The sequence below is a fragment of the Chenopodium quinoa genome, unplaced genomic scaffold (genome assembly GCF_001683475.1).
Source record: "Chenopodium quinoa cultivar QQ74 unplaced genomic scaffold, ASM168347v1, whole genome shotgun sequence".
NCBI classification, from domain to species: domain Eukaryota; kingdom Viridiplantae; phylum Streptophyta; class Magnoliopsida; order Caryophyllales; family Amaranthaceae; genus Chenopodium; species Chenopodium quinoa.
In genome coordinates, this window is record NW_018743529.1 from 342054 (window position 1) to 408861 (window position 66808).

At 38.7% G+C, this 66808-nt stretch overlaps 2 protein-coding genes and 1 long non-coding RNA gene across 3 annotated transcripts; all 3 read left to right on the top strand.

The window, feature by feature from the left end:
* Window positions 1-5264: 5264 nt before the first annotated feature.
* LOC110740192 (2,3-dimethylmalate lyase-like) lies at window positions 5265-27305 on the top strand. The gene is made up of 8 exons (XM_021920669.1): window positions 5265-5984; window positions 7325-7536; window positions 8005-8286; window positions 10930-11052; window positions 22106-22256; window positions 23194-23408; window positions 25692-25728; window positions 27011-27305. The coding sequence occupies exons 1-8, from the start codon at window positions 5552-5554 to the stop codon at window positions 27124-27126; spliced, it is 1569 nt and encodes a 522-aa protein (XP_021776361.1). The 5' UTR covers window positions 5265-5551; the 3' UTR covers window positions 27127-27305.
* Window positions 27306-28667: 1362 nt separating this feature from the next.
* On the top strand, window positions 28668-29145 carry LOC110740188. Its single transcript, XM_021920665.1, has 2 exons — window positions 28668-28810; window positions 28878-29145. Exons 1-2 carry the CDS (start codon window positions 28668-28670, stop codon window positions 29143-29145), a joined length of 411 nt encoding a protein of 136 aa, XP_021776357.1.
* Window positions 29146-39593: 10448 nt separating this feature from the next.
* On the top strand, window positions 39594-40395 carry LOC110740178. Its single transcript, XR_002514986.1, has 2 exons — window positions 39594-39768; window positions 40130-40395. It is a non-coding gene; the product is annotated as an uncharacterized LOC110740178 (long non-coding RNA).
* The last annotated feature ends 26413 nt before the right edge of the window (window positions 40396-66808 follow it).

Sequence of the window (66808 nt, forward strand, 5' to 3'; positions counted from 1 at the left end):
CGGGAGTTCAAGCAGTTGGAGGAGGACGTTCAGTGTCAGCAGCCGCTTCCTTTGGCTCCTCAACCGGAGGTTGTTCTTTTTTCGGCATCCGGCTCCTCCTGCAGCTGTTCTTCTTCGGCATCCACCTCCTCCTTCTCTTCCTTGTCATCCTCTTCTTGGTCCGACTCCCCAGAAGTGGAGTCATACTCCTCGTCCTCCGCATCTCCCTTGCCATCGGCCTGCTCCATGATCTTCTTGTTGTATCGACCAGTACAGACGGTGAATTGGCTCTCCCATTTTTCATAGCCAGACTCTAGGAAGAGGGACGCCCATGTCATCTTCATGATGGCGCTGCAGTCGTCCATCATGTCCTGAACAATGGCCATCTTCTCCTCGCCAGCTTTCTCATTAAGCTTCTAGGTGAGCTGAGCCTCTTGATTCTGCAGGCAACCCTTGAGTTTATTCACCCGGTTGCGGAGTCCCTTGGCCTCCTTGTCCGCCTCCTTAAGAGGCGCCAGCTCAGCTTTGAGGTCCTTTACAGACTTCTCTAGCTCCAAGATCTTCTTCCTGGCCGCCTTTAAGTCCTTCTTGACCTGCAAAGTGGCGGACGCCTGGTAATACAATATGTCAGTGGTCAGAATCTCGTTTTGAGCTATCTGGAACATAGCTTTATCAGAATCAGAGGCGGCCATGGCCTTCGCAGCTTTTACCTCTTTGTTCTTCTCGTTTATGGGTTTGCGGAGACCATACACTTGCAGCATAGACTGCACTTGGCCAAAAAACAGACGTCAGTTTTAGGCGGCTAGGAATTTAAATATGCAAAAAGTCAAGAAATTCCACCAAGTATACCTCAGCAAGAAGAGCCAGGATGGTTTCTAAGTCAAGGGTGCCGACTCCCTTGACAGCTTCCCTCTCCTCGAGGGGGATGGCCCTTAGCATGGACTTGGCAAGTTGAACCAGGTCCGGCTCTTGAGGGGCATCTGCAAAGTAGACCCTGATTAATACACGGCATCAAAACAGACAGCAGGTCGGCTAATTTCGGAGGAGCCGACTGTTTGGTGAAACTTGGGATATTTGAACATTTATACCTTTCGCCGCCTCCTTCTCTCTCGGAGGCCGGCTGCTCCCGGGGGCAGCCGCATATCTTCCCCCACTTTGGTGAGTCCTTCCTTGGCCGTTCGGCCGCATGTCTCCTGGCGTTGCCAGGAGTCGACACAACTCTAGTCGTCTGTTTCTTGGCCTTGGGATCTGGCTGGTTAGAGGAGGAAGGTCTGGCTAAGTCGCTCTACACCAAAATAATATTGTGTAAGAGAAAGGCGTCTAGGACGTAAAAAAAAAAATATTTGTTCCAAGTAAAGAAGCTCACCCTGGGCGCCTGTGCGGCAGGCGACTCCTAAGTAGACCGCTTGCCTAGAATGGCTGCACGATATTGAGCGACTGCTCTCTTGGAGGCCGAGACTCTTTCCATAGCTTTATCTACAAAAGACGAATCAAAGGGTTAGACACTGAGTCAGCCAAGTTTTTCAAGATACTCTAACACGCGGTCAACTAGCTCTCGGCATCTCCCCGCTAAGGCCACAAGCGGCCAGATACGTCCCATCGTATAACCAGTTATACTTGGGAATGTAATTTTAAGGGATGAACTCCCTCACCTCAGTCTCGGGGTTCGCCTGTATATCAACTTTGAAGAGCCCTCGGTCTAGGATCTCTTCTCTTGCTTTTTGAGGAACAGGCGGTAGATCAGATCCGCCTGTTAGGTAAGGTGCATCCCTGTTCCACCTATTGAACTTCTTGTTCTAGACCTTGTCAGAATGGGAGATGATAAGTCTATTTTATATATATTTTGATTCCCCGTCCCACGGTCATATTTGTGCTTATTTGAGCTCTACGGAGCTATTTTTATTATTGATGTACGTTTTCTAATGTTTTTGTAGAGTTGGTATTATTTTTGTAGAGTTGGTATTATTTTGTAGGAATTTGCAGATTTATGTTAATTCCCGAGCTTATTGAGCCTCTACGAAGATATTGGAGTCGGATCATATTTTATGACCGTATATTTGAAGCCCAAGATTGAGCTAATTAAATTTGGTTAGGTGATTAAGGGCTCGGTTCATTTGGAATACTAATATGTTGGTAGTCCAATTTGAATATGGAGAAGAAGGAATTACGGCCCAAAGGAGAAGAGCCCAACAATTAAATCAGCATTGAAGCCCAGCTCGTAGCTTCAGCTGACCGGGCCCGATCGGGCGAGGCGCGGCCCGGTCCGGGCGGATATCAGCGCCTATTCCAGCTATTTGGGCTTTGTTGTTTTGTGCTATCCAAATTCTTGGATAATGGCGGCAGCAATTTTTATTTTAGCTTTTAGGATAGTTTTTCCGTGAACTTTGGATTATATTTAGTTTTATAGTACTTTGATTGTGAGGGGGAATTTGGGCTCTTTACCTCTTCCTATATAAGAAGAGTAGCAGAACGTAGGTTAGGGGGGTTTTTCTTAGTTTAGTTTTTGATTAGTAGTTTTAGATTAGTTATAGTTTTAGCTTTTGTTTTCTTTTCTTTTTCTTATCAAGTTTTATTATTATTACGTAGTTTTAATATTATTTCTTGGTTTTCTCTTTGGTTTAATTATTTTCATATTAGTTATAATTATTGTTTTAATCATGCTTTCTTTATATGTCTTGCTTAGTTTAGATTTAAATATGTGTGAGTAGTTTTATTTCTAGGTTATTGGAGATCCATAAATAATATGAAGGGGTAACTTATTATTGTTGATTGTTAATGTTTTAGATTAATTTCCTATTGATTGATTTATTGCTATGCAATTAGATAAGCGCTGGTTTAATTATATGAGTTACACAATATTGATTCGAGATTCGAGAGATGAGAATTAAATGTTTAGGCTTAGTTTCAATAGGCAGGTTAATTTATAAATGGTTAAGTCAAGATTCGAGAGATGCAATTTAATACCGATAGATTAATTATGTGATTATAATACGTAGCGAAAGCCCTTTATAATCTGGTTGATTTATGCATTGATAATTGATTGTTATGTTTTATCCCGGAGTATTAATTATTGGTGAACCTATGACCCTAGGCTTTTTATTATTTATTATTCTCTTAGTTTATTTATAGCCTTTAGTATTATTCTCACAATTCTTACTTGTTTCGTGATAATTTAGATTATATTAATTAATTAGGAATAGAAAGACTTGTTTCCCTGAGGATTTGACCCTACTTCCCTACTTCCCTATCTATTTTAGTTAGTGGTTTTAGGAATTACTTTTGATTAGGTCATACGACTTTAGCCTATCTGGAGATTATGTAGAAGGTGTTCCTCCAATCCTTCTACTTGTTCTCCTTCCGCATGGTCATCATGTAGCCCTTGTGGCTAGTTAGTTGGAACCAGCCGGTCCCGCTTGTTTTGGGGGTCCGACTGAGATAGTTCATTTGAGCAAATGCTTCAAAGCTTGGCTCTACCTCATGCATCTCACAACCGACAACATAGCCCAAGATGTTGAACCATGAGTTTGGGGCCAGTTGCCAGAGACCCAACTGGTACCCATCTAAAATCCTCTCTACAGCCGGATGTAGAGGAAATCTCAAACCAACCTTACTAGCCGCCTCATAGCAGCCAAAACACTCGTCCCTGTAGCTGGACCTCTCAGGCCAGAGTACAGTATCCCCGGCATCCGGCACTGTAAGAATATAACCATGACCCATAATATGGTCAACCCTAAAACTACCAATTTTTTCAGACATTGCCTTCCGTCTGCCTTTGGGAACGTGGCAGTAAAATGGGGCATACATGTCTCTTTGACTTGCAGACGGCTCCGCCCAGTTCTCTCCTTTTTCCACTGAATGACTTTCTCTCGCTGCTTGTAGCCAAGAGTGCTTCTCCTCAGAGTCGTTAGAGTACCGACTGGAGGTGCTGGGCTCAGAGCCATCGCTCGAGCTCTCGGGAAAAGCAGCCGCCTGCCCGGATAGATCAATGATAGGAGGGTCATTCTGTACCTCCTCCCCTGTTTCTGCCAAAATAGAATCACTCGGGGTGCTTGGGACGCCTGGCGGCACGTCCGAGATCTCGCTAATAGGCGCATAAAATGAGGGGCCGTCTGAATTTGTTTTCCTGGCCGTTCTCTTTGTTTTGGCCATGGTGTCCTGCACAGACACATAGACAGTCGGACTTGGGGCAGTTTGCAAAGGCTGGTCCAACATGGGGCAGTCGCTTTCCTAGTTCTAGATTCAGTCGTCCCAGTGATCGGCTGATCACTAACCTAGGTCGTGCCATGTGCTTTTGGGCTACCATTTTTGAAAAAAAGAAACAAACAGAGAAAATGCAAATGCAAATGCAAAAGAACAGGCGGTTACCTTTTACTAAAGTGAAAACTCTTGAAAAATTGGGCCGCTGAAAAAGCAGGCGGACTGAGATCAGGCGGTCTGGCAGCAAGCGGCAGTCGTCCAAAATGTCAGAGCTAAATTCCAAAAGTTCTGCCTGAAAAGATTCTGGAATGTCCAAATGATTTGGACATCCCCTATTTATAGGGGGGGAATTTCAAGGGTAAAAAAAAAAACGGTAAAAATCGTTAGCTAATCAGAGCGTGACACCTGTCACAGGCGCCACGTGGCAAGCCACGTCACCCCTGCGAGGGGCAAATGATTAGGGGATTTCTCCCGCCACGTGGACCAATGAAACCCTGCCACGTGTCATCCATATGGACCAACTAGAGCCCGCCACGTGTCACTTCGTGAGAGGTCCAAGGTGGACCAATCAGGCCACTACACGTGGCAGGTAGTTTGCCAACTGGGAATATGGCCTTTAAGGGCCCAAATACCTAGGCAAGCCCAGTTAGTCCTAGGTATTTGGAAACCTAGTACTAGGCACATATTTCGAGACCCTGTAAAAGGGAGATGTTCCCTCAATGGAACATCATTCAGAAAATTATTAAACACACGCGTACATTACTCCCAGCTAAGGCTTGGATATTGAGACTGTCTCAGGCAGTCGGATGATCAGTCCCCTTCCGAGAGGAGCCTGATCCCCTTTACATTCCGCATACTCTACTCCTCATACACGTTCTAACTTGATCGTCGGAGGTGGAACTCCCACCCACAGGAATCTCCGTTGTTTTGCAGGTACATGCGACCCGAGTTCAGTCTTGGTGTTGTAACTCTCCCGCAGGACATCCAAAAAACCCCGAAACACCAATCACACCTCAATTCACCAGCCGTGACATCATAACTTCATCTTCTTCCTCCTCTTCTTTTGCACCTCCAAGCTGCGAACCCTAACAAAAAAAAAATGAAAATTAGGGAATTAGTTGAAGAACAGAAGAAAAGAGGAGAGAGAGAATCTGGAAATTGGGGTATTAATTATAGAACATAAGAAGATGGAACTCAAAAACTAAAAAAGGGATAATCAGGGAAATTAATCGAAGAACGGAAGAAAAGAAGGGAGGGAGGAGAGAGAACGTGATGTTGAATTAAAAAAAATAAAATAAATTATGGTGTGACCAACTACATATGAAAATTTGTTATAACCAATTCTATCCCCTTGCGAAAATAAAACAGTTTTGAAATGGGGGCTTCCTCCCCAAAAACAAAGGAAGAAAAAAAAAAAAGTTTAGAAACAACGATGCAGCAGCTCTCAGTGACTAGAGACTGCAATGTCCGACCTCTATTTTCACCATCCACCGTAACTCCACCACTTTCTGCTGCAACTTCTTCCCATCTATATAATTCAATCAACCCCACCTTCTTCTACACTACAAAAACATCAGTTGCAGCAGCAGCAAAAAGGTGTTGTTCAAAAGGGTTTGTTCCGGTTGTTTCCGCCGTCAATGCCGCATCATCCGAAGGAGGAGGAAGGGAAAGATTGAGCTCTAAATCGCCTGCGAAGGCGCTTCGACGATTGCTCAATTCTGCTGGCCTTCATCAAGGCCCCGCCTGCTTCGATGCTCTGAGTGCTAAGCTAGTACAGGATGCCGGGTTTGATTTTTGTTTTACTAGTGGTGAGTTTACTTTGTTTGATTGTATTACTTTTTATTGTTTTAGGATATTTGAATGAAATTGAGAAACTGCATTGTTTTGTTAAGGGGGTAATTTTATTTTTTTATTCAGATTATTGGTTTGATTAATCTATTTGGTTTTGTTATTGGTGATTGGGGTTTTGTTATTTCGTTGATTTCTGTGAGGATGATTAATTATGGAGTATAATGATTAATTATAATTTAGGGAAAAAAGGGTTGAAGTATTGTTCATTTTGTGATTTTATTGAAGGATAAACTATGAATCGTTGCTAGGAATGTAGAAATTTGCAACTTGGAAGCAAGCGAAAATAAGGGAAAGGACATTGAACGGTTTTTAAGGAATTGGAATGAATATTGGGATGTTTGGGATTGAGGATGTACAAAATTTAGGGGTGCTCAGTTACAAGCTCAGTTGATTTTTGTATGTATGCTTTACGATGATGTAAGGCATTTTAATAGATTATCTTTGAGCTTAAGTGTCGTTTGACATCGTTGGGATTAGCTGGTGCTGTGCGTCTTTGGTGGTGAGCTGGTGACTTGCCCTATCTTATGATTCAGGGCTCGTTCTTTAATTCTGGGAGTAGAGCAGGAATCTTGGATTCTGTCAGTTCTGGGAAGACTGAACTCTCTTGCTTATGTGATGTACACCCTTGTTTATATATGCATGTCATATGGTAACAACTCTAAGTCAAATCAAGTCTCTGAACCCATTTATTGGATAATTCGGCATGTGGGTGCTAATAAACCATCATTTTATTCATTGCTTGCAAACTCTTGCCCTTAATGACATGCCTGGAATTCAAGATAAAAATAAGATGTAAAAATTAGCGGAAAAATAGTTTCAAGGGGACTTAATTAAGAGGAGAAAGATTACTTTCTATATGTTTGGGAATCTTACTAGAGCAATCCGTTTTTACTGATGTGTTCATACAAGAACTAAAAATAAATATGTATTTTACAGCTACTATATCTCCTCGGTCCTCCCTTTGTTCTCACTTTCTCACGCCAAGCCCGATGACGGTAGGCATTAAGCAACAAAATGAGTTGAAGCATGATTGATTTTCCAGGGAGAAAAGTTACCCGGGGTGGGTGGGTGTGTAATTGTTATCCTCAATTTGTTGGGGTGGGGGGGGGGGTGGGGTGGGGAATATGTTACACCATGTAATTATCTCCCCCATTCCACCCAGTTAAAAACTTTAGAATTTTTAGCCCTTGAAACTTTTCCCCTCCTATACATCTCAATCCAGGCATGGACTAAGAATTTTCAGATTTGGTTTGATTTCACTACGCTAATATCTTTTTGTTTTCCCTACTTTTTCTAGGATTTTCAATGTCAGCTGCTAGATTGGGATTGCCTGATGTTGGCCTTATATCCTATGGAGAAATGGTGGATCAAGGGCAAAAAATAACAGAAGCTGTGTCAATACCTGTGATTGGTGATGGTGATAATGGATATGGGAATGCAATGAATGTGAAGAGAACTGTGAAAGGATACATCAAGGCTGGCTTTGCAGGAATCATCCTGGAAGACCAAGTTTGTTCTGCTGCTTTGGTTTCTGAATATATGTTTGTATCATTGTGTTCAAGTATCTTTTTATTATCCTTTTATTTGGTTGTTACTTTGTATTCAACTTTTTTTTTTCTTCACAAACGGGTTTTCTCTTTTATCAGTTTACATTTTCCCTTGACTATTATTTGTCCGGAATACATAGGATTTAGTCGTGAAATGCAAATTTATAGAACGAACTATATGTTTGGCACTTTTTATTTTTAAGTGAATTATGTGAAAGAAGACTTAGACCCTGTTCTATTCATATAGTTTTTTTTTTTTTTTTTCTTGAACTTAAATTACTTTTTGCTGAAGAGAACATGGCCTTATATTTGCATTTTCTTTTAATTTTAATAAAAGGAACTATGCATTTACTTGAGACTTGCTCTTCAATTTTCTTCTAGGCATCAATCTTAAAAATTGCTATAGCTTATATGTTTCAGTAATTACCAGGTGTCTCCTAAAGCTTGTGGTCATACACAAGGCAGGAAAGTCACCTCCATAGATGAAGCAGTAATGCAGATAAAAGCAGCTATAGATGCTCGAAGAGAAAGTGGTTCAGATATTGTCATTGTGGCAAGGACTGATTCTCGTCAAGCTGTGTCCTTTGAAGAATCATTGCGGAGATCGCAGGCCTTTGCTGATGCTGGAGCTGATGTTCTGTTTATAGATGCACTAGCTTCAAGAGATGAGATGAAGGCCTTCTGTGAAATATCTCCTTCAGTTCCTAAAATGGTGAGATATTGTTGTTTGTATCTAATTGAATAGTCTTGGTTACTTACTGTTTCTGCACGTGTATTTCTATTTTCATGCTATGGATGCCTAATCGCTTCTTAAAATAACATTGTCATCTTCAACGTGGGACATTAGGACTCTACAAAAACTTACCACTTATTGATGGTTCAATGGGATCAAAATTTACATTTTACTGAGTCACCAACTGTGCTAGTTTAACGTAAACAGGACAGCTCCAACTCTTTTTCTTTTCTTTTTTTTTTGGGTGGTCTTTTCATGAAGAAAAATATGTGGTTTATGAATAGTCATGTTAGAAGAAATAACTAGCTTCTTATGCAAAAATTTTAAGCTTGTCTTGACAGCTCTTGCAATGGTAGTTATAGGCACTGCAATCTGTTTGAGTATTCATCTACTAACAAATATTGTTTCTGTGTATATGAACCAATAGTAACTTAAGAAAGTATTATCAATAGTCCTTTTTAACAGGCAAGATTCTTCAACGTTTAGCAGATGTGAGGCACATTAGAATTTTATTGGTCAAACCGCTAGATTACCCCTTACATTAATAAGCTAACTCAAATTGCTACCGACCTTAACATCATATGATATAGAGGATTAGAGATCCTTTTTTGAGTTTTTGCAAAAAAGACACCCATGACCAATGCAAAAAGTTACAAGGAACTAATGTACACTTAATGGCATACTGTTATTTACCATCTCAATATGATTATCTCCACCAACTTGTGTGATTAATGACTTGCAAAGAAGAAGTAAATACGGGAAAGGGAGCTTATGATTAATCAGAAATGATTGGGTGTCAGCATTATTTATGCATATTGAAACAGTAATAAGAATGAAATGGTTCTTTTTTTTTTTTTTTAATCTCACCACAGAAGTTATGTTCTATTGTTCTGAAATGATTAAAAACTCAACTTGCAAGATGTGCTGAAAATATGGCACCATAAAGACAATTTTTGGAGGTTCCTTTGATGATAATAAAGATAGTTGAAATTTTAATATGAGAGCTTATGGTTCTCATGTGTCCGAGCGAAGAGTAAGGGTGGTTGAGTTATTGTATAAGATGAATGGATACACTATAAGCCAAAGGAAGGTTAAAAAGGGAGTATGAGACATAAAATAATTTGTAGTATTTCTTTTAGGTGTACTTTATGATGGAAGGATTTAGTACTTGTGAAAATTAAGTTGGTTTACATCTGTCTCTAAAAAAAAATGTCTAATCATGGATGAACCTTGTTGCTAGCAACAAATATGTAAGCTAAGTTTAACCAAATTTGTCAGAAAGAAAAATGTAATCTAAACAACAGTGAAGTTACTTTTATTTTCTTTTCTTTTTTTCTTGTGAAAATTCTGAACATATTCCATTGTCAATTATGTGGATAATTTTATGGTTAATAGGTTAATTGGAATTTTTATAAGTCCATTAATAATGTATGTAATTTTTGATGGCTCTAAAGCTAATTAAAAGTCAATAATATATGATTGCGATTTAAAATAGGATATTCCTTTAGCCTATTTTACATAACAATTATATGTTATCGACTTTTACTTAGCGTTAATAAGTAACAAATTATGTTCTTGTTGCAACTACCATGAGCTAACCACAACTATTTAACAAAGCACTTTCTATCAAACCATTAGTGCCATTTGCCTAAAGGGACAACATTCGGCTGGGTTACCCATAACTAGATTGAAAGTGTAAAATAGAAGACGATGGAAATGAAAATAGAAGAGCCAAAATATGGTAACGTGGAAAACCCCAATGAAGGTGGGTAAAAACCGCGAATGGCTATGAGTCCACCAGACCACTATAATGCGAGCGTTATACCCATTATTGATACAAGTACATTGATTATTTGGACCTCAAAGGCCTTAGATAGTAAAAAAAGCATAAGAATGAGCGATTAAATACACATTATAGCTGTTGAGAAGATATTTAAATGTTGAATTGGTCATCGTGGCTTGTGGGACAATCAAACGAGAAACGTCGTCCTTTGGGCCATGATACGAAGCGCTGTGTTATACCTTTTGATGATGGATTTTGAAACGTATTATTTTTGGATATTGTATGTATGGAATATGCTCTGCCTTTGTTGCCTCTTCTTGTTCACCTTTTATAGGCCTTCAAGTATAGTAGTCGGTTAGAGAAGATAGAAGATATGCCTGAGTTCCTTTGGTCAAATTAGCTTACAAAATAAATAAGTCAAACACTAATTGTTACTGTAATATTATTACAAGTTGATAGCTAACTTGTAAGAGGGTCTTGTTTATAGATATTGAAGTCAAATATGGACTGTTCTTCTAAAAGCCTTATCAATACTTTAGTAGTTCAGTCACGTTAGCTTGTAATTGCTTATATTAGTATCTGCAGGGCATTGTGGGACTTTGTCAGATATATTTGGAGAAGTGGGCTATATGCCAGTTCTCTTCAGTTTCCTGATACCGTCTTTGGTGCTTACTTTGTTTGTTTCTGCGTATGGATGCATGTAAACTTCTTTTGCTTATACTATGAATTACCGTTTGAGTTATTGTTTACCTCTTCTTAGAATAGGGTTTGTGTTCCAGAGATGGTTGGTATTGTTAATCAACACTAGTTATTAATTACAACACTTATCTTTCTTGAAGGCCAACATGCTTGAAGGAGGAGGGAAAACACCTATTCTCACTCCTATGGAACTTGAAGATATTGGATACAAAATTGTTGCTTACCCACTTTCTTTGATAGGGGTCTCTATCCAAGCAATGCAGGTAACTAGTCTCAACTTGAAAGTAGAACTAAATCTTCAGTACTATGTTCTCTCATTGCTTATGGGCATGCTTTTTAATGGAGGAAATGTAGAGATTAGTTTGAGTGTGGCACTCATCATTAGCAAAAAAAAAAAAAAAAAAAGGAAATTTTAGAAAATAACACCTGAACAAAACCTAAATTTTGATTATAACACCACAAAAAAAAAAAAAACTTTTATTATAACACCACAAAAAAAAAAAACCAAAAAAATTGGTTTCACCACCACTTAACTTTGTCATCCAAACTTTAAGTGGGCCCCACACGGTACATGTGTCAACCATTTATTGGATAAAAATAAATTAAAAAAAATGAAAAATTAAGAAAACAAAAAACAAAAAAAACCCTAAAATGCTACCCAGCCACCACCGCCGTCACCCATACCCGACCGCCGAAATCGTCGAACCCCGACCACCCATACCCAGCCCACACCATCTTCAAACCCAGCCTAACACCAACCTAAACCAGCCGGTGTGGGGTACCTATGTCTATGGTCTTTGACAATGGTCCTCAATTTCAGACGCTTGCTCTTAAGAACTGGTTGGGAGACCAAGGGATCTCTCACTGTTTTGCATCAGTCGGCCGTCCTCAAGCAAACGGCCAGGTTGAAGCCTTCAATAAGTTAAGTTAATAAGTTAATCTCTGATGGCATCAAAAAGAAAATTGAAAGAGCTGGCAAAGCTGACGAGCTACCGCATGTTCTGTGGGCCATCAAGACGATTGAAAAAGGGGCGACCGGTGAAACTCCATTTCTCATGGTTTATGGGGCAGAGGCTGATCTGCCTATTGAGCACTATGAGCCGACTCTTCGAGTCATGCTTTATGACGAAGAGGCTAATTGGGAGGCCATGCGGCTAGCATTGGATTCACTTCCAGAACGCAGGGGCAATGTAGCCTTGCGTAATGAGATCTATCGTCTGAGAATGACAAGAGCTTACAATAAAAGAGTGCACAAGCGGCCCTTAAAAGTAGGGGACTTTGTGTTATGAAAAATGGGACTTTGTGTTACGAAAAATGGAAGCAGTTGGTAGGGCCAACGAGCAGGGAAAGCTGACTCCTAACTGGGATGGCCCCTACCGAATCTATGAAGAAGTTAGAGGCGGCACCTACCGCCTGGAAACACCAGACGACAGGAAGCTAGCCAGAACTTGAAACGTATACAACTTGAAAAAGTACTACTTCTGAGATTTGTAAATTATTTGTACATTAAAGCATATTAATAAAGCTTGCAATTCAATTCTCAGTATTGTTTATTTGTAAGTCTCCTCCAAGCGGGGCAAGCCGCCTGTGTAATCACTTACTCTAACATGAGTAAAAATGCTAAACAACTATGTTCTTTTCTGAACAATCTAATGATTGGCCCATTGCCATTGCCATTGCCATTGCCATTGCCATTGCCATTGCCATTGCCATTGCCAGATGATCTTACTAAATTAAACTAATACGTCTGTTCCAAACAAGAGCATGCGTCCGGCGACATCCATCCGAGTGAATTCGTCGCACAGAGCATCCCCCATTTGGGTGGCACATTGCTCTATAAATCTAAAACAAACGGCCCTACCGAATGTCTCCAAAGGCAGCCTTGTAATCGTTTGACATGAGACGAAGATAAACGTACCACTTCCTACGAACACGCGATAGACAGTTAAAATCTAAGTTAGAAACCGCCTGTTATTGCTTGGGACAATACAGTCGGCATAATTTGAGTAAATAGGTAAGCAAAACTTGGCGAATAAAGAGGTACCATGCGGTCAAACTTTGAATGGAACCTAAACGGTGCGAACCAAACCTCCTGTTTTTTGGCAAACGGACGGTAACTATTCCTCTAAAAGGTTTGCAAGCTATAAAACTTTGTAAATAGAAAAACAACTTACGACAACAGCCGACTGTTTCTTCTGTTTCATTCAAGTTAAGGTAATGGAGACTGATTAACTCCAAAGGTTAACTCATAGCCACCCAACCAGCCTATCATGAACCTAAACGGTGTGAATAAGACCGCCTGTTTGCCGTCAAACAGGGGTACACTCGACCACTATTCTTGCTAGGTTTGGCTACGTTGCTAACCGCCGCCTGGAACCCAATAGGCGTAGCTACGGCAGCTAGACATTCCGTTGGACGCCTGCTTCTGGGCACCCTAACAAACGGCCAGTTAATGCCCAATAAAATTAACTAAGTAAAAACTTAGTATATTGCGGTTTACAATGAGGCCGAGAGCCGAATTATACTATGTGTTCGCCTGTGTAATGGCCGACTGCCGCGTGGTTTGGGGCAATCACACTAGTGATTGATTGACCTGGAATTAGTAATTAATACTTGAAGTATCAAAAAATCCAAGTCAATCAACTCACCTTCGAAAACCCAGCGCCAGTCGCCCAGGGGCAAAAACTGTCGGTATACCATAGCAATCGCATATTGAAAAATTTGCAAAGCATTCATACAAAAAGGCAAGCTATATTTAGCGAAATTTATGAAAGGCAAAAATTCAAAGCAAATTGCAAATTGGGAAAACAGACAAAACTGCCGGATGATTCATATAAATAGTCGGCTAGAAGACCGACAAGAATGTTAAAATTGTCAAATAAACCCCGACCCCTCGGTCGGGTAATGATACACAACAAGTGGCACGCAGGCCAAAGAAAGACTTAAGCTTCTGGAGGAGGCTTCTCAGATTCAGGAGCTGCATCCTTCTGATCCCCCGTCAGCTCCTCTTTTTCGCCATTCGCCTCCTCCTCCTCATGGTCCGACTCCCCAGAGGTAGAGGTGGAATCAGACGACTCGCCACCCGCCTCTTCTTCATCATGGCCTTGCCCCATGATCTTGTCATTGTACTCCCGGGTACAGGTGGCAAACTGATTCTTCAAGCTTTCATAGCTGTACTCCGGGAAGAGAGCCGCCTAGGTCATCTCCATGATGAAGTTGGTGTCCTCCATCATGTCCTTCACCAACGCCTGCTTCTCCTCATCGGCCCTTGAAGTGTATTTTTTGGCAAGCTGGGTCTCCTAGTTGGCAGCCGCTGCTTTAGTTTGTCTACCCGAGTGCAGAGGCTGGCTGCTTCAGTTTGTCTCCTCGGTATACGGACTTTTCCAGTTCTGAGAGGGCCGCCTCTAAGTCTTTCTTGACCTGCAAATTGGCAGACGCCTGATAATACAGTATGTCAGTGGTCAGAATTTCGTTTTGTGCAATCTGGAACATAGCTTTGTCAGAAACAGAGGAGGCGGCCCGGGCCTTCGCAGCCTTTACCTCTTTGTTCTTTTCGTTTAGGGGCTTGCGGAGACTATACACTCGCAGCATAGACTGCACTCGGCCAAAAAACAGTCGTGCGACCAGGCAATTATTTAAACAACAAAAAAGAATTTTTCACTAAGTATACCTCGGCCAGAAGAGCCGGGATGACTTCCAGATTAAGGGTGCCGACTCCCTTAACTGACTTCCTGTCCTCGACAGGGATGGCCCTCAGCATGGACTTAGCCATTTGAACCAGATCCGGCCTTTGAGAGACATCTGCACAATCAATACCCTGTAAGTACTTGGTGTAAATTCGGCCAATAGACCGACTGTTCTCAGAGGTGCTAGACGACTGCTGATTGAATTTGACCCTCAAAGGGTAAGGGAAAGGAAACAAGTCTTTAATACCTTCAGCAGTCGCCTCCTTCTCCTTCTCCTTCCCAGACCGATTGCCCGAAGGTACGTCTGGAGATTTAGGAGGTTAGCTGCCCCCTTGAGGCCACATGTTTCCTGGCTCTCCTAGGGGTTGTTATGTCACCAGTCCTCTGTCACCAGCCTAGAAGGAGGAAGGCTTTGCTAAGTTGCCCTGCAAAATAACCACAATAAGTAAGAAGCAGGCGGCAGAAAAGCTAAATGAGATTTGTTCAGTTGAAAGTTCACCTTGGACGCCTGCACAAAAGGCGACTCTTCAGACCGCTTGCCCAAGATGGCCAAGCAGCTTTCTTTGAGGCCGAGAGCTTTTCCATGGCTTTGTCTGCAAAAGATGAATCAAGGAGTTAGTTTGACACAAAATAAATCAAGTTTCACAAGACACTTCAACAGGCAGTCAACTACCTCTCGGCATCTCTTCACTAAGGCCACAGGCGGCCAGATATGTCCCATCGTATAACCAGTTATACTTGGGAATATAGTTTTGATGTCTACTTTGAAGAGCCCTCTGTCAAGGATCTCCTCTTTTGCTTTACGGGGAACAGGCGGCTTAGGAATGGTGGGTTCCTACTCCACCTGTTAAATTTTTTGTTCCTAACTGTGTCATGGAGATGATGTAGAAAGTGCTCCTCCAATCTTTCCACTTGGTCTCCTTCCCCACAGTCATCATATAGCCCTTGTGGCTAGACAACTGATATCGGCCAGTCCCGCTTGTCTTCATGGTCCGGCTGAGGTAGTGCATATAAGCGAATGCCTCAAAGCTTGGCTCTACCTCATGCATTTCACACCCAACAACATAGCCCAAGATGTTGAACCAAGAGTTTGTGGCTAGTTGCCAGATACCTTGGTATCCGTCCAAAATATTCTCTACAGCCGGATGTTGAGGAAATCTCAGGCCAGCCTTAATTGTCGCCTCATAGCAGCTAAAACAGGCGTCCCCGTAGCTGGACTGCTCTGGCCAGACTACAGTGTCCTCGGCATCCGGTGTGCAAAGGACATACCCATGCCCCATGACATGGTCGGCTCTAAAGCTCCCAATTTTTTTCGCCATCATTTTCCGCCTGCCTGCGGGAACATGATGATAGTAGGCGACATACTGCTCTCGGTTGGTGGCAGACGGCTCTGCCCAGTTTGCTCCCAAATCTACTGAGAAGGAATCTCGCACAGTTTCTAGCCGAGAGTGCCTCTCTTCAGACTCATCCGAGAATTTGCTTGAAGTGCTTGGCTTAGAGTCGTATCTGAGCTCTCGGATGAGGAGTCCGCTTGGTGGGCCAGATCAACCCAGGCCGACATATCATTTTGAACCTCCTCCCTTGATTCGTTTAAAATAGAATCACTAGGAGTGCTTGGGGCACCAGGCGGCACGAGAGGCACATAGAAGGAAGAGCCGGTCACCCTTGTCGTTCTCTTTGTTCTGGCCATGGTGTCTTGCAGAGACACACATAGACAGTCGGACTTGGGGCAGTTCGCAAAGGGTGATCCAACAAGGGGCAGTCGACACTTCGAGTTCTAGATTCAGTCGTCCCCGGTGACCGGCTGATCACTAACCTAGGCCGTGCCGTGTGCTTTTGGGAAACCATTTTCAAAAGAAAAACAAAGAGAAAATACGAAAAAAGAAAAAGAAACAGGCGGTTACCTTTAGTCGGTGAAGGTGAAGGCACTTGAAACTCTACAGCGGTTGTAAGAGTAGGCGGTCTGTAAAGGCAGGCACGCAGGCGGTCAGGTGCAGTCGGTATTTGTTCTCTCTCAAAAAAAAGACAAAGTTCTCTTTGAAATTTTTGGAAATGTCAAAACAAATGATTTGGACATCCCCTATTTATAGGGGGGGTGAATTTCTTAAAAAAAAAAAACGGTAAAAATCGTTAGCCAATCAGAGCGTGACACCTGTCACAGGTACCACGTGGCAAGCCACGTCACCCCTGTGAGGGGCAAATGATTAGGGGATTTCTCCCGCCACGTGGACCAATGGAACTCTGCCACGTGTCAACCACGTGGACCAATTAGAGTCTGCCACGTGTCACTTCGTGAGAGGTCTAAGGTGGACTAATCAGGCCACGTGCCATGGGAAAATGGCTTTTAAGGGCCCAAATACCTAGGCAAGCCCATTAATTAGTCCTAGGTTTCTGAAAACCTAGTACTGGGCACATATATCGAGACCCTATAAAAGGGAGATGTTCCCTCTGAGGAACATTATTCAGAAATCATTAAACACACGCGTACATTACTTGCTGAGCATTAACTCCAGCTTTAATTACGCTACTTAGGAGCTAAGGCTCGGATTCCGAGACTGTCTCAAATAGTCGAATGATCACTCCCCTTCCGAGACGAACCTGTAACTTGATCGTCGGAGGCGGAACTCCCACCCACAGGAGTCTCCGTTATTTTGCAGGTACAGGCGTCTAGAGGCCAGTCTTGGTGTTGTAACTCTCCCGCAGGACATCTAAAAAAGCCCGAAACAGTTTCCTTGTGATTTTTGTTAACATGCATGTTTTGCACTTCTCTATCCTTAGATCAAACATAAGTATCAAATCATGCTTAGACATAAAATACAATTATTTATAATTATCAAACCAAGTCTTAAATGCCATAGAGAAGAATTGTCATTACAACATACACACTATCTTTAAAGCATACAAATACTTAATTTAAACATAGCATCGCACAAATATCCAAGTCCTACAAATTGACCACCTTTAGACAAAATAATCTTATCTGACTCAAACCTCATTTGAAATCCTAAACGATTCAAGATAGCAGTGGACACTAGATTTCTCCTAAGTTCAGGAGCATACAACACATCTCTTTAAATAAGAGATTTGCCTAAACTAAAAACTAGCTCAACTTGTCCCTTGCTTAGCACCTTAGCGGTAGAGTCATTACCCATATAGAGAATCTCTCTATCATTAACCTCCATGAAGGTCTTGAACAATGATCTATCTTTGCATACATGCCCCATGCTCCTGAATCGATGTACCACGAACAATCAACCTGTACACAATTGATTTCAAAAATCATACACACATAATCCATAAATGAATTATCTGAAATTTGTGCACAAGAGTTACCTTGTTATTCTTGGGATTGGCTAGCATTGCCTTACCCACCTTAGACTTTTTCTTGCTTAATTTCTTCCAAATTGTACAATCTATCTTAAAATGACCGGATTTTCCACAAACCCAACAAGCACATGATTTTTTACTATCACTATTTACTTTAGGCTTTTTGCCCTTATTTTTGTCCTTCTTGAATTGCACGGATTTTTATTTTTTATATCTAAGTATTTTTTTCATAATTTATCTTGAGATCTAGACATGATATTAACTTGATTCGAATTGGGTTGGAAAGTAGGTTTTTAGAGCTTTCCAACGATATATTATTTGTCTTAATTTGAGTTATGAATCAAAAGTTATGTTAAAAACAAAAAACGCAAAAAAAAATGAAAAATTCTACGGTTGGAAACGCCTAGAGTTTTCGAATCTCCTAGGGACTTTTGAAAATTCTAGGCGTTTCTCCCCTAGAGTTTTGAAAAATTTAGGTGTTTGGCCTCCAAAAAAAAAAAAACGACTTTAATTTCGGCGATGTGTTCGATGACCTTGCCGTCGGTTGGTGGTGGTTTGTTGGGAGGAGAGAATGTACGATTGAGTTAGAGGCCAGGGAAGAAAAATATTATATTTGTCCATTACGTTTAAATACGGGCGTTACCCGGTAAAGTAAGGGCGTCGTTTAACAATCCTCATAGAAAAGGTAGTGGGGTCAACCAGTCAAGGTTATAGTTTCAAAGGAAAATTAATGTTCCACTAGTAAATTCCACCATAAGTCGGACCCATTTACCCCAATTTTTTTTTTAAAAGACAACATTTTTGTTCAAACAGTGACTTGCCGAGAAACTGATCGACTTTCATGGAGAAATCATAAACCTCGTAAAAATTCTCAAAAATCTTAAATTTTGGATTTTTTTCTTCGATTTTCCGCCGGTAACGTTTGATGCGGCCGCGATTTTTATCAAAACGGTCGTATCGGCCAATATCGCGGGGTTTTAAAAAACAGCGTGCTGAATCGGTAAATATCGGAACGGTAAGTTGAAATTCCGTTACATCTCGGCCGATTTGCGACGGTACGACTGAGTTTTCGAACCATGAATAAACTGATTTTTCTTTAATCTATTCATCATATGTTTTTTTAGAACATATATATACCAAGAGCAATAATCACAAGCAACGTGAAGAAAACCGTCAAAATCAATGTGGACTCGCGCCCCACCTCGCCCGATCGGGCGAATCTGGGTGACGCAACTTGAACCCTCATGCGTTAGCCGAGCGGCGGTGGCCGTGCCATGCGGGAAAGCGCAATTTCTCAAACTCGTCCTCGCTCCCGGGCGATGGTGGCCCGAACGGAACGTCCTCTCTTCTTCACACTCGTGCTACCGGGCGGTGGTGGCCCGGACTGGGCGGTTGCCGAACGCTAGAAACACGTTCTTGCGCTTCTGACCGGGCGGTGTTGCTTTCCTCTAAACCGAGGTTTATCTTGCTTCTAATACTTGTTTAATTAAATCACAACACCTTAACCTAAGTAAATCAATTAAACATCATGAATTTAGTCTACAATACTCTAAATTATTCAACACCCAATACTCTAAAGTAATTTCAAGTACAATTTGAGGAACTTAGGATTTAAATTTAAAATTTAAGGTACTATAGAATTTTTTTCATCGTATTATCGGAAAATGAATTTAAATGATGAATAAATGATAATTTGCCTTGAAGAGGTGGATTCTCTTTTTAAACAACTTTTTCTCACCATAATTACGATGCCTCATACATAACCCATCTCCTCTATATGACTACACACTCTCCTCACATCATACCTTTGTGACTCATTTCCAAACTGGCTTTGGACCACTCCTTAACTAGCTTTCTTGATAACATTGCTTATTCGTTGCATAAGGATAGATTTAGGTTTGTAATTAATTATTAATAAAAAATGAAAATCAATATTTCGTTTGTTTTGCCCCGGAGTTGACATCCCAATGCACATTTTCAATCTTAATTTTTTTTTGAAATAAGTCACAACGGACACTAATTTTCATTAATTAAAGTAATACAACATCTACAATTGATAATTAATGAAAAAAAGAAAATAGATTTAACAAAATCAAACAAGAATTTATTAGAAAAAGCTAATAATTCAAATACATAGATATAACAATTCGACACATTCTCCATGTTTTTAAGTGGATCTGTTGTCGTTTTATAATTATGTGAGGAAGAGAATTTTTGTGGTAACTTTGTCGAGGAGGCTATACCACGCACAAAGAACACCTTCTCTTTCTAAGGTGTTTGAAAAACCCAGTCTTCGATAGAGGTCGAAAAACCTGTCTTTTGAAGGGGAGATCAAGTAAACCTTGTTTTTTTAGAGGAGATCACAAACTCTTTATTTCGAAGGAGACAAGTTTCTCTCAAATGAAGGAACCATATTATAACTAAAAAATAACCAAAAAGCAAAAAAAAAAAAAACAAAACTTTATAGAAACAAAGATTGGGGCTTTCCATTGGCAAAATCCGATGGGGACCCTTCAAGAATCAATAGTAGAGGCTAGGGTGTAGGAGAGAGGAGAGAGGTTAGTATTGTCATGACCAATCTTATATATTTTCAATTTTATAAGATTAGAAATTATAAAAATTGATAACATGAAAGTGTATACCGAGACAAATCTAACAAGACCTTATGTGACTATGTTTTTTTTTTTTTTTTTTTTTCCTTTATGTATCAATTACAATGTCTAGTTGAAGAAGATCATGTGAATAGTGTCAAATTTGCAAATGGTACAATATCTCTTAAATGGAGGTAATATTAAATAAATATCTAACCAAAAGTCCTTTTATCAATGAAATCTACATGAATTGGTTAAGAACCACACTGAACTCCCTCATATTTACAACTAGAAAAGCAAATGTGACACTTGCCACTAGCTATAAAAGTATAAAAACTCAATCATTATTAAACTCTTTTTCCCTAGAAAATAATAATTTAAAATGATTTAAAATTTGGTTATTGTAGTATACCTTGGTTTAGGCTTATGTCTTATAAACAAAATATTAAAAAAAAAAAAAAAAAGGATCACCAATGCCTTTTTTGCAATTGAAGAAAAGGTGTCTTAAAAGTCCACTCTTTTGGTTTAATTGGTCTTTATCTGTTTTAATCCTACCCCTTTTTCAATGTTTTAGTTGCTTTTTAGGGCTTACTGTTATACTTTATAGGCGTAAGATGTCATTAACATGCTATTGTCAATCCAATGTTCACTGAATACAATATGATCCAAATAAAGGTGTTTAGGGATCATTGATCAATGAGAGATCCAAGCTTCTTCACCAAAGTTGCCTTGCTTTAATGCTTGTGTTGTTGTAAGATCCATATTGATATTGTGTCCTCACATGCATTACAGCATCCTAAATTCTAAGACGCCCCAACTCGATGATTTGGTTGCTCTGTGCTCATTGCGTTGACCCGCTCAATTGCAGAATTGCACAAGCCCCTAAAACCTCTGTGCTTTTGTTGCTCAATATGCAAGAGTACCTTTCTAGAATCAGACACCTGCATATGTTACTACGTGCTCACACATCCTTTCCATACTAGACTAGCGCCCTTGCCACTGGATCAGCAAGAGTGCACTCTATGATTCTGTGTCAAAACATTTGGATTGTGACTTGTGTCAAAACATTTGGATTGTGACACTATTGCTCTAACTTGAGTCTTGAGATGCCAATAATACCATCACATCGATAGTTGGATTTCGATATCTGCTGTGGACAAGTTTCGTTTCCAAAATTCCTCTGTGCGACAAAGTGTCACTACCTAAGAGCTTTATTCCATTTTCTTTTGTATCCCTCCAACTGGAATGATAAAGTACTGTGGAATCTGTAGTGATAGCAGCTGTAAATGATTTGTGTGTCAGAATAATAGTCCATGAGAGGTTACAAGCTTTTGGGTATGGTCCACCTTATGTCTCACAGGCTATAGAATGAAGATCTATATGACATATACTAGCCAAGATAACTCCTTTGGAAAGAGCTAGTTGTGACTTTCATATTGGTTTTTGCACCCAGTGTGTCTGTCTGTAAATATATGATGCAGCCTCCCACTTAGTCATGACACTATCGATAGCTTACTAAATCTAACATTGGTTATGCTAAAAGAATGTCTGGACACTGTAGTGTAATCAAAATCATTTAGGCTTCTAAGTACTAACTTTAGTGCTAGATAGCTTATAATCGGTTTGTTGCAGTTTTTAACCAATAAAATGTGATAATGTTCGGTGGACAGGTGATGTACATTCTGTCTGACCACGTTCATTTATTGCTGCAGGATGCCCTAAAGGCCATCCGAAGAGGCCATATTCCTTCCCCAGGAAGTATGCCTTCTTTTGAGGAAATCAAAGATATTTTAGGTTTTAATGATTATTATGAAGAGGAGAAGCGATATGCCTTAATCATGACTCCACCACCTTCGCGTCGAGGTTAGTTTATGAATTATTTGCATTGAAAGTAGCTCTTTATCTCAGATGTGGGTACTGTTTTTACATATTCGCTGAATCTGATTACCTTTTTGTAAATTTTATGTTGTTGCCAGAGCAGCTGTTTTAGGAGTGAACAACTCATAGATTGCTAGTTCAACAGTTTGCTCAATGTGCACAGTAGCATTGCCTAAACTGCATTGTGATGTATCTTGTTAGTTGATAGTTGATGATAGGAGGTTAAGGTTATATCTCCTCTGAAGAGAAAAATGGCTTTATGTAAAAGGGTGTCTTAGAGGACAAGATTATTTAATTGACTTTAAAACTGAAGAAGAATTTAATTTACATCTGTTAGTGGAAATATCTTTTATTAGTTTCATTGATGTTTAACAAAATAATTACAAAAACTGAAGATACATGCACAGAAATTGATTATCAATTACATATGGAAATATTTGTAGACTGAACGTTGATGAAAGACACTGTTGTGTAAGAGAATCAATTAATTTTGACAAATTTGGGCTATTGGATCAAAGTTACAGGTTTATTTTTCCTAATCATTGCTGATCAACCTTAAAACATATGTTGTACATGTCAGTGATTTAATGCCTGAAGAGTCAAAATCATCTAGGCAATGGTACTCCATATGTAACTACATTATGAACTTGAACCATATTGGAAATACACGTATGGACTATAGCGGGCATCGAAGGGGATTTTGCCTAACCTTAAGGGGCCGTTTGGTTGGAATGGAAACTTTGTTTTGTTTTGTTTTTTTCAATTAATAGATATTTTTGTCTTTTAGTAAAAACATGTAGCTTCCTTACTGTAAATGCTTTTAACTAATAAAAATGCCGGATACACATCTATGCCTATTTTCTATTTCTGAAACACGATTTCCTTCTTACTGATACTTGCTTATAATGGTGGTTATCTTTAGCTGTTGATAGTGGTTACAAACTCATACAGAGTAAACAAGATAGCTTGAATGAGAGTGAACAATCTCCGCAAGATCATCCCATTGAAGTGATAACACCTGAAGTCTATACTGGTGCAGATGGCTCAAGGGGAGCCTTTGGCAATCTCTGGTCTCGAACATTGAGAATCAAAATTACAGGAAGGGATGGTAAAGAAAAACTCGATGTCAAGGTTCCTGTAAGTCACATGCTTTTAGCCTTTATTTTATCTTTGTTCACCAAACTATTTTCTCCTTGCCATGTAATGAGCTTTTCAATGGTAGCATTGATGAAAAAGAAACAAGACCAAAAAAAGTCCAAAAGATGAAGATTTGAATTACAAACTCAGTTGCTAACAAAATTCTTTTTCCATGTCTTTAGAAAGTAAATTATATAAGATTAGATCCTGGAGGTATTATTAGTGTGTTAGTTCAACATTGAAAATTCCGGTGAGGTGTGTACCAGAACTATATTTGTAAACTCGGATGATGATCCCTTCTTGCTGATCCATCCTTCTCCTCTTTTTGATCCTTGTGTATGTGCATGTCCTTATGTTTAATTGGGTATCTCAGTTTTCCACATTATTTGTTTATAATTCTTATACCACTCTAAGTAGCTGAATCATTGGCTCTGACATCTTTGTCTCGGTCAAGATCACAATTCATCTTAAAATTTTGTTAAACTGTAGATAATGTAGAAGTATGAGGAGTCATGCATCACATCCATTTATGTCTTGGTCCTACTAGTGTAGTTGGTTGCAAGAGTATGAAATGGATTATTGTTTGAATTAACAAAAATGGAAATTGACTAAGCAAGTGAAAGCCATAAAAATAATAAATTCCAAATTCAGCACTTTCATTCTCTCATGCATATTAGTTTGGTTATTGATATTTTGGATACTTGCACAAAATTCCTTTGTGAAGTAGGCAAAAGAAAAAATTAAATATCATTTTCCCAGACATGTAAGAGAAGATAAAGTGTACTTCCTCTATTTTTTTTTATTGTTTTGCTTGTAACCAAGTTAGTTGGAACAAAAGCGAAGTAAAAGTAGACATGTAGTCAAAATGACAAATTTGCCCACAAGTCTACCATCTCTCTCCTCTTAAACAGCCCCATCAAACACCAATCAACCATTTTCTCTACCAACCCACCACCCACCAAAGCTAGCCCAAACACCAGTCCACCACCATTCCCCACGCCAAAACCACCAAACCCACCACCATTAGAACTAATTTTAGGGCGGTGTTGAAGTTTCAGGGTGGGTTTGGTGGTTTTGGTGTGGGTGGGATGGTTTTTGGAGGGTGGTTAGGCTTGTTTTGGGGTGGGTTAGGTGGTTATGGCGTGGGTAGCGTGGAATTCGAGGGAGGGTGAAATGGTTTTTGAGGTGGTCAGGGCTGTTTCGGAGTGGTTGGGTGGTTTTTGGGGCGGGTGAGGTTTTTTTAGATGGTGAGGTGGTTTTTTGGGTAGATGGGGTAAATTTTGGGGCTGTGGTATTTGGGGTGGATTGTGACTTTATGAGAGGCGAGGGGGCAGCAAGGTGGTGCTACTGGGCACTGGTGGTGGTTGGGAAGACTGGAAGGGAGTTAAGGACTCAAGGGGAAGGGTTGACGAGAGAGAGTGGTAGTAGGGACAGTGTCCAAGTAAGGTTAGTATTGGAATATTTCCATATCAAACTTAGTAAGTATGGCTTGGTTGCAAGTAATTAGACATTTCCATTTAAGAAAAGTGTTCCAACTATAAAAAAAAAAGGGAGAAATTAGATATATGGTTAATGGTTAAATATAGTTCTTCATGAAGCTTCCAATAGTTCCAAAGAATCTTGTTTGTTAATAGGCCACCACTGGTCCTTCAGTTGGCTTCCTCCCAATTTAATTGTCACAATTTCCTTTTGTGTTCATCCCAAATCAGTTGTCACACTTATTTTTGCGGGATGGACCTATTAATATTTTATTACCTCCCCATCCCCCAAATCTTGGCATGACAATTAAATTGGAACAAAGGGAATATGTTCTTACCATGAATGCCAGGCTAATGAGCTCTTTTTTGTTCACTCTTGAAATATGAGCATTACTGCAATCCAATCATTTTTAGTGCTTGTATATTGTACTGAGTTTAAAGAGAACAGCTTTTTTTGAGGCATGATAGCATCCATTGATTTTTTTTTAATTTTTTTTTTAAATGACAGCTGTAATGGTCAATTAAGAGTACAGGAATGTTTTTTTGAGGATAGTTTGGATTTTGACCTTGGCCATTCCAATAGCCCCCTTGATAGCCTGGGAATTATGACTCCATTTCTTTCATTTTTCAAAGATGTAGGCATGTTGTTATGTAGTATTAGCTTGGGGGTGGGGGATGTTTTGTATGTACTATTACTTTTTTTTGTAGGTTGCTGGGAGGAGAGGAGGTTTTGTATGTATTACATATTTTTCTTCATCATCTGCCTACAAGAAGTTTTTCCTTAATTTATCCATTTCTCTCGCAGGCTGGATTCTTGGATGGTATCACAAATATAGTTCCAGGTATCAGTTCATAGTAACTTGTTCATTTCTTCGGTGTGCTTTAGCTTAATGTTTACTGATTTGTGTGCAATATTTAAAAAAAAAAAAAAAAGAATGACCATGATTTACCTCAGTAGATAAGGGTAACAGCATCAACAACAAAAGTCGTAACCTCATTCCCAAAATGGTGTGGTTGGCTGCTAAACTGAGAGTCTCATATGTTCATCCATTTAAATCCTCTTCCTCCATTCGCTGCTGTGACTCTGTGAGTTCCATCTAATTATACATCACCTTATAAGCCCAATTTTATTATGTCCTTTTTAACTATTATCCAAATCATTTTTGGTCTTCCTCTACTATGCTTGAGATTTTCATCATAACTCATCTTTTGATTGACGTGTCACATGCCCAAACCACCATAACCAACTCTCCCTCTTCGTATCCTAACTTTCCTCCAAATATTTACCCTCCTAATTCTATCCCTCGATGTATTCTTGCATATCCATCTCAACATATGCATCTCTGTTACACTCATCATTTTAATGTGCTCCTTCCTAAACGCCCAACTTTCTAACCCGCATAATAATGTTGGTCTAATTTTCATCCTATAGAATTTCCCTTGTAACCTTAAACGTATACTATGATCACAAAATAATCCATTTAAGAGGAAAAAATTAATTATAAGTAATCTTACTGTGTCCAACATATGGCTATCTTTGTTGGGTACTGTTCTTTCATTGCATACATCCTTCTATCTATTGTAAAAAGTTTTGATCTTCCCTTTTAATTTTGATAACATTCTTCAGTTGTTTCGAAAGTTGCCGTAGTGTTTAAAGTATTAAACTATAGATATCTAGGGGGCGTATAATTTGACACCACTAAACCAATGTACTTTGTCAAGTTTTTATGGCTTACAACTATACTAAAACTCAGAGCTTCCTTAATAATTGGACCCCAGGCCAGTAACTGCCAATGTGTCTTACATCTAATTGATTGATGCAATGAATTTTGTCCCCTAATCTTCACAACTGAGACCATAATTATATGTTAAAAAACATCAACCTTGGCGTTATTAGTGCTGCTTATTGCTAGTTCTTTATTTTTCTTTTATTTTTAATGCGACGTATCTGTTAGCAATTGACTTGGTAAACTATACTATGTACTCGTATTTCTTTACCTTTGATGAACAAATGACCCATTGCTTTACACCATCAATTGTGTTATCATTGATGTTGATACCTTGGAGCTTTGGACTTGGGACCGATCATTTCAAGATCTTAATTGTTTATGTTGTGTTGAACAGCCTTGGTGGGTGTAAACCTCAAGGAACTTTTAGACAATGCTGCTGATGGGATGCAAGGGACACTATTAGATTTTAATGACACACTCGGAGATAGGATACAAGTCTTTTTGGAGTAGATAATGATGTTTGTTGTGAGCAATGTGCAAGAGGTAAATACTTTATTACTCCGTACATAGTATGATAAACATTGTTTTAGAAGCTAATGTAATACCATAATCTTTAAGCAGATTTTGCATGTAAACATTGTTTATGAAGTACTCGTATTTGGATAAATTTAGCCCGAGATGACTGTCCTTATCTACCTGTAGAATGTAGTAGTCACATAAAGCCATTAATCAGAAGTTTTGCTGATTAATTAAAAAAAAAAAAATATGGTAGCCTATTTATCTTCCATTCTGATGTTAGGATGTTATGTGAAGCAACAGCTTTTCATTATTTTAATTTTTTATGAAATTTATTAAACCTAAATTGTTGTCACATTCAAAATGTAACTATACCTGTATAACATCATCTTCTTGTTAAGCCCATGGAAGAAATGTTGAGATACATAAGTTGAAGAATGAATGTTGTATAATCATACACGATAAGCAATTGCAATGAAAAATTCTTAGAAAGTGTATGGGAGGATATCGATAAGGGGCATAACAGTGCCGATATCATACCTTTTGGAAATGGCTCGGGTTACAAATGTAGATCAGAAAACTCATATCGGTGTTCACCCATAACGGCAAGAGCCATGGTCACCCTGCGTACACCACGTGGCGTGGGACGACCAACACTTGGCATGTATGTTATTTGCAATGCAGCCACCCCACAGGAAAATCTAGTAAATAAGTCATTTAATTCTTAGATTAGAGAAAAATAATAAATGCTCCCACACTCTCCCTCTCTCTCTTCTTCTTCTTCTTCTTCCTAAACACTTTCTAACTTTGTCATCGAAGTGGTTATCCCCGGACTCACCTCGAGGTTAGCTAATCCTCATTATCTATGTAGGTGTTTAGCTGGATGATAGGGTATTCGCGGATCTCGAATACGGGTTGTCGGGTTGCATCCGGTACAATTTGGCGCCAGAAGGAAGGGATAGTGATTACTTCTATCGCCTAAGAACCCAACAAAGTAAAAATCATGACTGGAAATAAAGAAACACTTGTAAATGATAACAAAATTACGAAAACTGTTAATTTGAATATGACAACTGGAAATGGTACGAGTGTCCCAGACGTTGAAATAGAAGAGGAGACCACACCTTAGAAAGGTGTTTAATATGCCGATAACGATACAATACCGGATCCCTTGGCCAAGTTTATTCTTGAGGAACAGGAGTTGATAGCCAAGGTAATGAGGGCATTGAGCAGAAAAAGAAAAGAAGCAAGAGGACCGGGCAGACCGGAGGTGAAGTGCCGATAGTCAACCTTGACAGCCAATTCAACTGTGCGAAGCGTTCTCCTAGGCATCGATCCCGGGAGGCGTCGTCGATAAGGACGCATACGACCAATCGGGAGACAGAGGCACAATCCTCCAGTCCTGTTGTCAATTCGAGGACCCAAAGGCAGAGAACTTCGCACAGTGCAGGCAAGGTGCGACAAGTGTAGTTGTGAAACCAAGGGCCTCACCGTTTACACAAGATATTCTTGATCAGCCGATGGAAAAGATTAAAATGCCGATGTGCAAGTATGACAGCAGGGGTGATCTGAATAGATACATAACGTCCTATGAAGGGAATATGATCCTATACACAAATTTTGATGTCGTTTGGTGCAAGGTTTTCCCAACCACCTTGACCGGAGCAGCTTCAGATTGGTTTCCCAATTTGGGAAATGGAACGATTGATAGCTTTGAAAGGCTGACAAAGATGTTTGTGGGGCAGGACGTCAGGAGAGCTGATGGCAGTTGAGCAAAAATTGGATGAATCTCTAAGGGACTATATCAGGAGGTTCAACAATGAAGCAAACACAATCCCGAAGTTACAACAAGAAATCGCAGTTATGGCGTTGATGAGTGGCCTCAATAATTGTGAATTCAAACGATATCTAATACGGAAGAGTCTCCCGACGTTAGCAGCGGCCTTTAATAAGGCTCATGATTACATCAAAGGGGAAGAGCTGTTGAAAACAATTAGCAAAACTGTCCGATAGAGAAAAACTAGCATCCATATGACAATACTACATCTGGAAGTAGTAGGCCCAGAACCCTAGGTCCGATGAGAGGGGGTGGGAGCCGACTAGAGGGAAGAGGTACAAAGGCACCAGCACGGTATAGTACATTTACTCCATTGAATACGCCTAAGGCCGCTATTTACTCGGTAAGTCAGAATCGGGAAGACTGGGTGAGACCGACGCCAATGAAGGAAAAGGGCAGAGATATGAAAAAGTGTTGCATGTTTCACTGTGATGTCGGCCATTACACTGAAGATTGCACGCAGTTGAAAGATAACATAGAAGAGCTGATCAGAAAAGGGCAGCTAACTCAATACCGTTTGCATTATGGGGAAGGTCAACAACCGATAGTCCCCCGTCAGACATAATATCGACAGCAAGACACCAGAAATAATAGGCGACAGGTCAGAGTAAAATGATCGGGAGACGAAAGAAAACAACCGTCATCTAGGAGGAACATAGTGGTTGATGTTATTACCGGTGGACTAGTGCATGGTGGGACGATTAGCGGTGCCAGAAAAAGCTTGTCTTAACATCGACATATAGTGAATGTGCTGGATGTTGAAAGCCGTCCTCGGACCTCCGACATTCCTAGCGTCACCTTCTCAAAAGAAGATGCGAAGGGAATTGTCTTTTCTCATGATGATCCTTTGGTACTAATACTCTTGATAAATGGGGCAGAGATAAAACGGGTTCTGGTTGATGGAGGGAGTTCAACAAATATATATTCTATTCATGAAGGAATTTGATGCAATGATGATAGGCAGACAATATTTGACAAGTTTCATATCCTGTAATTGGATATAACGGTTCGACAGTAAGGCCACAGGGCAGTATCGTCTTACTAGTTGGGGCAAATCGGAGATTTTTGGCTCCCAATCTCCTAAAGTTGAAATGATTGAGTTTGAATGAGAACTTAATCTCCTAAAATTGAAATGATTAAGTTCGAATGAGAACTTAGTCTCCTAAAGTTGAAATGATTGAGTTCAGGTGAGAACTCAGCCTCCTAAGGTTGAAATGATTGTGTTCAAATGCCACCAATGTCCTCAAAAGATTTCAACTTCAGCCTCCCAAACGTGGTCCAATAAAGATCATCCACAAGGCAACCCAAACAATCGGTTGAACGTGGAGCCTGATTAAATGAGAACATCAGTTGCACAGATGTCCTCACTTGGGGGGCTAGTTGTATGGGAGGATACCGATAAGGGGCATAACAGTGCCGACATCAAACCTTTTGGAAATGGCTCGGGTTACAAATGTAGATCAGAAAACTCATATCGGTGTTCACTCATAACGGCAAGAGCCATGGTCACTCTGCGTACACCACGTGGCGTGGGACGACCAACACTTGGCATGTATGTTATTTGCATGGTATGCAGCCACCTGGGAGGAAAATCTACTATAAATAAGCCATTTAATACTTAGATTAGAGAAAAACAATAAATGCTCTCTCTCTCTCTCATTCTCTCTCTCGGCATCTTCTCTTCTTCTTCCTAAATACTTTCGAACTTTGTCATCGTAGTGGTTATCCCAGGACTCACCCGGGGGTTAGCTAATCCTCATTATCTGTGTAGGTGCTTAGCTGGACGATAGGGTCTTCGCGGATCTCGGATACGGGTTGTCGGGTTGAATTGATCCATGTTAGATTTTGTGCTATAATTTGTATGATCGACTAGTGTTCTTAATGCAATTGTGCTGGATTCGATGCTCCAATTAGCAAGATAGGCGTCCTTTGATGCTTGTTTGACTATGCAGTAGCAAGTTTAACTTCTCTTTTGTTTTTAATTTTTAATTTACTACAAACATAATTTCTGTGTATATATGTGCTTCACAAACTTGAGACCTTGCAAGTGTTGCAACCTTCCAAACCGTGCGTACATCAAACCTATGGAGTAAAAGTTTCACATCATTAAACATTCAACATGCAAAATTACATGCTTCTAGATTGAAGGAAACTAACTCAAAAGGGTGAGAGAAAGAACTCAAATTCAACGTACATAACAAGGCATTCTAAATAAATCTAGCTTTTAGGTCCGAGTGATGCCTTAGGAAGGGTTATATGATCTCACTTTTTTTTTCTTTTATAATATTAGGAAATTTTGACTTTTGATATCACCAAAATACCCTACTTTAATTTTTGTTACCTATTTAAAATTTATTTTATTTTGCTACCACCAAAAATCCAAAATTATAGCTTTTGGTACCACTTCGATATAAACATGCAAAACGAGGGATTTACGTGATTTTTTTTTTCTAATTTCGAGGTCAATTTGGAACCTTAAGGACTAAAAGGACCCCAAAAATCTTACCTGGACAATTTTTGTAGCTAAAGCCGTTAACGACACACAAATCGATACATTTCTAAACACACAAGACGAGACCTTTACGTTTTTTTTCTGTCAATTTCGAGCTTAATTTGGCCAATCCTAAATTAACCTCTAAAACCTTAAGAAAAAATTTTTTAGCACAAAAAACGAGATAAAATAGCTAAGTGATAATAAAATCTATAGTTATGGATTTTTTGTGGTAGTAAAATAAAATAAAAATTTAGATTGATACCAAAAATCAAAGAAGGGTATTTTGATGTTACCAAAAGTCAAAATAACCATATATATTACTCATCTTTTATTAAGAATTGAATGTTTATGGATGACATGGATTGAGAGTAAATAAAAAAAAAAAAAAAGAGAGCAACGATTATATTTCCTCTATTCCACAAATATTGCAATATTACTCTATTTAAACATGTTTTCTCTCTTTCTCTCTCCTCATCATATGTGTTTCTATCTTTATTCTTCTCTATCTCTCCTTTTTTTTTTTAAAATCAGCGTGCCCTCCTCGTATTGCAATTTTAGGGGAACGAAGGAAGTATATTGTATAATAAATTGGAAAAATTGCCTAGGGGATAATCCGACCTTTGCCTCATCCGCCCAAAATAATTCCACCTTTTGATTATTTTTTAATAATCCGACCTTTATACTCAATTCGCTCCTAATGGTCCCAAGTGACCGGTTACCTGATAAATAGGTAAATTTATTTATTTTTGGTTTAAAGTACACGTGTCACCATATTATTTGTCTAAAATTGTAAATTAAAAAAATTGAATTAAAAAAATGGGGCAGCCACCCAGCCACTCCCTCCCCCAGCCCAACCACCGTGAGATCAGAGCTCGCGGTGCAAGATGCCTCGCTATCACAGGAGCTATTGTGGGTGGTCTAGGCGGCCGAAATTGGGGAGAAGGAAGGTAAGGGAGGCCAAAATATAGGCGAGGGACGGTGAGGAAGGTCGAACTCGAGCCAAGGGAAGGGGAGTGAGGCCGAAATCTTGATGCGGAAGGGGAGAAGAGCCACAATTGGTACGGCCCGTCCGGGGGAAGGGGATTATGGAAGTGAAGACAATAAATTTGTTATTAAGATTACGGAAATGGGTTTTCGAGGGTTGGGGATGTTTAATGGCTCGCGTAAGCGCTGCTTGGGTTTTTGTGTGGGAGGGAGGTGGGTTGGTGGTTTAGGGGAAGGGGATCAGTCGCGGCGCTGGTGCTGGGGTTTGGGGTTTGGGAGGCCGGAGCCACGGGACAGGGGAGTCAGGCGGTGGAGAAGGGTGGCTTAGGCTGGTGGGCGGTTTTGTAAATAATTACTATTTTTTTTCTTTAAAAAAATTTCAATTTTTCTAAATTTTTTTATTTTATTTTAAATTTTGTTTGACAAATCACAGTTCGACACGTGTTTATTTTAAATTTAACTTGTCTATTACAAGTTACTTGACTGGTTGGGACCATTTTGAGCGGATTAGGTATAAAGGTCGGATTATTAAAAAAACAATCGAATTGTGGGATTATTTTGGGCAGATGAGGCAAAGATCGGATTATTCGCGACAATTTTTCCTAATAAATTTGACAAACTACCATTTCACCTATTGTCACCTCCAACATGACAGTTGTTACTCTTGTTAGTGTAATCTTAATAACAAGTTTGCTGTCTTCACTTTATTCTAATTAAGAGAGAATAATAGTGATGGTAGGGAACGAGGAGAGAAAATGTGGGGTAGGGTTTTAATGAGGGGTAAATTAAGTTAGGTTAATAACTTAATAACTTTTGATTTAATGTGTTAGTTGAACGTAAGTAACGATTGATATTTTCATTTGAAAAATTTACTACAAAAGAAAATTTTGTATTTTCTTTCACAAAATGTGTAGCAGCCATTTATTGCAAATGTGGTATATAAGATGAAACCAAAGCAATAATGTGTTTGTAAGAGTTTGGGATATATCACCCAGTTATTCTAGTGCATCGTCTAAATTTTGAAACCTTTTAAACATTTGTGTTGTACGGTTTGCTTGTATTTTTGTGAGAACACATCCCATATAAAGTAATCAAAAACTGCCACATGTCTCATATGTGCATCATGTGAGAATACATCCCTTATGTGGGAACACTCTAATATATAAGAACGAATCTACACCGTTGATTTGCTTAGATCTAACCGTCCATTTTCACTATTTAATAATGGCATATATGTAAATTTCATAGCTTACATTTAAAAATTTCAGCTACTTATTTCTCTCTCTCTGCCCCCTCTCTCTCTTTTTCTCTCTCTCTTTCCTATGTATTTGGGCGGAAATTCATCATCAAAATATGGTAAGTTTATCAAATTTATCATCAAATTCTTATACGTTAATAGATTATTTCAATGTATAATGTTCATTTTTTTTTTTTTTTTACAGCTTAATTTTTTTTCAATTTGTGTTCGATTTTCTTAGATTAAATTTTTCAATCGGATTTTTCACCAAATACCACTGAGTTATTGCAAAATTCACCATATACCACACAAAATTTTCTAATTCACCATATAGCACTGAGTTTATGTACATTAACACAGAATGCCATTTTTTCTAACTGTCGTTAACGCCGTTAGTAATTAAGTTAATTGTGCCACGTAGCAGCTTGTAATTGGTTCTTATTAATATTATTTAATTACTTAAATAAAAAATTAAAAAAGAAAAACAGCCACCACACTGTAACGCAGCCACCCACCATGCCCCCAACCCCCGGCCTCCCCACGCTGGCACTTCCAGCTCTAAACCCCGCGCCGGTGCCAACCTAACCTGGAACCTCCCGTCGGCGTCTTCCTCTTTCCCAAAATCACCATCATCTCAATCAAAATCCCCATCCCTCCCTCGAAAAGCCTCCCTCCGTCGGCCGTCCAAACCCCCTACCAAATGCCGGCAAACCTAATTCGGCCCTACCCTTGCCACCTCCACCCTCCTCCTCCCCTGAATCACCACCTCGAAACCCTAAAACCAAAATCTAGGGTTTCGATTTTGGGGTTTAGGGTTTTGGGTTGGTTATTTTCAATTAAAATGGGCGGCAGTGACTGAGGGAGGGGAATTTGTGTTCGCCGACACGGGAGACAGGGGTTTGGGCACTGGCCGGTGATTAGGGGAGGGTTTTTCGAGGGAGATATGGGTTTTTTGGGTTTGGGAACGGTGGTTCAAGGGAAGGGGAGGAGCGCAGGGGTTCGGGAACGGTGGTTCAAGGTTCTGGTCGGATTCCACGTCGGCGCAGGGGTTCTGGATGGTTTTGGCACCGGCACCGGGGTTCAAGTCCAATTCCGCGCCGGCGGGGGTTATCGAGACAGGGTGGTGGCTGGGCTGCCACGCCTTTGGGTAGTTGGGTTTGGGCGTTGGTGGTGGTCTGGGTGTTTGGTCAGAGGAGAGAGAGAAGGTGGCTATTTTTTTTTTTTATTTTTTTATTTAAGTAATTAAATAATATTAATAAGAACCAATTACAAGCTGCCACGTGGCACAATTAACCTTAATTACTAACGACGTTAACGACAATTAGAAAAAATGGTATTCTGTGTTAATGTACATAAACTCAGTGCTATATGGTGAATTAGAAAATTTTGTGTGGTATATGGTGAATTTTGCAATAACTCAGTGGTATTTGGTGAAAAATCTGTTTTTCAATTTGCGGTCGATTTTTTTTGGCTTAATTTGTTCAATTTGTGTTCGATTTTTTCGGCTTAGTTTATCACTTTGTGTTCAATTTTTTCAATTTTATCATCAAATTTTATGAATTTTGTGTTTGTGTCGATAATTTTGATGAAAATTTTCTGATTTTGCTTGTTTGTGGACATGTAAGTTCGTTTTTGCTCAATTATTTCATGTAATTTTGTTTATTTTTTGGACATATAATGTTTTGATGTTTGCTAGTTACTTGTTAAATAATGCAGTGTAAATGCTTTGTGTTTTAAGGTAGTAAAAATTGAGTTCTAATTAAGGGAATGTAATGTGCACACCAAGTGTTTGATAAAAGTCTTTAATATGATGTTACATATGTTTGAGTTCTAATTAACTAAATACATATCATTTAGTCTGAGGGGTAATCATAATTTGCATAGGTTGCTATTCTTGATCTGAATTGCATATTGTAGCTTTGGACATTAATCTAGATTCAGCTGACATTATGAGCGTTTGAAATTCTTAAGTGATTATTGGACTTTGGCTTCCTCGTATTTGTTGGACTTCCTAATGTGTAGCAAGGTATGTCACATTCTCTTTATACTATACTCAAATAACAAATTATAAGCCTTGACATTGTCTTTAATTTGTGTTTCACCTCATGTTTTGTTGACGTGTACACCAATTGTCTGATGAACTTCAATTGGTCTTTAGATTTAGCTTTTATTATTTCTTGCATTCTACTCTCATATGATATATTTGATATTTCTTGATAAGTACTATCAATTATAACGTCAAGCCTTCTCACATTTTGTAATCTTAAGATTCTAGGAAGTCATACTTTGATTTTGTCATGGAATAAGTGAAAGAAAACTATCATTACTACATGACTTACAAGGCGTTGACATTTTTAAAGGCCATACACTACATTTTACCTAGATCAATATAATCATATTACAAATTACAATTATCTATCAAAATGAAAAATTACAAGTACCCGAAAACCATATCTTCATAATCACAATTACTTCCACTACCCTCCAATCTCATGCATGCATTTTCTTAGGCAACGCTCCAAAAATAAATTATAAGCTATTAGACATGTTGCTAGATATGAGATAGATTTTCTAATGACTTTACCTTAGTGTAATAACACGTAATGAATGATCAAGTGAATGATATTTACGGTTAGACCTCAATGATTTCGATGCAGAATTAACCTCTATCACCTCTTGCTATTGCTCAATCAAATGCATTCCTTCTTGATCTGCCATATTCCATACCTTCATAGATTGTCAAGACATCCACTATAAATAATATTCTATTCACTTTTACCTTTACTGCCAAGCATTTTCTAGTTCCTACATTGGTGTGTTGTTGGTAAATTTTTAGCCTATTAGCTCAATTGATCGAGCACTATGTTCCTACAACGCATAGAAGGTGTAGGTTCAAATCCTACATAGGCTTCTAGCTTAAAACATTTAAAATTGTACTCAATTGGATGAATAAAATAGGATGTTATAGTTCGAATCATTTTTTTTTTACTTATGATTACCCTTTTCCTAAAATGAGTAAATAATATTATTCTTATTAGCCAATTGACGCAAAAGAGCAAAACAATGTTGCTCATTTCATAGATGAGCAAAATATTTTTGCTCATTTCATAGATGAGCAAAGTTTTTTGCTCATTTCACAGATGAGTAGAGAGGACTTGCAATACTTGAACTAAAATCTCCTTTATAATATATAATTAGGGTTTTCTAAGGTATTATTTGTTAATTATGCGCCGCAAAATGTATGAATGCTAAGCACCATAGTAAAATGGAATCAAAGTTGTACTGGAATCAAAATTTTACTAGTTTATATCTTCGATATTAAACTGGTACTGGTCAATCTAAATGGCTTGTACCTCCATATCTATTCAACGACCTAGTTTTCGTGTTTGTTCAATATGTAAATTTCATTTTTATGATTAATCTTTTCTTAAAATGAGTAAATAATACTGCTCTTATTAGCCAATTGACGCAAAAGAGCAAAACAATGTTGCTCATTTCATAGATGAGCAAAATACGTTTGCTCATTTCATAGGTGAGAAAAATATTTTTGCTCATTTCATAGAATGTTTTATTTACATTAACTTACTAGCTCAACATGTAGAGCATTGTGCTAATGCACAAAAGATATGGGTTCAAATCTCACGTAGGTTCATTTGTATAATGTGGAGACAAGCGTTTGTATCAGAGTTTAGTTGTAACAAAGTTTCTATAGTTATTAATCATTTCAAGGCCCTTTTTTGCACATAAAATTTAGTGCTAATTTGATTTTCTTTATTTTTTAGTTTATTTTTTTGTAGTTATTTATAGAGATAACCTATGTAGGAATTGAACCTACATCCTCTATGCATTTGCATAGTGGTCTACCAATTGAGCTAATAGGTTTTATCATATGTTATAAATATTTTTTTGCATATGTTCTAAAATTTATTGAATATGTTCTGTGTAAGCTCCAAATATATGTTTTAAATCATTTTTCATGTTCAAATTTTTTTACCCTATGTTGCTCAATTGATAAATGAACAAAGAATGGTTGCTCATTAGATAAATGAGAAAATAATTGTTTGTTCATTTGATAAATTAACAAAGAATTATTTGATCATTTGATAAATGAGTAAAAAATTATTTGCTCATTTGATAAATGAGCAAAGAATTGGTGCTCATTTGATAAATGAGCAAAGACTTATTTAGTAAGGAATTATTGCTCATTTGATAAATGAGCAAAAAATTATTTGCTCATTTGATAAATGAACAAAAAATTGTTTGTTCATTTGATAAAGTAGCAAATAATTATTTGAAACTTGATAAATGAGCAAAACACTGTTTGTTCATTTGATAAATAAGCAAAGAATATAGTTCATTTGATACATGAGCAAAGAATTGTTTGCTCATTTGATAAATGAACAAAGAATTGTTTGCTCATTTAACAAATGAGTAAAGAATTGTTTGTTCATTTGATAAATGAGCAAAGAATTGTTGCTAATTCTTCTTCTTCCCGTAGTACTAATTAATTCATCTATCTAAGATTCTCTTAGCTATCTCACACTTTCTCGCTCCCCCCATTTTAATATGAGCAGGTAAAACACCTTATTTTTTTAATTATTTATTTATTTATTTTTTTTTTTATCAAATTGGCAAAATTAATAAACAAATTGTTGTAAGTTTATCAATTTCTTCATCAAATTCTTTGGTGTTATTCGATTATTTCATTTTATACAATATGATGTTCAATGGTTTTTTTTTTTTGTTTTTTTTTGTTTTTATTTTTATTATTATTTTTATTTATTTATTTACTTTTTTTTCGGTTTGGGGTTGTTTTTTTCTCGGCTCATTTTATTTTTACTATATTATTTTTCATATTAAGGTTTTTCTCATTTTCATTCAATTTGCTCATTTTACATATTTTCGGTTGAAATTATTAAGTTTGTAACATTAAGTTTGAATGATTTTACAAAAATTACAAAATAAGAATATTCACTAGGAAATTTCATGATGCTTATTTATGTTTTGCTCATTTTAATTTTGTTTGCTTATTTTATTTTTACTATATTACTTTGCATATTTAGGTTTGCTCATTTTTTTTTGTTTGCTCATTTTACATATCTTCGATTGAAATTATCAAATTAGTTTGAAAAATTTGACAAAAAATTACAAAATAAGAACATTCAATATGAAAAAAATTCAGTAAAAATTATCTTAAATTAACAGAAATTAATATCCAATATGAAAATTTTCACGAAAATAATAAATTGAGAGCACTCAATTCAAAAAATCTAGCGAAAATTAGAATATCAAACTCAAATAACAAAAATTAAGAGCACTCAAATTCGAAAATTTTTAGAACACTAAAATTTGAAAGATAGAACGTTAAATTCGAAAATTTTGACGAAAATACTAAATTGAGATCCCTCAATCCGAAAATAATGACGAAAAACCAATATTATGAGTGTAAAATTCAAAATTTACTAACCAAAAGTATGTATGAGTGAACAAGAGGAGGAAGAAAGTAGCGATCCTTCAAGCTTCAACCCATTGCCGTCCACCTTCAAGCTTTGGAGAGAGAAAGAAGGTGGGTAACTTTTTTCTGGAGAGAGAAAGAACCAGTGATGTTGATTTTTTTTAGGAAGATTTGTTAGGTTATAACTTACATTTTTGCCATTATTATATGATCAATCTCAATAGTTAGATCTTGTAAGATCTAATGGTTTTTATTAGTCCTCAGATATAATAGTGTTCTCACATAAATACCTATTCTCCTCAGACACTATATATATATATAATTGAGATCATGTGAGAACCAAGGTGAATAATGAGAACTAGGAACTAATTTGAGCCTTTGATTCATTCGATCCAACAACTGAGATGCCGTCCGCGTTTTTAACTTAGTAATGGCATTTTGGTAAATTATTGTATTATACCCAGACATATCTACCGTTCTTTTTTGCTTTCTCTCTCTTCTTCATGCCTCTTTTTCATGCTCTCTCTCTCTTCCTTTAAACTCTCTGATGCAAATTTTTTCATTGTTCTTCGCAAATCAAATTCCCTTAATTTGTTCTTGGATCTTCGTCTTCTATTAAATCTGAACAAGTAAGTTATTGATTTTTTCTTTTTGATTTGATTAGTTGTGCGTTTTTAAGATTTGCTTATTATTTGAAGTTTGAAATTAGGGTTTTCGCTATCATTCTTTAATTAATTTTTGTTTTTGCGTTTCTCATTTAGATAACTGATTTTTTATTGTTGTGTTGGTAATTTTATGTTCTATATATATATATATATATATATATATATATATATATATATATATATATATATATATATATATATTTTGTTTTTTTTTTTTGTGTATGCTAGGAATTCGATTGGAATTATTGTATTTGATGTTTTATTGTTATTGTGATTGCAATTTTGGAGTGAATTTTGTTTAATTGATTAAATGGTTGTTTTGTAGTGATAGGCTTGCATCTGGACATTCATTGACAATTCGTGAAATGGTGGAGGTCAATTATGCTGAACTCAATGGTGCTACTGCTTTTGAAGCTTCTAGTAATCTTTGTTTTTTGTATTAAACGTTTGGTTAATTTTGGAATTCTTGGAGGAATTTTATTTATTTAGGTATTTTATGTGAAATGTGATATGTAATTTAAGTGTTCAATTACTAATTTAGAACTCAATTTTATGAGCCCAATTCAATTATGTCATTTACTTTTATGCTTATAATATTTACTTTTGTGCTTATATTATTTCCTTTTTGAGTTGATAATGATTAAATTTTGCATTTTGTTGTGTGGTGTTGATGTTTATGGCCGCCCTCTAGAGAGTTGTTGTTTGCTAGTAGTAGCAAGGGCACTGCAGATTTTTGTTGTGGCCTTGGGCGTTATGTGAATGGTGTTGGTCTTTGTAGTCAGGGAGCGGGGTTGTGGTGTTCGCTAGTTGTTGTTGAGTGTTGTGGCTCTTGGTGGTTAGGGAGCAGTTGAGTTGTTGTGCGTTAAGCTGTTTTTGTTGGTAATTGGTTGTATTTTTGTGTGTTTGTGTGTGTGTGTGTGTGTGTGTGTTTTGCTGGGCATTCTAGTCGAGGTGTGTGAACTCTGTGGCTGTTTGGGCAAGTTGTGTTGGGTGTGCTGTGTATAGTGTACTAGTGTGTAGTGTCAGCACATGAATGGCCTTGATTGTACAGGCTTGCTCAGAAGAAGAAGCGCAAACTCATCTTGTGTGGGCATTCTCTTGGTGGAGCTGTGAGTGTACTTGGAAATGTTGCTTCATCTTGTTTGTTTTCCTTGCTGAGTGCAAATCATTGCAATTATCAATTATGTTGTCTTACTTTGATCATAGGTTGTAGCACTGACCACACTAGCCATTTTAAGAGCTATTGTTGTGTCTTCTCAAGTGAAGGACAATGAAAAGTTGGAAGCTGTGGCAGGCTATGTGAGTTGCTGCCATAGTACCCTTCTCATTACCTTGTTTGTTTTTGTGTTTTAGGAAGAGAGGGTAAAGAAACAACTAGAGGGAGTTTAAAGTATTACACTTACATAACGTTCTGTACCTGCAAAGCCAGGCTGTGTAGCCATGATGTTTTTATGATTATAGCTAATAATGATCCCACTGTTAAGGGAGGAATATTCATAGGAATTGGACTAGTTCATGGGAACTTTGTATGTATTGTAGTTAAAGATCCCACTGTCAAGGGAGGAACTTATTTTCCCATCTCATATTCACAATCAAGAAGCACTTGAGGGCACAATATTTTGGTGCTCAATTCAACCTACAATGCTTGTATCTTGTAGATATTGGTGTTGGTTGGATACTTTAAAGTTTATTTATTTATTTAAATATTTATTTATTTATTTTTTTTTTGTTTTTTTTTTACATTTGAGAATTTTTTATGTACTTTTAAGCTATTTTTCTTTACTTCAAATTTTTAATGTACACTATCTTACTAGCTCAATTGGTAGAGCATTGTGCAAATGCACAAAAAATGTGGGGTCGAATCCCATGTAGGTTTCTATATTAGATAAATTTATTTTTTATTGATCCTACTATTGAGATTTTTTTTATTTACTTTTAAAATATTTCGATTTACTTTTTAGTATTTAGTATTTACTTTTGAGATATATTAGAGAATGACTTCAAAGTACGATGTAAAAGGTCATGTGTAACAAGTTATTCTTACTCTTTCTTACTATGAAATACTGTGTAATGGTATTTTGGAATAGCCGATACATACTGTTGCTATATAATGCTTTTGAACTTTGATTTTTGTAAGCTAATTTGATTTACTTTTGAGAAATTTTCATATATTTTAGTGTGTTTTTATATATTAGAGTTAATTTAATTATATACATTAATGTTAATTTGATTTTCTTTTTAGTTATTTTGATTTACTTTTGAGGTATTTTTATATATTTATATTTATTTTAAGAGATAACCTACATAGGAATTGAACCTACATCTCTATGCATCCGCATAGTGCTCTACCTTTTGAGCTAATAGGTTTAAGCACAACTTGTGGTGAAAAAATCCAGTAAAAAAAAAAAATAGTAATCACTTGATGTAATACTTTTTTATTTATTTATTGTGGTTTACTTTTAAGGTATTTTGGTTTACTTATGAGTTTTTTCTGTTACTTCATTCTTGCTACTGTCCACATGTTCTGAACCAAGAAAATTTACAAACTTAAGTGTAGAAATATCAGTACATTAGTCACACAAGTTATCCTAATTTAGTGAGCATTGCAAAAGTCATTAAGGTAACTAAAGGGCAAATATACCAGACCCAAATCATGCAATTCGAGCACATGTAGGCAACATAAGATAACTTTATTAACCCCCCCCCCCCCATATAGGTTGAAAGTATCACAAAAATTCATGTTTATTCAAGTAGCAAGCCTCAAATTGTTTCATTTAATTAATTATAATGAATGATAAGTAAGGCAACCCTCTGAAATGAATATCAGCTTAAACATTCTCTCTTAGCAACAAAAGTCTAGCAGGTAGAGGAAGGACATTAATGTTTCTTGGATTAGCTTTATTAGTTTTTTCCTTCTAACATATAATCCTTGAATTTAATTAGTATCGAAATTTTAATAAGGAAACATTAGTGATACTATCAAACAACTCTAACCCACTTGACAAGAGAAGGAACTTGACGATTACATTCTGCTATCAAACTAATGAAATCAAATCAATATAAATTCATCAATGGTATAAAAACCTGCAGCAACTTTTAACATGAAACAATACTTTAAAATGTAATTGGTTTACTTTTACTTGGTTTATATCTACTTTTGACCACCATCAACAAGCATGTATGTAAATTTCTCATAGGACTTTCATCAAACAACTGACATGCAAAGTAACAAAATAAGAACCTTCTCTTGTACTAAAATTAATATATAACAAAAACATCACCGAAAAACAAAAAACAACACAACTATAGAAAAATTCAGAAAACATTACTTGATTTCGTGTAAAATTTCAATTTCAAACACCTTCAATTCTAACAACAAGATCAATCACTATATTCATTCATAATCTCGGTCAGAAGTTATAAATAAAAGTTTGAATTTCACTATCAAGAACCCTAAAGTGACGATACTTACAAAAAAATTATCGATGAAATATAGATCGACATGTAAAATTGTAATTCGTTGATTTGAATAAGAGAAAAAAAAAAATCTTACCTTAGAAGCTGCTTCAATGGAGTAGAGAAAGCTCGACATCTGCTTGAATAGAGAAATTGGAGTACTAGCTTCAATGGAGGATATTGATTGATTAGAGCAGAGAGAATGTACTATAGAGTGTGAGAAAATCGCGTGATAAGAAACTCTAAAAAGTAAAATGATCTGATCCGCCCATTCTTTTATAATTATACGGTTGTGATGAGTTCCTAGTTCCTATTATTCGGCTATTTCTCATTATAACTTGGTCCTATATATATTATATATATAATCAAGATCATGTGAGAACCAAGTCCTATAATAGGAACTAGGAACTCATCGTGACCGTTGATCGCTCTCAATCCAACGGCTCATGCTTCACCCGCCTTTTTCAATTTCATTAAGGGTATTTTCGTAATTTCAGCAGTTGAATGACCTCCCTTGTTTTTCCAAGGGCCGCTTCATTTTCTCTCTCTCTCTTCTTCTGCATTTTCCCTCTCTACCTTCGAATTCTCTCTGGTGCAATTTAGCCATTGTTCTTCGATTATGAAATTCTTTGTATTTTTTCTTCAATCTTCGTCGCCTGTGATTTTGAACAAGTTATTTGAATTTTTTTTTTCTTTTTGATTTGATTAGTTATTGCGTTTTTAAATTTCGATTAATTGGAATTCGAAATTAGCGTTTTTTGCGATTTTTTTCCTATTTAACCTTAAGAAATTCGTTTCTTGGATCCTTTTTGTTGGTTATTATGAAAGAGTTAATTTGATTTTGATTATCATTGTTGAGTTTGGTTTATTAATTTGAATTTCAATTTATATTACGTGATTTCGATTGCGAAAACTAGGGTTTTCACATTTTTTTGTTTCAGTAATTGTGAATTTGATTGATGTACTTTGTATTACTGCTTGTCTTGTATTTCGAAAACTAGGTCTTAATTTTATCTATTTGAATTAGAGTTTTGCTTTTTTTTTTTTTTTTTTTTTTTGTTGGATTTCTCTAAATTAGTAGCATGTTGCTGTGATTTTGTTAGCCTACTCACAATTTAACCTTCTTACGTTATTAGAGTACCATAATAGGAGTCATGAGCGCAGTTTATTATTGGTGTTGATTAGTGTATTTTTACCCCGCCACGTGGACCAATCAGAGTCCGTCACGTGTCACCCTAAGGAGAGTCCAAAGTGGACCTACCAGGGCTCGACACGTGGCAGACAGATATTCAGTGAGGGCTTGGCGGCCTTCAAGGCCCAATCCCTAGGCAGCCCGTCAGTCCTAGGTTTTCTGTAACCTAGGATGAGCACGTATTTCCAGACCCTATAAAAGGGAGATGTTTCCTCTTAGGAAACACACGCGTTAATGATTTAACAAGGGATATCTGATTAATTAATCAAATAGGGCATTAATTGCAGAATTAATTACACACGAGAGTGAAACACTCGAATGCTGAGGCTGTCTGTGATAGTCGGATGATCATTTCTCTCCATAGAGAAACCTGAACCCACTTTACATTCCGCATCTTTTAACTTCAGAACACGTTTTAACTTGATCGTCGTAGACGGAACTCCACCTAACTCGAGTCTTCGTTGTTTTGTAGGTACAGACATCCGGAATCCAGTCTTGGAATTATAACTCTCCCGAGGGACACAGAAAACCTCGAAAAATTTGGCGCCGTTTGTGGGGAGAGTACTTCTAAGATGGCTTCACATGAGTCTGTACCGCCTCCTACTGAGACGCGGCCTTCGGCCGAAGTCCAGGTCTACTCAGACCAGGACAGTGGTGACGACTTTGACGTTGACACCTATGTAGTTGCCGACGGTTCACTCAGAACTAGGCACACCCGCCCCTTAGAAATAAAAGAACGGGGCAATGATCAAGTTGGTCCATGTGAGCCAACTGAACACCCGTCTGGACAACCCTAGGCGGCAGAAGGCGCAGCCCTAGTTACTAGAGACGAACTCATGAAATTCATGACTAGTTTCAAAGGGGAAAAGGACGGCTGGCCCCAACAGGGGCAGTCGGCCAGGAAACCTTCTCTTTCAGAGAAGAATAAACCAGTCAAGGACCGTGTCCCTACTCCACATCCTAAAAAAAAAAGAGGGGAACCAGCCCTTGATTGATCTGTCCAAGATCCGATTCCCCGAGACAGGGAAAAGGAAGGCCATCCGGCATGTTGAGGCGGATGGTTCAAAAAAGACATATTCTGATGCTCGGATGCTGATTCAGCAGAACAAAAGTCAACAACTGTCTATGTCGGCTTCAATGTCGACTTACCCAAATAGCTTTCAAAATACCTCAATGAGGTATTCACAATCAAACCGAGAGGGTCATTTAGGCGGCCTGTCCGTCCACTCTGGCCCTCAGATAATCCATTCGGCTCCGTATGTGCCTTAGCCGCCATACATGCCATATGGACAACCATACATGCAGCCGACCCTCTTTGGTGGGCAGGCGGTATAAAACGTCCAACCTTTGGAATGGCAGCTCTGTCTGCTAAAACTTGGGGAACAACCTTCTGCGTTCTCAAAGGAAATAATCGGGGCTGCACAGTCGGCCAAGGTTAAAAATGTTCTGGTAGGTACCTATGATGGTACCACCAACCCAGAAGATCACCTCATGGCTTACACCAATCTTATGTATTTACAGGGGTTGGATGATGCCGCATGGTGTCGATGCTTCCCGTCCACATTGAAGGGCGTCGCCCAACGATGGTTTAGCAACCTGCCAGTCGGATGCATCAACAACTTTAAGACGCTTGCGTACTTGTTTGCTTCTAACTTCTCTGTGAACATCCCCTGCTAAGAAAACAAGTCTTGACTTGGGTGCAATTCGACAGGGAGATAGAGAAGGACTGCAATCATATATCAGGCTGTTCAATCTGATGAGAATTCAAGTTCATGGGTTTTCTGATGAAGTGGCCTATACAGACTTCTTCAAAGGTCTGAAAGACGGGTCGACCTTTAAATTCGACCTCGTCAGAAAGAGGGTTGCTACCCTCCAAGAAGCTCTAATGGAGGTGGACGCCTATATACAGGCGACCGAACTCTGTAACATCACTAAGCAGTCAGACTCCAAGAAGTCTGACAAAAAAGAAAGTCGGCAATCACATCTGGCTAAAAAAGAAGAAAATAAAAAGAGAAATGAGATCTGGGCGGCAGACGACTCTGAGCAGCCGGTCTAGAAGAAAAAGAAGGAATCTAAACCGTACATCCCAAAATACGAGTTTAACAAGGACTGTTACTCCATCCTCATGGATATCAAAGACCGGGTGACCATTGAGAACCGTCTGCCATTAAAGGTTCCGCCAAAAACCGGAACAAAAACAAGTATATTGTCACTTCCATGAGGACATTGGCCATGACACCAACTACTACTATAGTCTCAAACGGTCGTTGGATCGTCTAGCTGATAAAGGGGTGCTAAAGTCATATATTCTGAGGTCTAAGGTTACCAAACCAACCATGGGCAATCGTCCAAAAAGAAGTCCCAACCTGCTAATAGTTAGGACACTGATGAAGAACCTATCTATACAATAGCAGGTGGCTTTGCTGGAGGAGGCCCAACCATCTGGGGAACCAAGGACTATATCATGCGGCTAGATGTCAGCTCAGTTGAGGAGGGGCAGGCGTCTAAGGACACCTTGCCTGAATTTGTCATCACTGAAAAAGACAGGGGCAAGGTCAGGCGACCCCATGATGACCCCATAGTCATTGAATGCAAAGTGGCCAATTAAAAGGTAGGCCGGATCCTCATTGAGACTGGAAGTTCATCTGATCTCATCAGCCACAAGTACTTAGCATAGCTAAAGTACAAACCTGGCAGCATGCACCAGGTATCTCACCCCTTAGTTGGTTTTGGGGGTGGAGTTGTGCATCCGGTAGGCCGGATTAACCTACCCATCCAGCTAGGGGAGAAGGGTGAGGGACGCCACATGGTAGTCCGGTTCTTGATCGTTGAAGAGCTGATTGAATCCCACTCTGAATGAATCTAAGGCTGTTATTATTCTATCCCTTATGCTCCTTAATTTTGAGAAGGATGATGGGTCTGTTGGCTCCCTAAGCGGAGATCAGAAGACGGCTAGAGAGTGCTACCTCTTAGACGTCAAGCCCACGGTGGCCGCATCCGGCCAGGGTGACGAACCAATAGACCTTGGCGAAGTCAAGGATGTTGCGCCTGCTCCATTAGCAGCCGGCAAGAAGAGAAAGGCCGACCATTTGGTGGGCATCAAAAAAGAAAGACAACATCAATCACTGACCGGGGAATGGTCAGATGAACTCCGTCCCCAGCCGGCTGGTCAACACATTGATATTGCTCTGGACGACACACGTCCAAAGCGAACTGTTAAGGTTGGGACGGCTGCTTTTGCAAACTTGGGTGTATACTTGCACAATCTAATAAAAGAATTCAAAGACATCTTTGCCTTTGAAATGGAAGAGATGCCAAGCATAAGTCCGGATCTTGCTGTTCACAAACTTGCTGTGGATCCCAAAAAGAAGCCGGTTAGGCAAAAGAAAAGGAACCATGGCGAGGAGAGTAGTCAGGCGGCAGCCGCCGAATTAAAAAAGCTGTTAGACGTTGGGTTCATTCGGCAATGTTACTTCCCAGATTGGGTTGCTAATGTTGTGCATGTCAAGAAGCCGAATGGTACCAGGCGCATGTGTGTTGATTACATAGACTTGAACAAGGCATGTCCAAAGGATAGTTATCCTCTTCCAAAGATTGACAGTTTGGTCAACTCTACAGCCGGCCATGCCTTGATGAGCTTCATGGACGCTTACTCAGGCTTCCATCAGATACCCTTGTGGAAGAAAAATAAGAGTAGACGACATTCGTCACTAATCAGGGGTTATTCTGCTATACCGTGATGCCTTTTTGTTTGAAAAATGCGCCTGCTACTTTCTAACGAATGATTAATACAATCTTCAATAATCAAATTGGGAGGAATGTAGAGACATACAATGATGATATGATAGTTAAATCCAAGCTACAGACGGATCACCTTGCTGACCTCCGAGAAACATTCGCCACACTCAGGCGGCATAAGGTCATGCTCAATCCCAAGAAGTATGTCTTTGGTGTTGAGTTAGGGTAGTTTTTCGGATTTCTGATTGATCAAAGGGGGATAGAGGCCAACCCAGAGAAGATACAGGTGGTCATTGACATGAAGTCACCCCGCACTATCAAAGAAGTTTAAAAATTAACAAGTTGTTTGGCGGCATTGGGGAGATTCCTCAGCCGGGCTGGCGACAAGTGCCTTTATTTCTTCCAAGCTATAAAAAAGAAGACTATGTTTGAATGGGGGGCGGATTTTGAGGCGACCTTTCAAAAATTGAAAGAACACTTGCACTCTTTGCCAAGGCTTGTTAGCCCTTTGCCAAAGGAAGTGCTGTACATGTACTTAGCCATCTCAGATCATGCGCTCAGTGCTGTTCTCCTTGCTGAAAGAGAATGCACCCAGCTCCTTGTCTATTTCATTAGCCATGTTCTGCAAAATGCTGAACTACGGTACCCCATGGTTGAAAATTTTGGCCTTTCTCTTTTCATGGTAGTCAAGAAGTTAAAACCTTACTTCTTGACACATCCGATTGTTGTCTACACAAACCAACCGATCAAGCGGCCAATGACAACCATGTAATCATCAGGCCGAATGATCAAATGGGCTATTGAAATTCAAAGCCTTGAAAATCTGTTTCCAACCAAGGAAGGCAGTGAAGGGACAGGAATTTGCTAACTTCATTGTCGAAATGACAAGGTCGGCTGAGCCGGAGAACCTTGATCAAGTTTGGAAAGTATATGTGGACGGGAGCTCTATTATGAACGGTTGTGGTGTAGGCGTCATATGTCAGTCCCTTAAAGGAGACTAGTACGATACACACTACGGTTCAAGTTCCAGGCCTCAAATAACGAGGCAGAATACGAAGCCCTACTAGCCGACATCAGCATGTATAAGGCGGCCGGGGTAAGAAAAATTGACGCCTGCTCTAATTCACAATTGATCGTTAGCCAATACCATGGTGACTATGAGGCTACCCATCCGGCCATGATCAAATACTTGCAGGTGGACAAGGAAGAGGCTGGGACACTTGAAGAATTTCATCTAAGTCAGGTGCCCAGATCAGAGAATAATCACGGATGCTCTCTCTAAGCTGGCATCATTCGCCTCTGTGATACACCTAGGTTAGTCTTTTGGGAAGTTATGGAAAAAAGAAGTATTGAAGAAGATCCCATTGGAGTACTGGACCGAAGCTTAATTTGGATGGATGACATCTGGGCTTACCTGACAGACGACACTTTGCCGGATACTTACCAAGAGATGGTTGCAATGAAAAAACATGCGGCTAATTTTGAAATTCAAGATGGAGAACATTTCAAGAAGGGTTATTTACAACATTTATTGAAATGCATCACCCCAGAAAGGGGGTGATAGGTTTTAGAGGACCTGTATTCGGGTTTTTTTGCCTCCTTCATAGGCGGAAGGTCCCTAGCAAAGAGGGCCCAGCGGCAAGACTACTTTTGGCCCACCCTTGAAGCAGACGCCATGGAAATGGTGAAGAAATGTGATAAGTGTCATAGATTTGGCAAACTCATACACCGTCCGGCTATTGATCTGACGGCCATTCACAACCCAGTACAATTCGCCAAATGGGGCATGGACATTCTGGGTCCGTATACGCCTGCTACAGGCGGACGGAGGTTTGGTTGCTGTTGACTACTTCACCAAATGGGTAGAAGCAGAGGCGGTAAAAGGAATCAAGACAAAAGATGTTATCTCCTTCATTTGGAAAAATGTTATCACCCGGTTTGGGGTACCTATGTCTATGGTCTTTGACAATGGTCCTCAGTTTGAGATGCATGCTCTCAAGAATTGGTTGGGAGACCAAGGGATCTCTCATTGCTTTGCATCAGTCGACGTCCCCAAGCAAACGGCCAGGTTGAAGCCTTCAACAATTTAATCTCAGATGGCATTGAAAAGAAAGTTGAAAGAGCTGGCAGTCTATGGGCGGAAGAGTTGACGCATGTCCTATGGGGAATCAGAACAACTAAAAAAGGTGCGATCGGTGAAACCCCATTCCTTATGGTTTATGGTGCTGAGGCTATCTTGCCAATTGAGCACTATGAGCCAACTTTTCGAGTCATGCTTTATGACGAAGAGGCTAACTGGGAGGCCATGCGCCTAGCATTGGACTCACTCCCAGAACGCAGAGGCAATTGTGACTTGCGTCATGAGATTTACCGTCTGAGAATGACACGAGCCTACAACAAAAGAGTACACAAGCGGCCCTTGATAGTAGGGGACTTTGTGTTACGAAAAATGGAGGCAACCGGTAGAGCCAATGAACAGGGAAAGTTGACTCCCAATTGGGAAGGCCCCTATCGGATCTATGAAGAAGTAAGAGGTAGCAACTACCGCCTGGAAACACCAGACGGCAGGCTGCTAGCTAGAACTTGGAACGTAGACAACTTGAAAAATTACTACTTCTGAGACTTGTAAAATTTTTGTAAATCGACATCAATAAAAAGTTGTTGTTTGTTTTCAATACTATTTATTTACTTTTATACATCCTCCCAATGGGAGTGCCGTCTGTGCAATGTGCAGACGACCTTATTAAACTTTATCGTCTACTCTAACATGAGTAGATATAAGCTAAGTTCAACACTTAGCAACTATTAATGAGGCCAATGGCCGGATGATCTAAATGAGGCCAATGGCCGGATAACATAATAATAATAAGAATAAGAAAATAAAATCCGTCTGCTCAAACATGAGTAGACGTCAGGCGACACCCATCTGGGTGAATTCGTCACTGAGAAAATATCCCATTTGGGTGGCACATTGCTTTATAAAGTTAAAAATAAATGGCCCAGAAGATTGTCTGGATAAAGATAAGCTCGCAGCCATTTGACTCGATCAAATGAGACTAGGATAACTGTCGACTGTTTTAATACAAGCGGTAACCAGTTGCTCTCTTGGTTAGATACCGCCTGCTATTGCTTAAAGGCAATAGAGACGACTAAATTTGAAGATATAAGCTAAGTCCAATACTTAGCAGCTAATTGAAAAAAATAAGCTAAGTCCAAAACTTAGCATCTAAACTTTTAAAAGCAACTAGATACGGCCACTGACCGTCTGCTTCTTGAATCAAACTCAAATCCGTCTGCTCCAACATGAGTAGGTGTCCGGCGACGCTCATTCGGGTGAATCTGTCGCAGAGAGCATCTCTTATTTGGGTGGCACATTGCTCTATAAACCCAAAAACAAGCGACAAAGACTGATTAACCTAATAAGGGCTAACTCACAGTTGTTTGACCTGGACAACCGAAAATGGAACCTAAACGGTACGAACAAAACCGCGTGTCTCATTGACACTAGCCGGTATTCGGCCATTATTCCCACTTAGGTTAACGAAACCAAGATAACTAAAAACCACCGCCTGGAATATAACAAGGGGCCGCTATCTTGGTTGGATATCCCGTTTGACGCCTGTTATTGCCCAAGTATAATACAAACGGCCAATGTACAAATAACAAAATAAGCTAAGTCAAAAAACTTAGCAACTAAGCGTGGTTCGTCTTAGAACTATAATGAGGCCAATGGTCGGATAATATTGAATGCTTACCCGCCTGTGCAATGGCCGACTATCCGCCTGGTTTGGGGCAATCACCATAGTGATTGATTGACTTGGAAATCAGTCATACTATTTAAAGTATCAAAAATTCCAAGTCAATCAATTTACCTTTGAAGACAAAGTGCACAGTAGCCCAGGAGCAAGAATAGCTGGTATAGTGAAAAAATTGAAAAATTTCATAGTAAAAAGCAAGTTATACTTAGCTTAAATCTATGCAAATTAAAAAATTCAAAACAAGTGTAAAATGGCAGAGCCAGCCTAATGGCCAAATGATTCATAAATAAACTTAGCCGACCTTATGGCTGACTAAAATGAGTTAACCGGTACTACCGGCAAGAAGTGTCAAATAACCCGACCCCTTAGTCAGTAAAGATACAAAGAAAACACACGACACGCAGGCTGAGAAAGTAATACATGGCTATCATGCCGCAAAATAACACAAGGCTTAAGCTTTAGGAGGGGGCTTCTCAGTATCGGCTGCCGCATCCTTATCCTCCCTAGTCGGCTCCCGGTCTTTTTCACCATCATGCTCCTCCTCCTGATCGGACCCCCCCGATGATCCCTCGGCTGAATCAGACGACTCCTCCTCCTCTTCTTCCTCTTAAGCTTGCATCAAGAGTTTATCATTGTATTCTTTGGAGGAGGCGACAAACTGATTCTTCCAGCCGTCATAACTAGCATCCGGGAAAAGAGCCCCCAAAGTCATCTCCATGATGACATCACAGTCCTCCACCATCTGTTTAACCAGGGCCTCCTTCTCCTCCTCAACCCTTGAAGTATACTTCTCGGCGAGTTGGACTTCCTGGTTTTGCAGCCTTGCCTTGAGTTTCTCCACCCGGGTGCAGAGTCCGGCTGCTTCAGTGTCCGCCTCTTTAAGGGGCTCGAGCTTAGCCTTGAGGTCCTTAACTTCCTTCTCTAGCTCGGAGATCCTCCTCTTCGCTGCGTCCAAAACCGCCTCTTTGCTGCGTCCAAATCCGCCTTGACCTGCAGATTAGCGGCCGCCTGAGAATATAGGATGTAAGTAGTCAATAATTCATTTTGAGCAATCTGAAACATGGCCATATCTAGAGAAGAGGCGGAGCGAGCATTCGCAGCTTTTACCTCTTTGGTCTTCTCGCTGAGCAGTTTTCTAAGACCGTTTACTCGTAGTATAGACTGCATCCTGCAAAGAAGGAAAACATCAGTACCAAGCGGCTCAAAGAGTTCCACAAAAAAGTAAAAATAACAAGTTAAAGTACCTCAGCAAGGAGAGCAAGAATGGAATCAATATTGAGGGTGCCGACTCCTCTAACAGACTCCCTGTCCTCGAGGGAGATGGCCCTCAGCATGGTCTTTGCTAGCTGTTGATGATTCGGCCTTTGAGGGACATCTACACATTCAACACTTTGTAAATAGTTGGTGTAAATTCGGCCTATAGACCGGCTACTTTCAGAAGTACTGGTCAACTGTTGATTGAACTTGACCCTACAAGGTAGGGCAAGGGATTAAGGCTTGTAATACCTTCGAAAGCCGCCTTCTCCCGTGGGGGCCTGCTACTCTCAAGGCCAGCTGGATACTTTCCCCAGTTGGCGGATGGGTCCTTCCTGACTTATGGGCCACATATTTCTTGGACCTTCCAGGAGTCCCCACATCGCCAGCCGTCTGATTTTGAAGCTTCGGGTCTGGCTGAGAAGAAGGAGAGGGTTTGGAGGAACCGCCCTACACATAAACCAAAATGAGTAAGAAGTAGGCGGGAAAAATAAATCAGACTTAGCCAAATTAAAAGTGTATGGCTCACCTTGGGCATATTTGCGGTATCCGGCTCCTCACCTTTCCACTTACCCAAAAGCGAGCAGTAGTAGGCAACCGACTTCTTTGTGGATGAGAGCTTTTCCATTGCTTTGTCTGCATGAGAAGATTTAAATGGTTAAGTAAGCTGAACAACACAATCAAGTCTTACTAAAAATCTAAACACATTTGGTTGTCTACCTCTCGGCCTCTTTACACTCAGACCGCAGGCGGCCAGATAATCCCCATCAGATAGCCAATCATAGCGGGGAATATAACTTTGGGGAATGACCTCTTTCACCCAAGTCTCCTCATTTGACCGAATGGTCAACTTGAAAAGACCCTTGTACAAGATCTGCTCTTTGGCCTTTCTAGGAACAAGCGGCAATTCAGTTCCGCCTGAGAGCAGAGGGGGGTTCCGGTCCATCGATTGTATTTTTGGTTCTTTATCTTTATATTGGGAAGAAACAATGTAGAACTTGCTTCTCTAGTCCTTCCATTTGTTTTCCTTCCCAATTGTCATCATATAGCTTTTGTGGCTAGATAAAGTGTACCGACCGGACCCGCTTGCTTTTGGCGTTCGGCTTAGGTAATACATGTGGGCGAACGCCTCAAAGCTTGGATCTACCTCTAACATCTCGCAGGTCCTATCAAATCCCAGAATATTTACCCAAGAGTTTGGGGCTATTTGCTAGATACCCAGCTGGTATCCATCAAGAATTCTCTCCACGGCCGGATGGAGGGGGAATTTAAGGCCGGCTTGGATGGCTGCTTCATAGAAGCCAAAGAACTCGTCCCCATAGCTTGACAATGCTGGCCAGACTACGGTATCCTTGGCATTCGGCATGCATAAAATGAATCATGTCCCATGACATGTTTGGCCCGGAAGCTCCCCACCTTGTCAGCCATTGTTTTCTGCCTACCCGCGGGAACATGATGATAATAAGCAGCAAACTGCTCTCGGCGGGTAGCAAACGACTCGGCATAGTCCTCGCCCTTTTCTACTGAAAGGGACTCTCTCGCTGTCTCCAGTCAAGAGCGCTTTCGTCACAGTCATCAAAGACTCTGCTAGAAGTACTTGGCTCGGATTCACTGTCTGAGCCGTCGGACCTAGCGTCCGCCTGAGGGCATGTCAAATAGAGCCAGAGGCATCACTCTCAAACTCCTCCTCTAATTCTTGCAAAATAGAATCATTGGGGGTACTTGGGGTGCCAGGCGGTAGATTAGAGATTTCACTAACAGGCGCCCTAAAGGAGTCGTCTGGGTTCTGCTGCCTGGATGTTTGTTTAATTCTGGCCATGGTATCCTGCACAGACACAGAGACAGTCGGACTCAGGGAAGTTCGCAAAGGGTGGTCTAGCAAGGGGCAGTCGGCACTCTTAGTTCTAGATTCAGCTGTCCCTGGTGACCGGCTGATCACTAACCTAGGCCGTGTCGTGTGCTTTTGGGAAACCATTTTCAAAAAGAAAAGAAACAAAGTTAAAATATGAGAGAAAAGCAGACGGTTACCTTTGGTTTGAAGGTACTGTTGGTTCTTGGGAAAAGTCTTGGACGGCTGCAGAAACAAGCGGTCAGGTGCAGGCGGCAGTTGCTTTTTTCATAAAAAAAAGACAAGTTCTTTCCTAAAAGTCCAAGATTCTATGTCCAAAAAGTTTTGAGAATATGCGAAAATGATGGAGGGCATGACCCTTATATAGGGGGGTAAGAATTCCAGGGGGCACCCCCGTAAGATGTTGTAGAAGGTAAAACGGTAAAAAATCGTTCACCTATCCGCGTGTGACACATGTCACAGGCGCCACGTGGCAAGCCACGTCACCCCTGTGAGGGGCAAAAGATTAGGGTATTTTAACCCCGCCACGTGGACCAATCAGAGTCCGTCATGTTTCACCCTAAGGAGAGCCCAAAGTGGACCTATCGAGGCTCAACACATGGCAGACAGATATTCAGTGTGGGCTTGGCGGCCTTCAAGGCCCAAATCCCTAGGCAGCCCAACAGTCCTAGGTTTTCTGTAACCTAGGATGGGCACGTATTTCCAAACCCTATGAAAGGGAGATGCTTCCTCTTAGGAAACACACGCATTAATGATTCAACAAGGGTTATCTAATTAATTAATCAGATAGAGCATTAATTGCAGAATTAATTTCACACGAGAGTGAAACACTCGGATACTGAGGCTGTCTGTGATAACCGTATGATCATTTTTCTCCATAGAGAAACCTGATCCCACTTTACATTTTGCATCTTTTAACTTCCGAACACGTTCTAACTTGATCGTCGGAGGCAGAACTCCACCCAACCGGAGACTCCGTTATTTTGCAGGTACAGGCGCCCGGAATCCAGTCTTGGAATTATAACTCTCCTGAGGAACAACTCTCCCGAGGGACACAGAAAACCCCGAAACAGGTGTAATGTTGTTATTGGCTATTTTTGTTGCTACCCATTGAATCTTGAGACATTTATGCCGTTTAATTGGTTATAGATTTTTGTTTTACTTTTTAGGTTTTTTTTATTTACTTTTGAGTAATTTTTATACTTCGAGTGTTTAATATATATTGATCTTTATGACAGGCAAGGAGGATATAGAGAAGTTGGTGCAGAAGTTGGAAGATCAAGTTAGGAGCTTAGAGGAAGGTTCTGTAATGGATGCTGTGATTTATCTACTCCACGGGTCATTGCCCCCGGAGTTACATGTTCGTTTTTTTAGTATGTGTATGTATGCACTTTGGTGTGTGTGTGTGTGTGTGTTTATGTGTATGTGTGCGTGCAACTATTAGGCATTTCAGATTAGGGTAGCAGAATGATCGGGTTGACTATTGTTGCCCTGCCACGCAAGCCCTGCCAAGGCTACAGCTGCTGCCCTACAGGCCCTGCCAAGGCTGCAACTGCTGCCCCAGAGGCCCTACCAAGCTTGTAGCTGCTGCTCTGCCAATACAAGGCTGTCGCTGCTGTAATGTTGGGTTTCGTAGTGTCCAACATTACGCGGAATAAAACCCCCCCAAAATCCGCACACAAATTAAAGTACCTAAACTTGTATATTAATTAATTAACTATCACATAATTAATTAACAAGGAGAGAAAAAAGAAGAAAAAACGATCTTACCCTTGATGCGTGCTCCGCTTTTTCTAAGAGCTCGAACTTGAAAGCGTTGCTCTGCAAATGCGCAAGCCTCCAACGGCTCTCACCCTCGAGACCCAACCCGAACGGTCCCTACCCCAAAGCTTAGTCGGGGCTAGACCAAGAAAACATAGAGTATTAGAATTAAGGTATTCTCTTCTTGGAGATTCCTTAAAAATTCACAACTCAAGTGTCCCTTCCCAATCCCAAATGATTGGTATTTATAGGGAAGGAAGCTCTTGAATTCCAATCTCACATCAATGTGGGAGAGTTGGTAAAATGCACTTTATTCAATTTATTTTAATTAAAAAATCAAATTGAAATGCAAGTGAATCAACAAACGCCAAGTGTCAAGAGGTGATGACAAGCGTTAAATCGGTCGCTACAATCTAACTCTTAATCAAGCAATACTTATACGAACACCCTATAACCAGTATAATGGCAAATAAAGGTTCGGTCCACGAAGAACGGGAGTAACTGCTAATCAATCCTAAAACCTAAGCTAGTTCGAAATCAATGGAAGATGGTGTTCTAAAATACTACTAATAAGATGAAATAATCAATAAACTAAGACACTAGGGAGAACGGGAATCCGCCTAACCATTGGTAATTAAGCAATAAGGAATCACAGAGACAAACGGGATATGGAAAGACCATATGTCTGATCAATATCATGTGGTAGGAAGACAACGGGCAATACTAAGCTTGGATTTCTCATGCACTTAACATTACTCGATACATAATCAAACCACATTCAACAATGAAATACTCAATTCACAATCTCTTGTTCAAATCAAGAATATCATGCAATCAAATTCAAGATTCTAGGTTAGCTACTCCTATTATAATGAATTAACATGCAATCGCATATAATCAATTTAATCACAATCCGTTTATCAAATTCAACCCTCAATTACATAGATTACCTAGGCCGGGTTTCATCCCGAAACCCTAGCTAGGAGACTACTCACACATATTCATAATCAAAGCAATAATCAATTCCAAAAGCATAATAGATCTAAACATGAATTCTGATTAAGGAATAATAAAGCTTGATTAATAAACAAGAATGAATAATACCAATTGTATTGATGCGAATCAATGACAAAGTTTGGAACTTTGATATCCGATGTCAATGAATAATACAAAGAATCCCAACGAATCTTGCTTCGAATCAATCCGGAAAACTATGATTAACTAGATCAAATATATGGAATCTCAACTACGGAAGTGCTCTCTACCTCTCTACAAATTCTCTCTGAAAAATACGTCTCTAATCTATCTCCAAAACTGTCTCTAATCAACCCTTATAATTGGGCCTTTTATATGATCTCTAATCCGGAAAGTTGAATGCGCGACCTTTCTTGAATCAGCACGGTCGTGCTAAAAATTGGCACGGCCGTGCTAGCTTGTCAGTAGCAAAACCGCAATATCTTCAATTTTGGCACGACCGTGCTGAATTTGGCACTGGCACGGGCATGGAAACTGGCTGACACGGCCGTGCTTAATCTGGCACGGCCATGCTTCATCTCTGCACGACCGTGTTGCCTGGTCAAAATTGTTGGGGCTGCTTGGAACTGCCTAGCAGGGGCGTGCCTAGAGTAGCACGGCCGTGCTGCCTATGCTGTGCAGTTCATGCAAGCTTCTTGAAAGTCCTTAGCTTCTCGAACTACGACCAAGGTTAGCTCGACTACGCACCAATGGCTTGGGATCCGACTAAACTCGGTCAATTATACTTGAAAACACATCAAAAACAACCCGAAACCCGTGAAGCACGTAATACAAGGGATATAAGCATAACAAGGCAATAAATGACCAAAACGGTCCTAAATACGTCCAAAATCATCCTATTATATGCTCTAAAGTGCGCCCTAAAGTGCGCTTATCAGGTGAGCATGGGGTTAGGTGAGGACCATAAGGGGGGGAGGGGGACCATCCTCCCCTTTCTCCTTAAGCAACCTACCAAAACCGGTCTCCCCACATGCATGAGCTGGCACACGCATGAGCTGGTTGGCAGCATGCCTTGGCTGCCAATGCTACCTCGCTGGCGCCTAGCACCATGGCTGGGCTTGCCAGCTAGCCCGCATATGCCTACGCACAGCAAGGCAACGCACGCCATGCGGGCTGCTGCTGCGTTGCTTATGCTAGGCGCTGCACAGCACGCAAGCACGCACAACCCACAGCACTCGCACACATAGCACACTACTGTTGCTGATGCGATGCTCGTCCTAGGCGCAGCCTAGTTGCTGCTATGCTTGCGCCTGAGTGCGAGGCCCAGCACACTAGCACGCATGGGTGACCTGAAGGGTTCAGTCATGATTAAGCTGTAATATTAATTATACATTAATATTACTGATCGGAAGCGGCCTCCAGCTAAACATTCCAATTACTTGACCTCACTGAATAATTAGCTTTCTAATAATTCTAAACCCTCTATCGGAATAATACACTTATTGGAAGGAAACCATTCCTTTCATGTACAGGCCCTGCCAAGGTTGCTGCTGCAGCTGCTACCCTAACATGGTCTATAGCTACAGCTGCTGCCCTGCCATGGCTTGCTCCATAATAAGCAGCCCACAGCAACAACATAGGTATAGCATAGTAGCAACTACAGTAGCTGCTAAGCAAAAGGTCCCCAAGGCTTTGGTAGTAAGGCCTTGGTAATGCAATAGCAGAGACAACATGCACAACAGTAGCACAACCACTAGCTTAATTAGAGAGAGTGTGTGTAGAACTAATTAATTTTCTTCAATAATTCAAGTAATCCAAGTTTCAATTTTTTAAATTTGGTTTAAGTTTAGTAAGATGTTTTTGTTTACTTTAAGATTTTAATTTACTTTTGAGATATTTGTGTTTACTTTAAGTAATTTTTATTTACTTTATCAAAAATGATCAATTGCGTTTACTGACATTCTTACTATATAATAGCCTACTAGCTCAATCGGTAGAGCATTGTGCAATTGCACAAAAAATGTAGGTTCGATTCCCACATAGGTTATTTATTAAATAATTTTTTTTAATTTACTCCACATTTGAGATTTTTTTATTTACTTTTTATTATTTTTTATCTACTTTTGACATATGATGCATAGTGCTCTACCCTTATGCAAAAATGATATTGAAGAAGTTAATCAGTCAAGTGAGGCATGGATCATATTTGCATGACAGTTGATTCTTATCCAACTACAAAGTACTCATACCAGTATAACTACTCATCTCCCATAAAATAGAACTTGTGAGTGAATTTTTAGACGATTGAAGCTGCTGTAACAACACCAGCTTCCCCAATTCACCAAGACAGATTGTTAACTGATAAATCAAGCACAACCACCGCCGAACAATGATATTTTATATTATTATTTACTTTCTTCAATGATATTTTGATTAACGTTTTAGCATTATTTATCGTGTTGTTATGTTAGCATGATAAAAGTGAGATGGAAGGCATAGTATCGGTCTGACTAATATGGGCTGAATTATTAACTAATGTGGGCATATATTTACTTTGAGATCGTTTGCTTTACTTTTGAGATCGTTTGGTTTACTTTTGAATAACATTGATTGATCACACTAACCTACTAGCTCAATTGGAAGAGCATTGTGTAAACGAGCAAAGGATGTGGGTTCGATTCCCACGTAGGTTTATTTATTATTTGAAATTAATCTATAGATTTTTTATTCGTTTTCTATGAAAAAAATAAAATTGTTTACTTTTTACACTTATTTATTTACTTTTAGTTTGATAACCTTTACTTCAACCTCAACTCATATGTTTTTCTCATGGTTTATTACTATTCATTTTTAGAGAGATATAAAAGGATATATGACTCGGTTTTTATGCTCATTTCTCACTTTCAATTATTTCGTTATACATATACAATAGAATTTTTTTGATTTTCTTTATAATTCACTTTTGGTATTGTTTTATCTACTTTATATTTGAAATCCTTTACTATAAGCTCCATATGCTTTTTTCTTATAACTTCTCATCTTGTAAGTATATGAAAGTCAAAAAAGTTTCCATAGACATTAATCATAAAATCCAATTAATTTTTCGTATATCTTTGAGCTAAATTGATTTATTTTTAGTTATTTATTATTTACGTTTGAGAAATTTTAAATAACTTTAAAGTGTTTTATATTTACTTTTAGAGATAACTTATGTAGGAATCGAACCTACACCTTTATGCACCCGCATAGTGCTCTACCACTTGAGCTAATAGATTTACTTTAAAATCTTTTTTATTCACTTTAGATACTTTTTTATTTACTTTTGGACACAATCTATTTTTTATCTTCCCAGCTTTTCCAATTGGATCTGCTTTAGCAAAAACTTGATTAATACCAACTTCTCTTCCTATGGCTGTTGTAGTAACCCAGTTAGCTTACCATGACGCTTGTGATGCCCATAAACTGGAGATATCTAATGACATGACCTGCCTCCGGCTTCAATGGATCAGTCACAGCGATAGCCCCTACAACCTTGCCTTCAATGGCAACTAACACACAAGTTTTAGCTAATTTTTCTGTCCTTGAGATATACTTCTCGACTTCATGGTTGATTGGAACATTATGTACTTGTAGGAGCCTCTTATTTCCTACCAAAACTATCTTCTCACCGACCTTTCCACCAACTCCAGCTCCAGGATGCACCTCAAAATCCTTTACATCTTCAACATGGTCAGCCAATGATTCACGTTTCTTACGCTGAACCTTAGCGTGTTCAGCCACAGCTATAGCTAGGGGGTGCTCACTGTTTGCATGAAAATATGTTGGAGGAAAGAGCAACAGAGTGATTTAAGTTCCATCATAAAGATGGCCAATTCTCAAATCCAAAAGGTACTAAATCACTGGCAACTAAAACATTACACTAAACTGGAACTAAAGTTTAGTTTCACTTTTCTTCTCTGATAAGAGCAAACACACTCTTGAAATATTAACAAATTTTACAAAGCTGAAAACATCCTAACACAGTCTCTCTGGTAAATCTATCGGAACTCTCAAGTTTCAACTAATTAATAAAACTTGAGACTTACAGAGCTATGTATTATACAGAGCTACATCCAAGTTTTAAGTTTCAACTAATAAAACTTTCACCTATTCTAACAGTTAACTACCCTAGACCTATGTATTACATAGAGCTACAACCCCTGGACTGTCATTCCAGCAAAAAATATTAATTTACTTTTAAACTGATTTAATTTACATTTACATGATTTCAATTTACTTTAACACATTTTAGTCACCAAACTATACAAGTAGCACCAAAAATTTACAAAGAATCTAAACACCAGAACAAGATACCAGAAAATTTGCACAATTCATAAAAATTTAACAACCAACATCAATTATCGAAAATCAACACAAATTTGAAATATTTACCTTTATCCATGAGAAATTCGCAACAATTGCTTAAAAATTGGAAAATTCAAGCTGGAAATTAATAGGAAATACGATTTAATCGATCATCATAATAAATTTGCATCCATTTGTTGAAATTAGACCTAATATTAGCAAAAATTACTAGAAACTTAAGAAATTGTTAGCATTATTATGATTATACCTATTTTAGAGCTCAATTTTGTATACTCAATTGAGATTTTGCGCTTGCAGAAGAAATTTGAATCAATTTAGCAAACTAAAAAAAAAAACTTTTAATTGTACCATTTCTTGACAAATTTGCAGCAAATTCGTCCTAATTTTTGCAACGAATTAATAAAATCGAGTTGTTAATTGAGGAAAAGGAGAACGAAAATGGTAGAGGGGAACGAAAATGGCGTCTGTGAGAAACGAGCGGAGGAGAGAGAGGAGAGAGAATTCGCATCTGAATAGATCCCAACCGTCGATCTATGCACGCCCCTCATTAGATCTAACGGTTTCTAATTAGTTACTAGTTCCTATTATAGGATTGGTTTTCATTATATCCTGGTCCATTACATATATATATATATATATATACGGGGAGGTTCCGCTAAAAACAGAGCTTATGGTGAAAACTAAAAACAAGCAATCTTAGTCATTCATTACTAGCACAAAAGATCAGACGGTTCTAAAGCCCTAAGATCATTCCAACCTTACATATAATCAATTCAACCGTTTTAAAGTTTTTTTTTTTTTTTTTTTTTTTTTTTTTTTTTTTTTTTTTTTTTTTACAAACGCAACGTTTTAAAGGTCACCACATGCTAAAATAAGGTAACTTTATCTAAATTGACGATATTTACATAGAGTCACTATATATAAAAATAACGTAACTATATACAAAAATAGGGTAGCTATATCAATTTTTACAATATTTACATTAAGGTCACTATATAAAATAGGGTAACTATTTCAATATTGACCATATTTACATAGAGGTCACTATATACAAAAATAGGGTAACTATAACAATTTTTACGACATTTACATTAATGTCACTATATACAAAAATAAAGTAACTATATCGACTGAGTTTTTGACACCATTTACATAAAGGTCACTATATACAAAAATAAAGGTCACTATATATAAAAATAAGGTGACTGAAACAAAATTTACAACATTTCAATAATTCTAAGGTTATTATATCGAAAATAAGGTAACTATATATAAACTTCGGGTAATTATATCAATTTGACATCATTTACCCAGAGGTCAATAAATATAAAAATAAGTATTAAAAAAGTCTATATAGGATTCGAACCTACATCCCGTGATTACACGGTGCTCGACCAATTGAGCTAATAGGCTTTCAACATGCCAAAACAGCCAATAAAAGCATACCAACATCACAGACCAACATCATACAGACTGAAGCAAAACAAGCTTGACAAGATCAACGTTTTAAGGACAGAAGCAGAGGCAAATAAAAGCATACCAGGATATCATGATACGAGCAAGCCACCTGTATATGAGGAATCCCAACAAAATGTAGATATTGAACAGGCAGGCACCAAAAATCATACAATCAGAGATAAATCTTCACAAAGGCTGAAGAAGGTTACTACACTAACTCCAGCTGACAAGGTAAGATCAGGCATGATAGAGCTCGCAATAACGCAAACTAGCATACTCGAATTCTAGAAATAAATTTCTAAAGACACGCTTCTACTATTTAACTAACATGTCCTTTACCCTGCATATTTCAAGATGAGAATAAAGTATCAACAATTATTGGAGATCAAAGGGAAAAATTGATACAACCTATAAATGGTCTTGAAAGCATTGTACAATCTCAACAGCTCTAGTATATTAAAACCCCACATTAAAACCCCACAGAGGCCTACTCAATAACCTATAGATAGTATTACATGCAAGACCAAAAAGGAGCAAAAGGAATACATACATACAATCTCCCAAAGGACAAATAAAACAAATCAGATCAGTAATCAAATCATTACTCCCAGATCAGTAATCAGGATAAATGAGTTTTGCTAAAAATTTTGTCTTAAGCTCAATTAAACAAAGGAATTTCAGAAATCTGCAAGCTTCACCTAATCCTTCATCTGCATAAGAGCCAGGGGATACTTTGATGTCAACCTGTGTAAAAAAGACAATACTTGTATTATTCGTCTGAGAAAATCACGATGTCCCCATTACACAAGAGCCAGAATATCATGGTTCCCCTTACACAGCTCGAAATCACATTGAACGAAAAGTATGACTCAAAGGACAACCAAACGATCAGTTTTAGAAATAATTACTCCCAGATCACCAGCATGGTTTTATTTCAGATTACTCAAGGACTGAAGACGTCTAGATGACAATGTAAGACATCATTCTTCTTGTTGGATATGTTAATGAGCTGTCGATTTCAATCTATGGCAGACTGGCACACTAGCTAGCAGATGTGATGCATACAAAAACATAAGACAAATGACAATTAGAGAGTGGAAGTATCTATATCTGAGCTACCAGTATCAACCCACCAGTTACTTAGGGTAGATTTTGTTCTTCACTCGAGTTGGTCTATACATTTTGTATTTATTGTATGGCATGACGAACAGAAATGGGCAGTCTCGAAAGGCTTCTCAGATTATATTTCAAGCATACCAAATAAATCAATCAGGTTTACAAGTTCATAAGGCAAAACAACTCACCTTATAATGAGGAGGAAAGTAATGCTTTAGCTTAACTCTTAGGCACAAGCCAATAACAATCGCCATACTGCAATGTTGGACGGTTGGGGTGAATGTTATCCTGTTGAACAAGACCACAATGCACAAGATCAAGGTTGAAATGTGATTAGGGGCGAGGCTAATGAGACCAAGAGCAAAAGAAATTAAACAGGTTAATTACTTTAGTACTAGTGCTAAAATAGTTACTTTAGAGTTTCTCCAACACAATCAATTATCTCATTTTGAAGTAGTGAAGTTGTGGCAACAAAGCCAGCTATAACGTGTTGAACTGAGGTCAACTATTCGACATTCACATTCTCATAACTTTAAAGAAGCTTAAAAGAGATTTCAAGGTAACAACAGACAAATGTGACGCTTCAAAGCAAACATGCAACTGGATCGTTGTATGTAAAAAACAACACATGGAAAACATGTGGTGTTCTCAACTACTCATAGTACATAAGTTCAGCAATAAGCATGTAACATGACTAACATCAGTATATTGCTTACTTAATATTTTACCTTATACTCCTAAAACAAGCATATAGTTACCTTATTTTAGCATGTAGTGACCTTTAAAACGTTGCGTTTGTAAAAAAAAAAAAAAAAAAAAAAAAAAAAAAAAAAAAAAAGAAAAAACTTTAAAACGGTTGAATTGATTATATGTAAGGTTGGAATGATCTTAGGGCTTTAGAACCGTCTGATCTTTTGTGCTAGTAATGAATGACTAAGATTGCTTGTTTTTAGTTTTCACCATAAGCTCTGTTTTTAGCGAAACCTCCCCGTATATATATATATATATATATAGTGTGGATCATGTGAAAACAAGTTTAAAGCTAAAAACTAAAAACAGATAATCTAGACCATTGAATTTTAATCAACTGATGAGATTAAAATCCTTTTTCATCAACTTTCTTTCTCTCTCCTCTCATTTCCAGCTTCTACTACTCGGTGATTTCTTCGTTCTCCAGGTAACGACCTTTTGCTGGAAATCTGAGTTTCATTTCTATGTCGTTATTCTGATGTTATGATCAATTTTGTTCAATTTCCAGTGCGATTTTGCGACTTTTGCTCATCAATTTTTTCGATTTTTTTTCATCAATTTTGTTCGATTTTGTTTAATTTTGCGATTTTCTAGTTCGATTTTGTTCAATTTAGTTCGATTTCCTGTTTTACTAATCAATTAACTTTAGTTTCTTCCTTAATTTCAGTGATTTGTTCGATTCAATCGAGTTTTTCCACCATTGATAACTAATTTGAAGTTCACTTGTTGATTTGATTGATTTTTGTAGTGGAAGAAGAAGCGTATGAGGAGATTGAAGAGGAAGTGCCGAAAGATGAGACAAAGATCTAAGTAGAAGAAGATCTACAACTTTCACGATTTTTCACTCGTCAAACAGTCTAACCCTAATTCTCTCAAACTCGTTCTTCAAATACTCCAATGTTGCTCGCATTTGTATGTTTTTCTTTCTCATTTCTTGTCAATTATTGGTATATTATGATTGCAAATTCAAGTTTTTACGATATTTGATGCTTTTGGTTGATATAGAGTGTAGTTGTTGGAAATTAATAATATTAGGTGATTAACTATATTAATTTTTTTCATGATTTTAATGCGAAATGCTGCTCGTTTCGCTCGATCTAACTTAGTCTTGCTTTAGATTTGTTTGTTCGTCTGATTTTCTGTTGAATTTTGTTTCTCTTTGGTTAATTTTGGTTAATTTTTGGGCTCCCTTTGCTATCTCATCAATGTGGAGATGCGTAAGGGTTGGAAATTGGTTTGTCGATTGCCATTTAATATTAAGACTTTGTTGCATTGATCTCCTTCCTATTTGGTGCAACAAATTCATCATTGCACCTCTGCTTGCAATGTCTA

What these genes read in the sequence shown, in the direction of transcription:
- LOC110740192 (XM_021920669.1), top strand. Translation starts at nt 5,552, where the DNA reads ATGGGGGCTTCCTCCCCAAAAACAAAGGAAGAAAAAAAAAAAAGTTTA. An exon ending in TGATTTTTGTTTTACTAGTG is followed by an intron (nt 5,985 to 7,324) that starts GTGAGTTTACTT and finishes TACTTTTTCTAG; the next exon opens with GATTTTCAATGTCAGCTGCT. An exon ending in TCCACCACCTTCGCGTCGAG is followed by an intron (nt 22,257 to 23,193) that starts GTTAGTTTATGA and finishes GGTTATCTTTAG; the next exon opens with CTGTTGATAGTGGTTACAAA.
- LOC110740188 (XM_021920665.1), top strand. Translation starts at nt 28,668, where the DNA reads ATGCCGATGTGCAAGTATGACAGCAGGGGTGATCTGAATAGATACATA. An exon ending in ACCGGAGCAGCTTCAGATTG is followed by an intron (nt 28,811 to 28,877) that starts GTTTCCCAATTT and finishes TTTGTGGGGCAG; the next exon opens with GACGTCAGGAGAGCTGATGG.